Below are 60,948 nucleotides of genomic sequence, written 5' to 3'. Positions count from 1 at the left end.
AATCCTAAATCATTAAACAAGAAATAGTTAGGAAATAATCTCTTTATCAAGATTTAGCAGAATCAGATGGATGCAGTAAGTGAAAATATAACAAATCATTAACACTTAATTAATCCTTTATTCCATGTAATATTGATAGAAGTTTACATATGAATAACCCAATTGAACAATTTATTCCATGTAATATTGATAGAAGTTTACATATGAATAACCCAATTGAACAACCTCCTCCCTTGTATTAATTTAATGACCATTAACTACATGATCTACTGTTAACCAGAAGAAGGACGAGGAGGTAAAAGAGCAACAGGAGCAGGTGGTGTAGGAGGGGGAGGACGTGAGGGAGGAGGAAGAGGAGGAGGGGGAGGAGGGGAAGGTCCAGATGGGCGACTAAGAACTGAAAAACGCAGCATTTGCAACCTCTCATCCCAACAGAAACCCACTTCTTCACCAACCTGCAATGCTCTTCGCCTTACGAAATTTGAATTCCACCCACCAGTAAGAACATAAGATGATCCATTCTCCCACAGCTTCAGCTCATGCTCTGTTAATGTTTCCAAGTCTCTCACTGTGATGAGAAGTTGATGCCCACGGTTCAGACTGTATTGCTGCTCAGGACTTAACTTGAGAAAAACAAAGTCTTCAAGTTGATCTCTGGGTAACACAACTTGACTGTAGTTGATATCCCTCGATGTGAGAGTTTTTTTCACTGGCCATTGTTCCATTAGATCTCTGAATTCTAAACCTCCTGGGTCAACCCTCAAATGAACTATTTGTGGTGGTTGATCCGGTTCAAGAAAGTTGTGGAAATGGGTTGGCCTTGACCTGCTCATTTTCTCTTTTCTATTTGATGATAATTGCGACTTGGGGTGGCAGAGAATGGTGGCAAGTAGTGAGGAAATTTCCAACTATTTATTACTTATGAAAAGGTTTTCCGCATGAAAGTTTTAGGGTCGCGACTTTGTTTGGGAAGAGACACTGAAGTTGGTCTACATTAAGAGTCGTGTCTCCCTCTTACGGTTATGTCCGTTAGACACACCTGAGTTCTGTCTTACTGTCGCAATAACTAGCAATCACAACGGTGAACCTTAGGATTTATGGGTATGTGTAGATTGAGAAGAGGCCTAAGGATTTATGGGTATGTGTAGATTGAGAAGAGGCCTCTCTCTCTCTCTCTCTCTCTCTCTCTCTCTCTCTCTCTCTAAACAGTGCATTTTCCCCCAAAACAAGTTTACCCAAAAAAAATTTGTATTTCAGACACGTGTAACCTGCACCTATTTTTCTCATAAAAAAATGTCATCCTCATGTTTAACCTTTACATCGTAAGGATTCATAAATGAATGTAACTCTGAACAATACAATGCTCCACTACAAAAACCCAACTCCCCACCCCCAAAAAAAGAAAAAAAAAAAAAAGAAAATAGGGGTTTGGCTTTTGATTGTTATCTGAAGAAAATGAAAACCCAAGCCAAGATGAATGCAATCACGAACATTTTTCTACTTGCACCAGGTATTGATGGTGCCCCAGAAAAGTTTACTCTATCTGCTTGATCTCTGCAAATAATGAAGTCGATGAATGATAAGATATTTATCCCTGAAATGGTATATAGACATTAAAGGAGACAATAAGAAAAATGCAGCCAAACATTAGAGCTTACTTTTGTAAGTACTGAAGTAAACCACAATAGATAGCGTTGTCAGGCAAAGAAAGCTCAGTCTTGTCAGTCAACTCTCGGTTTACCACACTCATATAAGTTTCCTGTCCTAAATACCAAGAGTTCAGGTTCTGTACACGCAGGTTCCATATGCCCACATTGTCAAGAGACACTAGAATGGCAGTCCATGCTCCAGGAAACACCTACAGCCACTGACAAGTAAGAAATCCAACATCTTGCTTGAAAAAAAACTGTGTATGTGATTCAAGAGAGCACTGGAAGCAGCTAACCATGCAACAAAACTAGAACAGAAATAGAAATATATGAAATTTTGAGTTTTCAATGAATTTTGGAAAACTAGGCCTTGCTTCCAAAGATTAGAATTTTAAGTCATACATAGGATTAAACAGTTCATTTCTATATTTCTTATTCCATCATTAAGAATTTTTGGATTCTATATTTTGGAGTGTATATTTTTTCAGTAAGCTTTATTAAGTGGCAATTTTGATGAATGTTTCCATTAGCCAATAAGAGTGACTGTAAGATGGCAACACTATAATGATAGTGGAGGCAATCCTAGTCTCCAACTATTTTGACAGCGACTGAATGAGAGTTTCATGCATGTCCGAAGATTGTGAGAGACAAGTCCTAGGTGAGAAGCCTTTGAGAAGACAGGTTGGAGGCTTTCTTCAAGTAGGTTGGAGACCAAATCCAGTACTTAGAATTGTTTTAATATTGTATTCTTCCATTACCTTCTTTTATTCTTTTTCGATCCCCTCACCTTGCTTCTTTCAGAAAATATCTGACCCTTTACTCAGCCATCCGAATCACACACGAACAGTCCATTGACCAAAAGACAGTGCTACACACTTAAGAGGAGTTTAGTCATTCTTTTCCAGTCATTGTTCACTTATAAACCTCCCATTTTGCTTTGCAGGATTTTTGTCAGTTGCTCAAGTTTTGTCAAAGTCAGTCAATGTTAACACTATGTTTATATTTGTTACTTGACCTTCTAATTTGATTTTGGAAACTCGATGCTTCTAAAAAAGTCCCATAACATCAAACCTACCCATCAGATTTTTATCAGAATCTGAGGGTAGCATTATCCACTCAATTAGCTACACTTAACCAGAGTTCAAAACTTAATCAGACTGAACAATCATTGATGTGAGGCTAGGACACAACCATCCAAACCCCAAAAAGGATCACAGACAACCCAAACACGGATAGAAATTTTGAAAAGTGTACTGCAAAGCAACTATTTTAGATATCCAGGATAAATCATAAACAAAGAAGGTAACATAGACGACAATGTTTGCACAAAACTAAAGAGGGAAGCTCTAAGTGGAGAAGTGAATATGGAGTGTTGTGTGACCGACATTGGTATAAAGCTTACAGGAAATTTCGATAGGACTGTCATTCAACCAGCTTTGATGTAGGGGCAGAATGCTGGACAATTAAGAAGTGCCATATTGAAAAGATTTTGTGTAGCAGAGATAAGGATGTTAGGATAGATGCACAGAGCAACTAAGATTTAGTAAGGGAAGAGCACACTTGAGTTGAAGTGCCCATAGTTCCAATCAATGACAAATTCCATCATATTCGTGAGATGGTATGGTCACGTTCAATGAAAAACTGGGGACGCTCAAGTAAGGAAGAGTGATATGATCCTGACTGAAGGAGCTAAATGAACTAGGGGCAGATCTAGAATGACCATAGGAGAAGTCATGAGAAGGACATACAAAGTATAGGCCATTTGACAAGTGTGACCAAGGATAGAAACTTTCGGGGAGCTAGTAACATGCAGCAGATACAATCCACACTTGCTAAGCTGTGCCTTTTCCCTCTTATTTCCATCATTCTTTTGTATCTGTTGGTCTTTTCTAATCTCCTTTTCCCTATTCTTCATTTCCCTCCCCCCTCCCCCCCCTATTTTCCATTTTTGTTTTATTTTGCTCCATATAGCGAACACCATTAAGCTGGGATAAAGCTGCATTTGTTGTTGGAGTAAATATATTTTAGAGAGATGTACCTGTATAGTGCAGCGAGCAACTCCATCCCATTTGTTGTAAACGTTTCTGCTGTTCTCTGTCCACAATCCGTAATCCATACTATAACCCACGCAAAAGCCACAATCAGTCAGTTGCTACATCCCTAGTGGGAAGAAAGGAGGAACAAAGTGACAACAATGTCAAACTGTTGTACTTACCCCACAACAAAAAATGCATATCCATCCAAGTGGTAGCTTTGAACAGTAGTATCATTGTTTTGGAGTATTATTTCCATAAAACCTCTGTAAGTACCATTCATTACCGATGTATCAACCTTTGCAGGTCTGTTCATCATTCTGTTTGGGAAGTCAAGCTTGTAAACTCCAGGAATATTGTACTGTTGGGCAAGCCTTAGTGGTGTTTCAGGAGCAAAATATGAAATACCATTCAGGGTAGTACGCGACTTCCCGTCTATGAGTTCAGCTGGTCTGTTAAGCAGCACATATACATCAGTAACAGTAATGTCACCATATTTAAAAGATCCCTGGGGATTAGGACGAGCAGCACCGGTAGAGACATTCGTCCTGAAAATCAGAGCACCGACATCAGAGTGGAGACATAATACGTCAGATTTATGAGAAAAACAGCAAGAAACTTCAAGTAAAGAAGATGACAGAAATAAAGTTTTGAAAGAATATACACCTGATGGACCTCGCTTGGTTCATAGAAAAGTATGTGTCATACTCATTTGGTGGGTCTGGAAGAGGACCAGAAGCAGGACCCAGGGAATTGGAGTAATGCAAGATGGCAACACCAGTGGCTCTATCCCAGGAGGCAGATGAACTAACAAACCGAGGACTTGCAACAATGTAATAATCACTGCTAGCATTTTGATCCATTGTTACTAAAAATGAATATGACTGACCCACATGAATATCCATGTTTGAGAAATTCTGTTGGACTGTATAGGTTCCTTCTGTCTCCACAAGAAGTAGGTTATGATTTTGGATTCTGAAATTCAAGCTGGTAGAGATGCCAACATTGTGTATGCGGAATCGATATGTTTTTCCTGTTTCAGAAACAAGGAGAAAAAACACTAAATGCAATCTGAAAAGACAAGTTGTGGACAGCACAAAAATGGGAACCCTTTCAAATACTAAAACAGCATCACTTGTAAAACATTACAAAAGTTTTTCCTTGATTAGATTCAGAAAATTTCAAAGAGGAAAGGAGTAGACGGAATAAACATACACATGCCCACGTATTGACACTTGTGAATAGTATCATGAATCTTTTCAGGGGGGAAAAAGCCTAAAGTAATTTGAGTGTATGAACTAATTTTGGAGCAGAGAATACCTTCCTCATCTGGGATTATAATGATGAGCAAGTTTCACCCTTACCAGAGAATTCCTTATTGAAGGACCAGATGTGTTTGCATATGACATTAATCCCATATAGAAACTTGAGAGCCCCAGAAAATGCTGGCAGCAATCCAACATGCAAGAGTTTGGGTAGTCATGTCACAGGTAAAGTATTGTAACTGGACTACTAACTTTAAGCTCATAAGTGAAGATGAAATTAGTAGATGGGGATTATTTGTTAAATTAAATAGAGGCATGCCTTGGTGCAATGGTTGGTGGCCACAGTTGTAGCTTGACGTCACTGTATTGCGACAGCCTCTGGGCAAAATTTGTTGGGGCAAGGCTGTGTAGGAAAAATGCCCCAGACACTGCTAGTCTGGTAAGCCCTTGGCACCGGGTTCGCCTAGTTGTTGAATTAAATGTTTTGAGTTAGATTGAGATACTTGATAATTATCAGTTTTGTTTTGTTTCGAGCTTTTTTACCTTGTGGAATATGAGTGAGTGACTGCATAACAATGTTTCTGTTTAGAAAAACTGATTCTGGGTCCAGCATAGTTTTTTAGGTCTTTGCTTTTTTAGCGTTTTTGGGTCCTGAACTTCTCTACGGCATCACTGAAGAGTAAAACACATCTGTGGTAAACTCCTGTACGTGTCGCACATAACAGACTTGTTTCTGTTGTTTACCAGAAGTAATATAAAATTTCATCTATACCAACTCGTAGTACTTGTGTTTTTCTGAGCCAACAAAAAAAAAGGGGTGAAACATAACCCTTAAAAACTAGCAGCTGCCTAGCGGAATTGTCCAAATAGTGTGTGAGTTTGAAATAAAATGTCTATTAAAAGCACTCCCTATGCATAGTGTGAAATCCAGCCCAAACCCTAGCCTGGACACCCTATCTGTTTTGGATGAAGAGGTGACTTGTTGATGTTTGACCTTGAATTGGGACCCAGAGTTCAGTGTGGATATGTTTAGAAGGTTCTAGGAAGTCAGGTCAGACCCCTCCCTTAGTGTAGATCCGAAGACCTGAAGTGAAGGAACTAAGGAAGAACTTGTGGGACATCTCAATAGAAGACATGATGTTTGATTCAAAACCCATGGAGATTGATGATGGAGTTCCCTTTTTGGAAACTTGTCTGAATTGGAGAAAAACTGCATCTTGATGAAGAAGAGCTTAGTTGATGGACCTAAAGCCTATTTGGACATGGTTGGAAGGTACTCCTCTGTGCTAGGAAGGTCATAGGTTGAGTTGGGAGAAGCCCATGTGAATTTGGAGAGGGTTGGGCCTTGAAGTCCCTGACTAAGGCTTGCTAACAGCCTTGGTCAACTGGGTGGTCGACTGGGCTAGTTGACCAAGCAGTCGACCAACAGGGACAACAAAATTTGGTAAGATCCACTTATTAGGGTTTTTGATGCTCTATTTAATAAGCTTCGTGTTTCTTAGCCTCTTTTGTTTCTAAAACCCCTAGAGAACGTGGAGAACCCCTCTCAAAGCCTCTTTTGGTGTTGTGGAAGATCTACTTGCAAATTCTCAAGTTCTTCATCTCTTGTTCATCATCAAGGTTAGTAATCCCTTAACTTGCTATTGAATTTACTCTTGCTATGATCTAATCTTCTTACTATGATTATGAAGAAGGTATTGCATCCTTACAAACACCTCTTGTACAATCTCCTCAATTGAGAATGAATCTCCATTCATTCCAATGATACTATGATCCTCATATTTGATTTTCTAAAAGAGATCATTGACATCTTCATGAATTCATGTTTAATCTTAATTCTCTAGCATGATAGATCCATTCTCATGATAGTTCTTATCTCTGATCTATTGCTAATGTTCCTTTAGAGTGAAACCTTGTTCACTCTAAATTCTCCTTTGAATCCATAGTTTGTTTTCATTGAAAACCATGTTTTGATCAAATTAGAAAGTCATGGTTTTAATCATGGATGGTGTCTAATCCATGCTTGATAGTCTTAGTATGTTTTTGTGGAGTTCCCCTTCGAATTTTAGAGCAATCAGACTTCAAACGAAGAAGTTATAACCGATTTAAAGTTTGTTGTCGCCTACTGTTCACTTGGTCAACTGGGCCAGTAGACCAACCAATCGACCAAGGCTGACAGCAACTCCATTTTTGCTCTGTTTCGACTTCTATCTCTTGGATTTACTTCTTATGACCTATACATGTTTTCTCAAGCTTGTCTAGGTGATTTTGGAATTGTTCTCTAATCTCTTACTTGAAGGTTATAAGTTCGGATTTTGATATGAGTATTCCAACTCACAATATGGCTATTTACATGCCTTATTGTAATATGACATGAATGCATGATCTAGCTACTGTTGTTTCATTTTCTTTACGTCATGATACTTTTGTAATTACAGTAGCATGTTTATAATGTTATTTACATATTGGGATTGATGATTCAATAATGTGAATTTGATATGGACTATGATGTGAATATGAATGTGAATGTGATATGTATAAAATCATGATATGATGTGAATGCCTAGGTTGTCGTTGTGGAATGGGGAATGCCCTTTTAGCGTTTCTGTCTTTGGACACCAGTGGAGGTGGTATGGGACGCTTTCCTATGGTGCCCCTTGACTTCTTTCCCTGGCTACTGCTTGACATACCTAGGATTGATCTAGCAGTGTTTGGCAAGGAATACCCTGTTATATCACCCGATTCGGAAGAGAATTGAGACTGAGTGACCCGTGGCAGCAATGGGAGTTTGTGGGCGCTCAAGACCGGTAACCAACTCGTGAGAGGACATGAATCACATTGTGGGGGCCATTCATTGGTAGGGTCGCAAGTAGTAGACTTGGGCTCATGGTCTCTCAAGACCGGTATCCAACCCGTGAGAGGACATGAGAGCTTCCCGTTTTCTATTTGTGAATGACCAATAGGGTTAATAAGTCCGTAGTCCGAGTTGGTTGTAGCCATAGGATACGCCGACTCTAGTAAAAAGGATACCGGAAAGGATCCCGAGAGGGGAGGAATGGAAGTATCTGACTCTAACTTGATATAACTAAGTAGATGACTTGCATTGGGCTAAGATTAACCCTGCACATGCACCAATACTCAGACCAATGATGAAGTGAGAGCAGTGACCTAAACCCCAGCCATGGAATGTCCGAGAGGGATGCAGGACCCAATTACCACCGAAGAACCCAAGATACCGAGATGGTTGAGGGAAGAGTGATTTGAGACCCACCCAAAGGAGTATGGTGCTATGACTTAAAGTGTGTCTGCCAATAAAGACTAGCATACATATATAGAATTAGAAGCATACTTGCATATATTGTTTCATATCATTGCATTTATGTTTGCTTTAATTGTGTGTGAAGATGCTTATTGTGATTAGATATACTTGCTAAGTTCTTTTGAGCTTACCCTTCGGGGGACTTGTTTTTAGATGACTTTGCAGGTCTGGAAGAGAACCCGTGCCACAGTACGGAGGACCCTTCCTTATATGATGCAGCTCCGGAAGTCTTTAGAGAAGGTTATGACCAGTGGGGCAGCCAGGTCACAGGTTTGGACTGCTCTGACGGCTCCTATTGACAGCAATTGGCATCGTCTTGTTCACCAATGGGATCGTGAGATAGATGCTGACTTGAAGTTACAAGAGCATGACCCAAAGGTGAAGAAGATGAAGATCGAAGAAGAAGAAGAGCCGATGGAGGATGTTGATTAGATTTCTTTTTTCTTCTAAACTTTTGCTTTTACTTGTATTAGCTTAGAGCTTTGCTTTAGATTTCGAACTACCTTCTGCATATGTTTGTGGGGTATATTTACGCTATACTCTACGTTGTCTTTTGATTTGGTATCTTGTTATCCGCACTCTGATATTCTTCTATGATCCTTTCTTGATTTTGTTTATTAAATTACTTGAATACAATGATTTTTTGCTTTTGATTATATTATTGTGCTAAGTGGATATGATCGTTCCTAAATTTGATCTTCGGGGCTGTGGATCACACCTCCGGGTATTCCAGATAAGGTACCGGCTGGAGGGATGTGACATTTAGTTTGCTAAAATCCAGTCCAGGAGATGACAACAAACATAACAACTGCAAATAACTTACTAATAAAGGAGCTATGGTACCTTCTGCAGGATCACTCTTTTTTTCTTTTCTTTCTTTCCTTTTGGGGGGGGGGGGAGTGGTGTAAGAATTGGGTTAGCTTCTGTGAACACAAAAATTGATATTTATGCATTGGTTACTCTTTTATCTATGGCTCTACAATTACATGAAATATATATATATATATATATTTGATCCCACAACAACAATAAAAACTGATTTATATCATTAAGTGGATCAATTTGGATGTAAAGAAGGCTTCATCTTAGCTTCTCTTTGAGGAATCTGAGACACCTAAGAGAAAATTCCACTAGAAAATTTGGGCTGATCCCAAATAGAAGGGGAAAAATGCAGTAATAGACAGAAGCCTGCAATGTCAATCCAGAATAGTGAATTTGTGATGGTGCGATGGTACAATCATGATCAATATTGCTCGAGTCAACATGCATTTGTAATGCCAATCAATAGGTTTTAGTATGGTGTAGCAATCAAAGATAGACAATTCAAGGATGACAAATAAGCCTTTAAGCCTTTATCTAAATACTTTGTTTCTTTTTTGCAGCATGAATACTTTAAAAAGTGCCTTAAGTACATCAGGCAATCTATGCATGAATAGGACAACAACAGAATGAAAAATCCTAGGTTTCAGGAAAGGAGAAGAGCAGGAGAATTCTTTGAATCTTAAACCATGATATGGGAGGCATAAAGAGAAATTGACTCTAAAAAGAAAAAACCAAATCCCAAGGAGAGGTCATGAACCTCCATGATTGAGTTGCAGAGGCCCTTCTCACCTTTGTTCGTGGGCAAATGTAATGTCGTGAAGATAGTATAAATCCTTCAATAGAGTATTGTTATGTTTTTGTAGCCAAAAATCTTATTTAGGCCTGACCAACTTAGGTGAAGAATCATTTATCCGACTTCACACAGAATTGTTTCTCAAGTGTGAAAAGTCCTTCGGTGCAAATCTTGTTTATACAATATCTTCTCAGAGTTTGGGTTTTTTGAAGCCAATCTCTCTTGACACAGTTTCAAATCACAGTTGAAGATTCGAAGACTTTTCATGCTGCTACAACTCAACATCTTTTGTTGGACGAACTCTTCTCAGAAATTGGGTTTTTTGAAGTCAATTTCTCTTAACTCTCTAACAAAACTCACAGTGACCCAGGAAAAAAAAAAACACTAGGGTCATTTTTGTAGAGCATCACCATACATCTGACTCTCCTAGATCCTGCTAAACATGGGAGCTTGCAACTGTTACAACCTTTTCATCACCTACAGAATGAAAAAGTCCTATTATGAATCGATTGATGAATTTCAGAAGGTCGTCATATATAGCATAACCAACCCCCCCCCCCTCTTTCTCCAACACACATGCATATAAAGCAAGAATAATTTGAAGGGGGAATATTTAGTAGTTTTGAGTTTTGTTGAGCAGTGCATACAGGATTTGTATCTCAAACCCAATTTCCTACCACCTTTATCCTTCTGATCTTCTTTTATCAGGTTTAATCTTACAGTCTTCCTCTTCTACTATTATTTTTCTTCTTCTTACTCCTTGATTCCATGATAGGTGTAATCTCTAGTGCTGGCACAATATTAGATTGCCTGATCTGATAATCTTCCTTGGCCTACTTTTGTTTCATCCAACATTTCTCCTTCCTCTTTCCCGTTGTTTAGACATACTTTTTGCTATATTTTTCAGAAAACAATTATCTAAAACCTTAAACTGTATTACTTGGTGCCAGAGCCTCACCCGGCCATAGATACAGTTTTATTTCAAGACTAAAGTTTGCCTGCCCAATAGAAGAAATGAAGGGCAAAGTGACAATTCTGAAATGTAGTGTAGTTGTTATCAAATACAAATGTGATAATCATTAAATGTGAAGGTTGTCTTCCTTAAATTTTCAATACTCAATACTTTGATGGAGATTGTTGACTTGTTGTGAGGTGTTTGGTGTTTCATCCTTCCAAATGTATTGGCAAAGTTAGTTGGGTAATCGTAAAACAATAAACTAAATCCGCAATACAAAATTGTGCATCAAAGCCTTCTGATGCACTATGAACATTGTTTCTTCAAGGACTGTTTGACGAAGAACCCTTAAAGCCAAAAGAAACTGTCCCTACAAGTTTTTGATGTACACACTGGAATTCCCACGCTACCTGAGGGAAAAAAGCAAGCAAAGGTAACAGAAGAAGAAAATTTTGTTGTTCATCACAAGGATACAGCCCAATTGAACAGGTGCAACAATATGGGATAATGGAAGCCAAGTAGGAGTCACTAAAACAGAACAAGATTCCATGAGATCTCACAAGATATCTTGTTTCTTCGTGATAGCGAGACCAAAAATATATCAAAATTTTAAAAAAAAAATCCCAACTCAATCAAGATATTGAGATCAGATATTGATAAGTGTTCACTGAGATATCGAGATGCTGCTGATATACATATATATACCTTATCCCTCATCAAAAACCCCTCAAGATGGCCATTCAGTCGGCAAAAAAGATGCCCTAACTCATCACTGAGATCTCAACCCAACTCAGTTTTCTGGCATAGGAAGTCGGGCCTCAAATTTGAGTTCTTGATCTATGGTCACTAATGTTGTGAACATATACTCTTATTGGTTTAGTTATTTCAGACTTTCATAAGCAAAATACAATATCAAATATTCATATTCTGAAGTCTGTTTGACTTGGAAATAAGGAGCTACAAAATGCTCTCCTCAGTGTTGATATTCCTATTTTTTTCACAAAAACTAAGAGACCATTTGTTTGCAAGAGAAAAAGGGGTGGGATAGTTTAAAAGTGTGGGACCCATATAAGTGGGGTGAGGGAATAAAAAAATAAAGGAAGGAAAAGTGAAGGAAAAATAAAATATGTGGGCTCCACAAGCTTACCTTATGTTTTTTGGCAAAATCCCACCAAAAAATCCGGCTTTTTTTGGACATGGGGTGGGAAAAAGTGGATGCCATGTCAACATACAAGCTCTTTAATTTAAGGAAGCTTGTGTGCTCATTCTCCCACCCAAGTGAACCAAACAAACTCAACTTTTGGGATTTCATTGGAAATCGCATGCTTTTCTCACCCTTTTTGTCCATCCCATTGTATCCATCAAACAACTAGTCTCTAAAGGACAAGTTTTTTCTAACAATAGGGGAATTGATGCAGTTGTATTAGATATTTATCCATAGGTGTCCCAAAAGGTTATTTTGGCAATCCAATGGGAAGATATTGGCTTGGGATCAGGTCTTTTTCTGGGTACACTGTCATGGGACTAACTTATAATCCCATAACGAGGGGTTGAAGTTGGAATATGGGATCTGTAGTTTAGTGTTTGAGTTGGATTAAAATCCTTACTAGCTTTTAAGAGTTCTGTTTTTCATATATTTACTTTTATTGAGTATTTGCAACTGATTAGAAATCCTTCCATGAATCAATTTATGTTGGATTCTACTAGGAATTCAATTAGACTTTGTATTCATGTAAAATTCTATTCCTTGTAATAGTGTACTTTCCACTTAATCATAAATAGAGGGCTTGAGATCATTGATCGATGAGCCATTCTACCAATATCATGTTTCTCAACATGGCATCAGAGCCTAAGTTCGATTAGGGAAGAGAAGAGAAAAAAATTATCGCTGAGGAAAACCTACCTCCATTACCAAACGTCTCTCCAGAAGCCATCGCCTCTGCTTCCGCTATCAACCCAATCTCTCCAGAAGCTATCGCCGCTGCAATTGTACCACCACCACTGCAACCGAACATCTTCTTCTTTATCTGCAACATCCCATCGCACCTAACAGAGCTTTTCACCTCAACCTTGCTTCCGCCATCGACCAAAGAAACAAAAAGGGAAGAAAAAAACTCCATCGACTGCGATTTACTTCTTCCAACGAGACTGCATAGTTCCATCGCTTCTTTCACTATAGAGACAGCATCGCTCCATCGCCATCGAGACTGCATCGCTCCATCGCCATCACCATCGAGATTGCATCGCTCCATATAAATTCAGGTAAAACCTCCATCGACATCTCCATCGTCAGTGACGGTGCTTCTAATACCCTATTTACACTTCTCTTTGGTACCCTATTAAGCCCATCGCATGGATTGAACCAGGCCGAACCATATTTTGTTCCCCAAATATATATATATACTAGTAACTGGATCTATGGAACACGCAGGCTCCGACCGTTCATCAACCACGTAGGGTCGGTATTACATAAAAGCAAGAGAGAGAGAGAGAGAGAAAATAGGCTAAGAGTCCTCAAAATTCGTGCCTTCAATATAGGGGGGAGAGGTCCTTTTATGGAAGAATTTGTTCAGCGCAGAGAATTAATGCATCATTAGTAGTCCGTTGGATTCTGTCGGCAAAACTTCGGCCGTAGGATTCCATTGGATTCTGTCGGCAAGACTCCAACCGTAGGATTGCATTGTTCTTTGTCTGCAAGATGTTGGTTGCTTGATTTCTTCAAAATTGATTTGATTGATAGTGACTTGTTTTGACAGTGATTTGGTGTGGTCTCGCGACGTCCCTTGGATTTGTCGGTAGGATTTCAACCACAGGATTGGTTTATTGTTTAAGGACCGAATCAGGGCATTCCACGTGTCTAAGACACTGTTTTCCCTTATGAATCGGTATCAAACGTAACCCTATTTAGATCGGCCGGGTTTTGGCTTAACTATTCATTGACTCGGAATAGTAACGATTTCAGGGACCCAATTTGGACCAGCCGGGTTATGGCCGTACTATTCAGACCGGAATAGTCAACGGGTGAAACAGTTTTAGCACCCTGTTTCAATAAGGTGGCCTGTGTTGACGCCAAGGCTAGCGTACCATTTTTTGTTGACGTCATGGTTGACGTATATCCAGCTTCAAGTCCTGGATACTGGACTAATTGTTCAATTTAATTTTTGGGTACGGGGTCAACCTCGTCCTCGTCCTCCACCACGTCTTGATGAGGACCGGACAACAGAAGTAGAGGCAACAGATTCTTGAGAATTAGGGAGTAAGTCGATCTCAGCAAAGGGATCCTGAGCATATCCCGCAAGTTGACATTGGTTTAGTGATTCATACATGGAGCGTGAGTCACTGTTATTGCTATCTTGTTCGTCATCATCATTAGCGGAATCCAATTCTGCTAGTTGGGCTTCGAGTTGGGCCTGTTAGGCTAAGAGCAGGGCCCGCTTCTGAGAGCTTGAGGAAGATGCATTTGTTGGGACTGGTTCTAATCCAGTCAAGGATTTGATAAGAGCTTGCTTTTTACATTTGCTAGTGTTGCAAGCATCCCACCACTTGATGTGGAAATTCCTAGCGAGGGAAGGGAAAGACCAGCTGGTTGATGAAGAACCAGGACTCCTTGAGTATTGTTCAATGATACCGTAATCCCAGTACATAATCCATGCAAGTTTACAATGGTTATAAACCTGATGAGATCAGGTTGAGTGGGGACCGCGGCTGTGTGTTGACAGAACAAGGTGAAAGCTTCAGTTACTCTGATTGGTAGAATCTCTGTTGTAGGACCATAAACTTCCCACCATTGGTTAAACCATAAGGGAAACGTTCCTGCGAACTTATGGTCAAAGGCAAAAAACCAAGAATGGCGCTCCTTCTTGTTCTGGAAAAGGAAAGCATGAGTCCAAGCCTCCATATAATCGTAGTAGTTGTACTTGGGGACAGATCCGTAAGGAGTTGGGAATGTCCTTAGATCAAGGGGATGTTTTCCCCATTGTTTAAGAGTGATGATTTGTGTGATGATGACAGTTGTGTGAGTCACCAAAGTTGTCATATTGGTCAAAATTTTGTTTTAAAATGACAGAATCAGTGTAAACGAGGATATATTCATAAAATTGTTGGTCTCTAGCAGGGCTTGCCGAGTGGTAATTCCAATCTTTGTAAAAAAGATGCCTGGCAATTTGTACTATTTCCATCCCATTTTCGATCCAACTAGGTTCCATAGGGAAGAGGGGGACAACATAGTCCTTTTTCACAAACTGGCTTTTACCGGTTGATCTGGCGGATTCAGATCAAGTAGACCGGGTTTGCATTGTTTGTTGGGTTTGAATTGTGGCAGGGACCTGAGACGAGGACCCAATTGGTTTAGCAATTGATGAGGTATTGGTTGAAGAAGGAAGGGGGAGGATTCATGTAGTGACATGAGAATAAGGCACCAAGTGGGTGTTCGGTTGATTTGATGGAGAAGCAGGGGAGACTTTGTTATAGGAAGCTCGGGTTTTGCGGATAGAAAGAGAGGACTCCTTAGGGGGAGCCATTATAAGATTGATAGACTTCTAGCCCTGGAGGAATTCACGAGTTTCGAAGTCAGGAATGTAATTGGTTTCTCCTTTAATATATTCAATATCAAAATCAAAACAAGAATATAATGCTTGCCAACGAGCAAAAATTTGTTTTGATGCAAGATTTTTAACATCATTTTTCAAAATTGATTTTGCTGATTTGCAATCAACTCTGACCAGAAATCTTTGATTTAGAAGATCTGGCTCAAAAGCTTGGACACATAAAACAATCGATAAAACTTCCTTTTGGACGGTGCTGTAATTGCACTGAGCATTGGTCCAGACACCTAAGGCAAATCGTATTAGTAATTCTTGGCCTTGATCAATTTGTTTTAAAATGCCCCCATACCCTAGGTTAGAGGCGTCAGTCTCAACTACCCTGGGGAGGTTGGGTTTGGGAATGGATAAAAAGGAAATATTTTTCACTAATTGTTTAAGTTGTTGGACTGCTCAAGTTTGGGTATTAGTCCAAGCAGGAGGAGTTTTCTTTAGCCGCTCATATAAAGGTTTACTAATTTGAGCAATGTTCGGGATGAAGTCACGAACGTAATTAAGGCTACCAAGAAATCTTTGCAATTGTTTTTTGTCAAGAATTTGGTCAGGGAAATGGTCAGCAAAGGCCATAGATCGGTCAATAGGGATAATGGTTCCATGATAAATGTCATGACCAAGAAATCGAATTTTGGTCTTGAATAATTCTATCTTCTTGGCACTTAGTACTAAACCATTGTTTTTCATTATTTGGTAGAATTTATAGAGATGTTTTACATGTTGGTCTAGGCTATTAGAAAAGACAAGAACATCGTCAATGTAGACCAAAGTAAAGGATTGGTAAGGATTGAAAATATTGTTCATTATGTTTTGGAATTCACTGGGAGCATTTTTCAATCCAAATGGCATTACATTCCATTCATAATGACCAAATGGGACCGTAAAAGCGGTCTTATACCTGTCCTTTTCATGGATTTGTATTTGCCAAAATCCGGATTTCATATCAAATTTGGAGAAGATCTTGGCTTGGTCAATTCTCCCAATAAGATTTCTGCGATTTGGGATAGGGTATCGGATCCACTGTAGGACCTCATTTAAAGGCTTGTAATTAATTATCAGCCTAGGTGAACCACGCTCAATTTCAGATTTTTTATTGACATAAAAGGCCGCACAACTCCAAGGAGATTTACTTGGCCTAATTAACTTCTTTTTCAAAAGATCTTCTATTTCAAGCCTACAAGTTTCTTGTAGTTCATGTGACATTTGTATGGCATGGGCCTTAGTTGGGATATTGTTTTCATTGAAATCCTTGTTATAAGGTAGGCTAACAATGTGTTGTTTGCGATGCCAGAATGCATCAGGGAATTCAGAGCATAGATTTTGTTCTAATAAAGATTTGAATTTATTTATTTGTTTGTGGATGAGAGGGGAATTAATTTTCTCATCAACATGTTTATAAGAAATTTCTTGTTGAAGGAATTGGAGATGTTGTTCTTTTGTCTGAATTTGGTTAATTGTTGAGATAGCCAAGGCTTTTAATTGATTTATTTCTCTAGTTTGAGATTTTTCAAGAAAAGTAAAGAAGACTTCTTTACCTTTGAGATTAGCTTTAATACCACTGTCAGTAACAGTGAAGGGTTTGATCATTCCGATGAAAGGCTGGCCAAGAATGACCGAGGTATTCATATTTTTCACCAAAATAAATATCTGTTTAAGGCAATGTCCATCGTTACAGTTATGGACGTCAGATAATTTATAATTTATGTGCAAAGGCGAACCATTTGCTCCGGAGAGTCGTTGGGTAGTTTTTTCAAAAAACTTTGTAGGGATGAGACCTTCTTGGATGCAATTTAGAGCCGCACCAGAGTCAATTAGGGCTATAACAGATTTGGTAAATGATCCGGAAACAACCAAAGTTACTCGGACATGCCACTGCTGGCATTGGACTTTAGCAATTAATTGGATAAATTGTTCGGTTGTATTTTCAAAGGGATTGACAAAATCGATGAATTGTTCGGGGGAGTGGGCAGTAGGATTAATCTCAGTATCTGCAACTTGTGCTTTAAGAATTTTCAATTCTTGTTTAATTTGTTTAATTTCGGATTTCAAATCATTGGTTGTAGTTTCTAACCGTATGATTCTAGAATCCTCATTCTTAAGTTGAGATCTAGAGCTAGAAGCTTGGAATCGAGTGAGAACATTGTTTATGTCGTAGTTTGGATTTTGTTGTCGAATTGGTAATTCGGGGCTCAAGGAATCTTTAGCCTTTTGTAAATATTCCTGTTTAAGAACCGGGTCTTGGATTTGGTCGACAAAATCAAGAAAGAAACTTGGAACAGTATCATTCTTGATCATGAAGACTTGTTCAGAATCGGGACAGTTACATTGTCCTAAAGTGTCACAATTGCAGGCCAATAATATATTGTCCGAATCAGACATATCATCCGTCTGGGAAGTAATTTGATTTATTTGTTCAGATTCGGAGGAAGAATCCTCAACGAATATTTGGTTGATTTGTTCTCTTAAAGTAGGATCGTCAATAATTAAATTAATTGACGAACTCTACAGTATCTAGCAATGTGACCGGGTTTACCACATTTAAAGCAATTTCCCGTTGTTTTTTGTTGGGGTGATTTTTGTTTGAATTGTGGAGTTCTTTGTGGTTTATGGAATTTATTAAAAGGTTTCTTGTGTGTTTAAGGTTTCCTATAGTATTGGTTTGTGGGTTGTTCAAAATTTCTTTTATATTTTTCTTTATATTTAAATTTATCCGATTGTCTAGTTTTTTATTCATTTTTTAAAGGAGCCAGGCCAAATTGGTCACAAAACCCCCCTAATTCTTTTTTATAGTGCTTAGATTCCATTTGTATTTGTTTCTTAAGACGTAAATCAATACAGAGGGCAATGGCCTCATCATTGATTAGACTAATGAGATCACCATATGTCAAATTGTCATATGGTATTTCTCCATTGTTATTTTTTCTTAAGACTTGTTTAATTTTTTCAGAAAATATAGTTGGCAAACCAGTTATGAATTTTTCTTTCCAAAAAGGAGAATTTGCATCTTTTCTAGTTTTAACTTTGGTTAAGAAGGTATCTTTATAATATCTGAAGTTTGTTAATTGTCTGCATTTCAAATTCGTTAATTGTTCAGAAGTTCTGTCTTGGAGTCTAAAAGGATCTCCAATAAAGTGTCTAACAATAGTATAAATTAAAGTATTAACAGTATCAGAAATTGGTTGATCATTGTTATCAAGGATTGGTTGGTTATTTTCATTTTTCTGGACAGAATTTAGGATTTGTTGTTGTTGAGGAACATATATATATATATATGTGTGTGTGTGTGTGTGTGTGTGTGTGTGTGTGTGTGTGTGTGTGTGTGTGTGTGTGTGTGTGTGTGTGTGTGCCCCAAATCTACGGTTCGATTAGCCCAAAACCATATATATATATATATATATATATATATATATATATATATATATGGGGCTTAATTTGTGAATTTACAAATTCTTAGGGTCTTATTTGAAAATTCATATTTTAAGGGTTTATTTGTAATTTTTCATAGTTTTTGGCCTTAGAAAAAAGAAGAAAAAAGGAGGAGATTTGTATTTTTTTCTTTTCCTTATAATTGTTTGGGTTGTTCGGCTATTGCATTCTACAACATTTTTGTTACTTCGAAAGGGTGAAGACTGAAGAACTGCAAATAATTTTGTCAACATGACAACTATTGATGGTATTCCTGCTCTCACTGGCTCCGAACATTACTCCACTCTTCATCCTCTTTCCGTAAGATTTGATGGAACAAATTATTTGATTTGGTCCCGATATGTTTACCTGTCTATTGCCAGAAGAGGACTTGTTGGACAATTATGGGCACCACTATCAAACCTACTACCACAAGTGTTTCATAGGATAAATGGATCTCGAATGACTCTCTTATTATGTCATTCCTTTTGAATTCCATGCATCCAAATATTGTCCGGGGTTACCTATTACTAAATACTGTAGCCCAAATCTAGAAGGCTACTACTGAAACCTATGGAATGTTGGGGAATGATGCACAAGTTTATGAGCTACAAAAGAAGCTTCATGAGACTACCCAAAAAGAACTGACTATGGCCCAATATTATGTTGTGTTGTGCTCTCTTTGGCAAGAGTTGGATTATTATGGGGATTATCACCCCCCACTAATCCAGATGATTTGACTACTTATAAGAAGCACATTGATAAGATTCGGGTATATGACTTCTTGGCAAGTTTGAATGTGGAGTATGATCATATCAGCGTGCAAGTATTAAGTCGTTCTCCCTTTCCTACACTAGAACAGTCTTATGCACTTGTTCAATGTGAGGAAAGCCGTCGATTAACCATGTTTTATGCTCCTATTGTGGAGAAATCAGCCTTACAGTTTGTTAACACTAAATCTGATTCAACTAAGGAGATTGTCAAGTGTGAACACTGTCACAAACCATATCATACCAAGGCCAATTGTTGGAAGCTCCATGGGAATCCTGCTGATTTTGAGCAAAAAAGAGGAAAACCGAAAGCTCATATTTCTGAGACAGATTCCACAACACCCTCTACAGACGTTGGTCTTTCACAGGAGGAATTAGCTACTCTGCGACGTATTCTGCAGTCTTCTACTGCCGGTACAGCCTCCACCAGTGGTGGACCACCACTGCTTCCTCTACTAACCAAACCAACTCCTACCTTGTTACTTCAGGCAAAACTTTTACAGGCTTCCAAGTTTCTTCACTTTCTACTCCTTGGATTATTGATACAGGAGCCACAGATCATATGACAGGTTTATCCTGTTTTTTCTTACAATATTCTCCAACTTCCGGAAAGGATAAAGTTTGAATTGATAATGGCTCATATTCTTTCATCGCTAGAAAAGGGACCATTCAACATTCTCCATCTCTTTCTTGTCTAAAGTTTTACATGTTTCCTCTTTCTCTACTAACTTGCTCTCTATTAGTAGTCTTACACATGACTTGAATTATAAAGTGACATTTTTCCCATCTTACTATGTCTTCCAGGATCTGGTCACGGGGAAGGAGATTGGACGTGATAAACTAGACAATGGACTTTATTTGCTCAAGCCGATTGAAGGATCTACTTCTGCTCTGACTACATTTTCTAATCAGGTTCATTCGGTAATATCAAACCTTCATCAGTGGCACCGTAGGCTAGGTCACCTTCCTCTAGGAACTCTTAAGAAAATATTTTCTGATTTAGTTTCTTCTTGTAATGAGGATAATTTTTTTTGTGAAGCCTGCATTTTTGCGAAGCACACTCATTCTACTTATTTACCTTCTCTTCATAATAGAAAAACTATTCTTTTTATGCTAATTCATACTGATGTGTGGGGTCCCTGCCGACATGTGCCTATTACTGGCCATAGGTACTTTGTTATTTTTATTGATTGTCACTCTGATTTTACAAGGATTTATCTTTTAAAACAAAAAAAATGAGGTTTTTCGATGTTTTCGTGATTTTTATAATATGATTAAAACTCAGTTCAATGCCACTGTGAAGATCCTTCGCAGTGACAATGACACAGAGTATATTGATGGTGAATTTCAAAGATATCTCTCTGGGCTCGGCATAATACGCCAGACCAGTTGCGTTGATACAGCTGTCCAAAATGGGGTTGCTGAAAGGAAGAATCGGCATCTCTTAGAGATAGCCCGTTCCATTATGATTGCTATGAATGTACCTAACCAATACTAGACTGATGCTATACTCACTACTTCTTACCTTATGAATAGGATGCCCAGTAGGATACTTGGTTTTAAATGTCCTAATAAGATTCTCCAGGGAGCCTCTTTTTTTATTATTCCCCAAAGATTTTTGGATGTGTGTCATGCCCATGGTACAAAATTCAGTCAAAATGTGCGAAATTTCGGTTCGCAATTTGGAAAATGCGAAACAAAACTCATGAGGACCGAAAAAAAGTCCTCAGTTTCGTCAAAACTTATCGAAATTTCGTCGAAACTTCTCGAAACCTGTCGAAACTTGGTTCAACTGGGTTGAACCAGCTGGTTCATGAGAAAAAAATTCCAAATTTCGTGGGAAACTTGGGAAATTTCGTGGAAACTTGGGAAATTTCGTGGAAACTTGGGACTTTTTCCTGTAAATTTTGTAACTTTCCCAAATTTTCAATTTTTTGTTTATTTCATGTTTCCCCAAATACAATGACAAATACCCCCTCCATCAGGACTTCCCTATCCAAAGTGTGTATTCCCTCAAGCTGGTTATCTTAAGCATGTTGATGACCAGACTCATAAAGTTACAATTGTCGATTACCTTGACAACAATAGGCATAAAATGTCATGGGATGTCTATGTTTGTTGGTTGGAGGAGAGGATGTTACAGGTATAGTACTACTCAGCTCACAGGATGAATCCACTATTGGCATTCCTCTTAGCACTAAGTTGTATTTTCCTTTTATTGTCAACTATTTTGAAGTTATAAATTACATATTGGATGTTATGTGCTTAAGTATTATAATGTACTTTTCAAACAACTCTACAATCTACATTGATGTTATGTACATTGAATGACATATCTACATATATTTTTTTTAGCAAAATACAACCAATGTATTCTTTATACTCTAATTAGCTTAAATACAGAATCCCACCCCAAAATACTCTCTAAAACCTGTCGAAACTTGTACGGAAAAGTCCTCGGTTTCCTCGAAATTTCCCAAAGTAAGCTGACTCCCCGCAGCCTACGCTACATATTTTTGGGGTATTCTGCTACTCAGAAATGGTACAAATGTTATCATCCTCCTTTCAGGAAAATCATTGTATCCATAGATGTAATTTTTAATAAGTCTTGCCCTTACTATACACCTCTCCAGGGGGAGAGTCCTAGAGGAGAGGTGTTCTTTCCGACTCTAGACTTTCCTATCACACACCCAACACAACTTAAGAGTCCCAGAAGAGTTTCCTGACCAAGGGTACTTCTGCCAATATACCTGAGGACTCTAATCCTCCCCCTTCGTTTTTTTGAACCATGTGAAGAACCTAGCCAAGGGGAGACCACTCCTGTGAGACAAACTGTTGAGGTCTTTCAAAACCAGATTGACTAGAATAAAGAGGTGCAGACTTATCAGAGGAAGAATTACAACCGGCTAAAGCAGGTGGAGAAAGGTGATACATTACCACTTTAATCTCCTGCTCTAGAATCAGATTCTATTGTTCCCCTTAAGGTATCTTTTTCTGATCTTCCTATTGTTGTTAGAAAAGGAGTCAGATCTTGTACTCAACATCCCATAGCTAAATATATTACTTATAACTCTTTATCTAATTCCTACCGTGCTTTTATATCCTCTCTGTCATCTGTATTTGTTCCTAAAAGTTGGCAGGAAGCCTATGCTGATAAGAGATGGAAGGCGGTAATGGTAGAGAAAATGCACGCAATGAAGAAAAATGACACTTGGGAGCTGGTTACATTTCCTCCAGAAAAAACCAGTGGGCTGCAAATGGGTATTTGTGCTTAAACAAAATATGGATGCATCAATCAACAAGTTAAAAGCTAGACTAGTTGCAAAGGGGTTTACCCAGACTTATGGAATTGATTATCAGGAGACTTTTGCCCCTGTTGCGAAACTAAACACTGTCAAAATTCTGTTGTCTGTAGCTGTGAACAAAGACTAGAACTTGCACCAATTAGACGAAAAAAATGCCTTCTTACATGGGGAGTTAGCGGAAGAAGTCTATATGGAAATCCCACATGGTTTCTCCGATGACAATACTTCAAGGAAAGTTTGTCGGTTGAAGAGGTCAATTTATGGGTTAAAACAATCTCCTAGATGCTGGTTTGGACGCCTCCTAAAGGCAATGACTTCAATTGGGTACAAGCAAAGCAATGTTAATCATACACTATTTGTCAAGAAGTCAGATACTAACATCACACTTCTCATTGTCTATGTAGACGATATTGTCATCATAGGGAATGATGGTGAAGAAATTCAAAAGTTGAAGGACTTTCTTGGCAGAGAGTTTAAAATTAAAGATCTAGGGAAGTTACAGTATTTCTTAGAGATTGAGGTGGCTCGATCAAAGAAAGGTATATTTCTATCCCAAAGAAAGTATGTCCTAGATTTATTATCAAAAGTGAGAATGTTGGGGTGTAAAACAATTGATACCCCTATTGAAGCTAGAGCTAAACTTAAAGAATAAGAGGGAGAACTAGTGGACAAAGAAAGATACCAAAGGCTGGTAGGGAAGCTGATTACTTGTCCCACACCATGCTAGACATCGCTTATGCCGTAGGGATAGTGAACCAATTCATGCATGATCCATATTTAGCTCATATGAAGACTGTTACCAGAATACTACACTATTTGAAGGGAACTCCTGGAAAATGAATACTTTTGTCACCCACTAATAATCTAAAAGTAGAAGCATACATTGATGCAGACTAGGCTAGATCTCCAGTCAGGAAGTCAATTTTAGGTTATTGTACCTTTGTTGGAGGTAATCTAGTTACTTGGAGAAGTAAGAAACAGAATGTGGTAGCTTTATCTAGTACCAAAGCTGAATATAGAACTAAGGTTCGTGGAGTTTGTGAGCTACTATGGTTGAAAGGTTTGCTGCAAGATATTGGAGTCCAAGTTCCAAACCCTTTGATGTTATATTGTGACAACAAGGCTGCTATTAGTATTGCTAATAATCCGGTGCAACATGATCAAACTAAACACATTGAAATTGACAGGTTTTTTGTCAAAGGAAAGTTAGAACAAGAGCTTATCTACATGCCTTTTGTAAGATCTGGAGACCAAGTAGTAGATGTTTTCACTAAAAGTTTGAAAGAAAGAGATTTCCTTCTTATTGTAGGCAAGTTGGGCATGACAAATATCTATGCCTCAACTTGAGGGGGAGTGTTGGATTCTACTAGGAGTTCAATTAGAGTTTGTATTCATTAAAATTATATTCCTTATAATAGTGTACTTTCCACTTAATTATAAATAGAGGGCTTGAGATCATTGATCGATGAACCATTCTACCAATATCGTGTTTCTCAACAATTTATGAATTTTAGAAGGCTGAAATATTTTATAAAGCCCATAAAATTAAAGTTGTTTCAAGTAAAATGAAAGAATGCAAAGAAAAACTCTAATTTTGATAAGTAGGTTTCTTACCTTGATGGGTAAGTCTTATGTATTTAGAAATAAACATGGCTGTTGTACAAGATTCGTTTACAATATTTAAATTTGAATTCAAAATTAAAAACTTGAATTCAAATTTAAAAACTTGCAAAAATTGAATTCAAAAACTTGAATTCAAAATTTGAATTCAAACCATAACAGATCCGTTATGGTCTTTCATCCCCCCTCAAACTCTGCATTGGCAGGTGCAATAGTTGGTCTCTATGCTTGAAGAAAGCTTGTGATGTTAAGCCCTTAGTAAACACATCTGCAATTTGATCATCTGACCGAACAAAGTGCACTTTTATGGTGTTGTTCTGAACCAAGTCTCAGACAAAATGACAGTCCACTTCTATATGTTTTGTGCGAGCATGTAGCACTGGATTTGCAGCCATTTGTGTTGCAGACACATTATCACAATAAATGTCCATTCCTCCTGGAAGTTGTACTTGCAAATCACGTAGAACATAAGAAAGCCATAGTATTCAGATGCTGTGACAGCAAGGGATTTGTACTCAGCTTCCGTACTTAATCTAGATACTGTAGGTTGTTTCTTGGAGACCGTGATAACAAATTATCCCCAAGAAAAGTGCAAAACCACTAGTTGATCGGCGTGTGTCTGGACATCCTGCCCAATCTGCATCAATGTAAACAGCTATGAAAGAAAGTTGGGTTGGTTTCAAGAGAACACCAGCACCAATAGTGTGCTTGACATAACGTAAAATACGTTTTGCTTTGCTTGTAGATGATCTTCTGTGAGAGATTGCATGAACTGACACACTTGATTGACTGCATAGGAGATATCTGGTCTAGTGATCGTCAAATATTGTAAGGCTCCTACTAATTGTCTGTATAGTGTTGGATCAGGTAGGGGATAACCTGTTGTTGATGAATACTTTGTTCCAACAGCAATTGGGGTCGTGCATGGCTTTGAAGTCTCCATTCCTGTAGACGTTAATAAATCAATGGAGTATTTACTTTGAGTGAGTAAAAGACCATCTGAACTTCGATTAGCCTCAATTCCCAAGAAGTAATGCAAGTGTCCCAAATCTATCATTGCAAATTCTTTGCTCAGGCTTTGAATAACCTCTTGAATTGCAGCTTCATTGGCTCTCGTCAATATTATATCATCTACATATAACAAGAATACTATCATTGTACCTTGGGTTTTGCGTGTAAACATGGAAGAATCTGCCACGCTTTGCTTGAAACCTTCTCCTTGTATGTATGTTTTGAATCTGTGAAACCAAGCTCGTGGAGCTTGCTTGAGAACATAAATTGCTTTTCGTAGATGACAAACATGGGTTGGTTTAGATGTGGAAACATACCCCTGTGGTTGTTCCATGTAAACATCTTCTACTAAGTTGCCATTCAAGAAGGCATTTTTCACATCAAGTTGATGTACTGGCCATGACTTTAAGAGTGCAACGGTTAATCTTGTCCGAATGGTGGTCGGCTTTACAACCGGACTAAATGTTTCATGAAAGTCCACTCCCCGCCTCTTTGGTTGAACCCCTTGGCAACTAAGCGTGCCTTATATCTCTCAATGGAACCATCACTTTTTGTCTTGATCATGTACACCCACTTGCAGCCTATAATATTCATACCCTTGGAATAAGGCACCAAGTTCCAAGTCTGATTGTCTATCAAGGCTTTGTATTCTTTTTGCATTGCATCAATCCACTTTGGGTCTTTTGAGGCTGATTTGTAGGTTTTAGGTTCAGTTGGGATGTTGGAGATGGTGGTAAGATAGGTTTGAGGTATTGGGTGTCTAATAGTGAGTAAAGAGAGAGGGGGTTTTGGTTTGGCGGAATTGGTTTTACTCCTAGTAATCATAGGATGAGATGGTTGGGGCTGTGGTTGGTCTATTGTTGGTGAGGATTGATTAACATCGTGGGTTGGATTTTCCATTGATATGGCTGGTGATGATGTTGTAGGGGTTGTTTGTGATGGTTGGTTGCTTGAAATAGGTGAAGAAGAATGTGAAGTGAGTGGAGGCACATTTGGTGGGGTGTGTGGGATGAAAACAGGTAGAGAAATAAGTTCGACTGGTGGTTTGTTTGATGATTGATGTGATAGGGGATTTGAAAAGGGAAATTCCTTTTCTTCAAAAATGACATGTCTGGATAAATATACATTGCCAGTGTCCTTATCTAAGCATTTATAACCCTTGTGATAGAGACTGTAACCAAGAAAGACACAAGCCTTAGACTTTGGCGATAATTCGTCTTCTCTGTAGGGTGTCAAGTTGGGGTAACAAAGGCAGCCAAAAACTCTCAATAAACAATAATCTGGTTTGAAGCCAAACGAAGTGCTTCATGAGGAGATTTTCTCTGCAATACTGGGTGTTGGTAACCGGTTTATTAAATAGACAAAGAACGATAAAGGCTTCTAACCAATATGCTTTGGGCATGTGAGCTTGGAATAGAAGGGATAAACCCATCTCTGTAATATGTCTGTGTTTTCTTTCTGAGACTCCATTTTGTTCTGGAGTATGAGGACATGAAATCCTGGATACAATGCCACATTCATCAAGATAGTTTTTGAAAGCTCCCCTTGTTAACTCTAAGGCTCCATCACTTTGAAAAAATTTAATAGAAGTAGAAAGCAAGTTTTCAGCCATATTTTTAAAATGCTTGAAACAATGAATTGCATCGATTTAAATCGCAGAAGATAAAACCAAGTAAATCGATCGAAATCATCAACAAAAATAATATATGAATTGAATCCACTAATTGACAAAGTTTTAGTGGGACCCCACAAATTACAATGAATAAGTCAGTAATGGTTGAGTAGTTCTACTAATCGAAATAGAAAAGGGTAATTTGTAATGTTTGCCAAGTTGGCAAGCGTCACAAATTTTATTGGATCTAAGTGTTTCAAAGGAATTAAATAAGACACTATTTCTCAAATGAGTAAGTCTTACTGAGAAGAAGGATGACCAAGCCGGCGATGCTAAATATCGAAGGAGCTTTATGTCCATAAAGAGCCAAAGGAGGGACAACATTGGCCGAGAAAGAATACAATTTATCTTTGATTGGACCCTTCAATAGAGTGATGTCCGACTCCAAATCCTTAACACGAAAACCCCATGGAAAAAATTCAACAGAACAATTATTGTCAGATGTAAGTTGAGAAATGGAAATTAAATTCTTTGACAATTGGGGAACTATTAGTATGTCATTAAGAGATAAATGATTTAAATTTGTTTTCAAAGTTGAGGAGCCTATATGAGTTATAGGGAGTTTCTTACCATCACCAATCGAAACCCGATCTTCTCCTTTGTAAGTGGCGGATCGATCGTAGCATGGCTGGATCAAATGACATATGGTTGGTAGCACTGAATCCGGTATCCACCGTGCATCATTCTGTGGTGTAATGTGTTGGGTATTTTGGGTACCATGGAAGCCAGCATAAGGAATGTGAGGTGGTGGATTAGGATTCAGCGCTGGGCATAACGGAAATAGCATCTATTGGCCGAATGGCCTTGCTTAGCACATATTTGACATTTGAAGGAATTAGTATTAAAGGTGTTTTGGTTTGGTCAGTTATAGGAATTTTGAGATCTTGGAGGGCCATTTGATGAATTTCAGAAATCAGATCTAGGTGGGTTTCGGTTGTTGGGTGGATAGGAATTAATAATATTATTAGGCCGATTAAATTTAGGCTGATCTGTAACAAATAATGCAGTAGGGGAATGGGAATCAGTTAAGATTGATTGGGTGTTCCCATATCCACGGCGTAACCGTTGCTCATGAGTAAGTAGTTTGGCCCTTAGGTCGGTAAAGGTAACGGGTGGGGTAATATTTTCCACAGTAATGATGAAAGTGAGATAATCTGAACCAAGACTATTTAATGTATATGCTACCAAGTCAGAGTCATTTACCTTGTCATTGATTGCCGCTAAGGAATCAGCGATGGACTTAATTTTGTGAAGATAGTCCGTAATTGTGCTTGTTTCTTTATTGATCATCTGCAATTCACTGCGAAGATAAGTCCTTTGAGCAGTGGACTATTGTTGGAAAAGTTGTGCAAGAGAATCCCATACATCTTTCGCTGTTGGAAGGCCAAGAATATGAGAAGAAAGAGACGGTGTGAGGGTGGCATTGATGCATGCTCGAACAAAATGATTATTCTTTCTCCAGGTTTGAAATGCTGGATTCGGCGTTTGAGTTTCTCCAGTAGTGATAGTTTGATTTGGCATTGATCCAGTACCATCAAGATGATGCATAAGATCACAGGTAATAAAAATGGATTCTAATTGTTCTCTCCACATAAGATAATTTGCTCCATCAAGCTTGACAGAAACAAGGTTGGAGAGATTGGTAATGGGGAATGGAGTGTTAGCAGTGGCCATTGAAAATGTAGTGTTTTGGAGAAAAAAAATTCTCAAAACCTTAGCTCTAATACCATGAAAGAATGCAAAGAAAAACTCTAATTTTGATAAGTAGGTTTCTTACCTTGATGGGTAAGTCTTATGTATTTATAAATAAACATGGCTGTTGTACAAGATTCGTTTACAATATTTAAATTTGAATTCAAAATTAAAAACTTGAATTCAAATTCAAAAATTGAATTCAAACCATAACAGATCCGTTATGGTCTTTCATAAAGAAATATGTACTTCTAAAGATTTTTTTTTTGGAGTTGCTGAAAGCTGAGTAGTGCATACAGCTTTTGTATCCAGACCCAATTCCTTCCTTACTCTGATCTCCTTTTATTAGGTGCATCCTACCTGCTTCTCTTCTACAATTCTTCTTCCTATCTCTTATTTCTCTTGATTCTATACCAGGTGGAAACTCTCTTTTTTATTTGATTTTCAGATTGTTAGAATTGGTCATTTTCCTTATCGGCACATCACTATCCTACAATGGTTCTACGTAGATCTTAGGGTAATCACAGATCTAGTTTCAAGAATTTTTTTACAACTGTTGAACTACACGAGTCTCCTCACAATATTTCCATTTATAAGACAGAATAAAATGACACCAAAGTCTAAATCAGAAGAAATTTCAACACCAAGCAATATCGGATAGTTGAGATAGAGATATGATAACATGATACAAACTTCTAGTTATATCGGAGTGTTACATACCTGGTTCAACATTTATGATCTCAAAAGAGATACCATCAGGAACAAGTGACTCATTGTAGCGATAGGGACCAAATCCATTGAAGAGGACACCATCAGGCACTCCAAGGTCAACACCATCTCCAACATTCTTCCTCAATTGCTGACGTTACATTGAACTTGTTAATTTTAGAAGCCAGCATTCACCCCACATAATATAAGAAATCAAAAAATGACAAACCTTATGACTCTTGGTATACCAATCACTGATAAAGAGTGTAATATCGCCATCTGGTGTCCCAAAGGGCACTGGGATAACTTCCCTGTTGTTAATGATGATTCCTCCATAGCCACCAGAAGCTCTCTGGAAATTTAGGGAAGGGAAATAAAAGAAACTCCCTATCTGATCTTTAACCTGAAATTGATATGTCCAATTCCAGCCAGCAGGAATAGGACAATTGGTCCCTGTCACACCATCCTGCCAAGAGTTTTTCCTTAGTTGTATGCCATTCCTACATTAAAGCATCACAAACCATAAATAACATTACCATCTTTAACATATTTCACAACTATGATTATAAAGGAAACAACACACATACCATGTGAGAAGTAATGGCTCATCCAACTGATTCTTGACATTCACCACAACATTCCAGTTAGTTGTTGCATTGAGAATTGGTCCAGGAAAATTTCCATTAATTCCAATCACCTGAAATGCAACACAAACTAAATCAGCAGTCCAAAATAGTTCACTCATTAAAAAAGGAAACAAATGGGTCAAGAAAAACAATGACGCAACTATTCAAGCTATTAAGTGGTTCAATAGTTCAGCTGGTGAAGAAGAAATTAAATTTACATATTTACAGCCTATTAGTTAATATATCTAAGGTTCCTAACCATAATAAATAGAGCAAATTGCCCCGGCACCCCAAAATGGAGGCCTTAAAGCATTGACACCCCACTTTATGTTTAAAAAGAACAGAAACTCCAAAATTGAATTTTCATTGGATATATTTGTCCAATTTGTCACTGAAAACCTTTCAAACATTGTTAATTATAGGGATAGTTTTTAAAATAAGCAATGATTTAACTGTTTTCGGTGATAAATTTGACAAATATATCCAATAAAAATTCAATTTTGGGGTCTCTATGCTTTTTAAACATAAAGTAGGGTGTCAGTGCTTTAAGGCCTCCATTTTGGGGTGCCAGTGCAATTTGCTCTAATAAATAATAGGCACCTTCACTTCCAGGTATTAAAATTTCTTTCTCCTTTTTTCTTGGAATTGGGGAGGGCAAGAGGAACCAAATGTAGATAGACAGAGAGCAGAAGCCTCAAAAACAAGGACTTATCCACAAGTCTACAGTCTGTAATGTAAAATACTAAACCTTTCCATGAATCAACAGTAAAGATTACAATACCCATAGAAAGCATTTTTTAGTTTTTGGCATGATAGCCTATCAGAAGATTTGAGTGGACTAAACTTGACTTGACCTTGGAAGCACACAAAGGCCTGAACCACAAGTGCAGTTCGTTATCCTGGAGGCCCTTAGCTCCTATCCCTATACAATTGCACAAGGCTTGGACTTCGCATTACCAAATGTAATAATTTTCTTCTCTTTGGTTTTCCCTTTTTTTCCGGTTTGATAGGGAGAGGGGTTCGACTGAGCTGCAAAGCCTACCCAAAATATAATATCAATGCTATTTTCCCTAAATTAATAACCGTGAACCAACTTCCTTCAGTGCTAACCCCTGTAACCAAATCATTCTTACAAAACTTGATTCTGACAATGTTGCTTAAGATTGAACAGACAGAAATGATTACCCTTAGCTACTTCAAAATAGCCGCACCCACAACTGAATCAGAGAAAAAAGCAAAACAGAACTCCAGTGTGCACTCTTACTAGTCTCTCTTCAAACCCATCCACCCTGATTGGTGGCTCTTTTCGCCTTCATTATAAGTAGGTAAGCTAGGTAATGTGTAGTCATGAGCTAGCAAGGTCAAGATGAGTTTCACGCCAAGCACTATAAATGGAATACAGTTAACTATGGAAGCTAAACTCTACTGGGTTTCCACTTTTAAACCCATCCTTCCTGCCCTGCATTCTCTCGGTTTCTTGCTGAAGAAACACTAAAGCAGATATCTTGAGCACCGAACTGAAAAGATCTCAACTGAAATAAAGAAAATGAGTAGAAGAAAGAGAAAGGAAAGGAAACAAACCTGTTGCTTTACTCCAAGGGGAGAAGAAGTGATGTATGAGACAGTCCAATCGTAGAAAACAAAAGGGTCGCCGGCAAAAACAGGAGAAAACAACCAGAGAATGAACAAAAAGCAGAAACGGAAGAAACCCAAATGGAAATGCATCGGATCTCTACGAGCAGAGTAGGAGAAAGAAAGTAGATACCAGAACCGACTGAAACACTCGCTCACTCACTAGCTTGAACCGCTAAAAGGGATTTTGTCTTTCCACCATGTAAGACTGTGTGTCGCTGTCAGATATTCGCCATTACCCATCACATGGTGGCTTTGCTGTGGGCCATAATGTGGCATTCTCTTCTCCACTTGTATGGAACAGAGTACCTGGAAATACTGAAGCGTCCACATAAACCATTAAAGAGTGTTCAAATTGGAAAAAGCGTTTTAAATTTCAAACATCAAAAGGAGCATATGGCCTACCCAGAAAGGGATTTTGATCTAATAAGCTGCATCCAGATCATGAGAAGCCCTACCAGCCAATCAATCATGTTGAAGTAAAGTAAAAGTCTTTGAGAATAGAATCATTCTGTAAATAATTAATTGAAGCTGTCCCCCATTGCCCAGCGAACTTAAATGTGAAACTTGCCATGGATTAGGATTAGCCTTGAGGTTGGTGAAAGTTTATCTTGTCTAAAACAGTTTACCTTGGGAAGGCGGTAGCAGCAGTGGTGTAGCCCAATTCACCAGCGTCTCATATGAAATTAGATTACAATAATCCATTCTTGTTGAATTCAAACAAGACTGAGATTTTCTTGTGAAAATTTACCCCCCAGAAGAAAAAAATTAGTGAAAATTTATTGAAGAACTGACCTTATACAGGCTAGATACTGATTAAACTGAAGCACCACCTTCAAAGCCAACTGGGACTAAGGAGTGTGCCATAACAGACCTTTCAATATTAGGCAAATTTACGAAGTTCAAATGATTTCTGAAGATTGAAGATATGATTACATAATATCATAATATCAACTTCCTTTTAAAATGCATATCAAATTTACATGAAACATCTCTTCCCCGAGTTTTCACAACTTGAGAAAGAAAACATTTTCTGGAGTTTCTGCATCTTAAATCCTCAAAATGTGGATTGTTTAACTTATTATGAACGAAAAAATTGAGATTTAAGAAAGCTTATCTGTTAAGTGGCATATTAACTTTCTCATCTCATGCCTTTTCAAAATCTCATAAAATATGTAAGATTCTATGAAAAAATATGAAAATTAATTAAATGGGACTCATATTTAACATTTTTCTACAAATTTCTTTCATTTCCTTCTCTTTTCCCTCATCCTATTATATATGGGACTCACATATTTATTTGTTCTACCCATTTTTTCCCATGCAACCCTAATGAATTATCAAATAGGTTCTTTGTTTTTTGTTTGAGCAGATGTCAAATATTCTTTTATTATGTAGTTACATACTTTTATAGGAGGCAACATAGACATAGTGGTTGTCCAACGAGGTACTATGCATAATACGATCATGCGTTAGACGATTCACACGCACTTACCATCTATTTGTTTTAGATTTTAAAAATCTTATTTCTACCTTATTGTTTATCGACTCACCTCGTTTCTCATATCATGGTTCATGCCTTAAAAATGGTGGTTTTTACTGCTCCTTTCCAATGGATGTAATGAAGAAATAAAATTGGAGTGCTATGTACACATAAATTACATATATATATATATATATATATATATATATATATATATATATATATAAGTTGAATATTTGAGCACAACCCAAGCACAACAACACAATTACTAATAGCCTGTCATGTGGGCCTCCCACTGAAGGCAACCCTATAAGCTTTCGCTTTCGCATCTCTCTAAAATTGCAGTCATTGTAAAATCTTTGGTTTATTTAATCATCAGTGACTCTCAAGCACACGAATTATAGAAGCAAGCCCAACAGCCACTCCAGCAGCAATAATGGAAGCGGCAAAAATCAGTGGGTTCATTAACTCCTCACACTAAAATAAAGAAATGGTTAATGATACAATCAACCAATGAATTGTGACTTAACCATGGGCCTTCTTCCTCCACGTGGCATTGCTCCATCAGGCTTTCGCTCATTGCAAAAAATTCCCCATGCTGCCTCGCGTAGGAGTCTGGGTCGTCTCTCAATCCCAGTATAGAGACGCCTTGGTGGTAAAATGGTAGACACATCGAAATCTCGTGCTAAAGAGCGTAGAGGTTCGAGTCCTCTTCAAGGTATAATATTGAGAACGCTTATTGAATGACTAATTCAATGTTAGGCATAATGAGTATAGATCCCTCAAAAAAAAATCTCTTTTCATCCTATGAACTTTAAGGTGTATGAAGTTTCATATTTGCAAACTCCCATCTTTTTTGTATCGACTACAAAATCCTAAATTGTAGAAAACAAAAATGACTATAACTTGTAATTCTAAGGTATCGCCCACCAAATCCAAGCCTAAACACGCTAAGTCAGACTTCCAGTAGAGGCCTTCCTGTTTGTAGGGGAGCTTTGTGCATAAGATGTGTCATTGCTTACTCGTTTCCATTGAATCGAGATAATCATTTCACAAGGGTAGTGTATTTTCATGCTTTTTTACCACACATTCAGGTAAGAGACCTTCTTTGGCAATCCCTTTTTTTTTCCACACATACGTACAACTGCATGAATAGTTGGATTGCTGTTCAATTGATTTCTCCATGCTCATCAATGGCTTTGGTATCAACAAGAAAAACACTCCTCACCCCCAACAGTTGCTTATTTTAATTTCTATTCCATCCAGTGATCTATTTTTAATACTTCATAATTTCAAGCCAACATCGAGTGCCAAAGAAAAAGTTCAACTTTTGACCAAGTGCCCAAAGTGCCATGTATGCCCTGTATCTTTTATGTGCAGATCTTCTCCACCTAACTGTTCGATTTTTCATTATGTAATCTTCACACATGAACCTGCCTGTGTACTACGAACTGGCTTATGTCAAATCAACTGTAAGTGATAGTGGACAGCCCGACTGAGTGAAGAGAATCTAGACTCGTATTTTCTTTGGAAACATATATGCCATGCATTAAGTCAAGAAAAACATGTAGCGGCAACATCATTAGGCATACTAGGTAGGAACGTATATGTCTACATAAAGTCAAGAGAAAATGCAAGGGATACGAAGGTTACTTGCTATACGAAGGTGGATTTAGCCATACAAAGGTTACTTTTCCATTTACGTCACCTTCCTTAAAACACATCAAAAAACCAAAGTTTGATGCGAGGGGCAAAGAGCCACGAGGGGGCATGTGTATAGTAACAAATACCTTTATGGCAAAACTAATTACATGTTTGCTTCTATAACCCCAAGGGGTAGCTCAATTGGCAAACGATCGACACTTTCACATAGGAGGTCATTCCCTTGGGGCCAGAGGCGAGGCTCTGCCTTATACCTAATAACTACCCTACTTATGGAGTCGTCAAAATACGCATAAACTAACCCGAACAAACCTCAATTACAAATGAGGAAAAAAAAAATTGCTAGCTTCAATCTTGTGTAAAGCTATTGGAAAATCTTTTGTGCCTTATTATTTTTGCATACGAGTTCCACAATTATAATTTTGTTATCTTCTAATGAAGATGAATATCTTTTCTTTATCTACGACCACATGTTTAGTGCCTTAACGCACCCTGTCGACACTTCTTTCTCAACACCACATTTCTTAGCAACTTTGATTTGTTAATAAACTTGTACTACTCATTCTATCTAGTAATTCCTTATGACAAACATTTTTTTCACGTTCAATTTCTTGGAAGACTGGTCATGGAGATTTTAGTATACAGGAAAGGATAGCCCAATAGAAGCAAATGGACCAAAGCTTGCATGCTTTCGTCGTATCTCTCTTAATTGCAACCATCGGATTTGAACACATGCTTTGAAACCAAACTTAAGTTTTAAACCATATCCAATGGTCCCAAATATCCAATGCATATTAGTTTAAATTTTCAAATCAGTTAATATATTTTTTTAAGTAAATCAAAATTTCAAATCAGATTTATAGTTATAAAAATCAATATTAAAAAAGATCATCTTGTCTTTGATAACTTATAACTTGTTTGGTGTGCTTTTATCTAAAACTAAAATTTATAGAATTACTTTGAAATCAAAACTCATCAATGAAAAGATTTCCATCAAATGATCAGTGTATCAGTGATAGAACAGTGTGGAATACAACCTCTACAAAACCAATTCAGCAGCATTTTGTCTCTATTATGTCTACTTGAATTTAAAGTCAAAATCTAATCAAATTGAAACTTGAAACTTTGGCTCAAATATAACCAAACACGGCCCAAAATTTGCAATAAATTCATATTATTAACTAAGACCATATGAATTTAAACATAAAAACATGAATCCATAGAGTTGGAGTTGTTGTTGCTGCTTCATTTGGAACAGGTAGCAGAAGCAACTTTGAGTTCATATGGAAAACTATTGGCATACGTGAAGCTCAGGAATTTTAAAGGTGGAAGAGGATTGCCTGCATTGACAAGGCAGTCATTGATGGCAATACGCTTGAACAGTTTTGGATCAATGAGTCGAACTGAAGCAAAACTTCCACAGTAAAGATGAAGATTGGAGACGGAGCAGTCCATGCATGAATTTATTATCTGAACGATGTATGTTGGGATACCATTAGGAAGTGGGTTTCCAGGTCCTTGATTCACATGTATCTGCTCTTCACAGTGAATGTCACCTTCATCATAGCCAAAGAGAGACAGATTGATATTATCAGAAGTGACAAAAAAAAAAAAAAAAAAAAAACAATGCATGATTCAACAAGATTGAACAGCTTACAAGGTGGTAAGGGTGCTCAGGTTGAACACTCAAGCTTGACATGAACATGACTTACTCTCAGGGCTAGAATTTAGAGCTCAGACCGACTTGGGCTCAAGATTGACGGCGATGTTCGAGCTCGTTAGACAAACTTGAACCCCCTAATTATAATGCAGAGAAGGGTGGCATAGTAATGGTGCATAACGGAATAAGGAAATTTTTTTTTGAACTAGGTTCCGAGGGGTTTGCACTTTTGACGGCGATGTTCGAGCTCGTTAGACAAACTTGAACCCCCTAATTTCTTTTGTTGAGCAACCCTTCTGGATTTGAAGAAGTATTTATTGCAATAGATGACCAAACATCTCCCTCATATACTCAAAGAAAAGAACTAGTGATTTGATGATTATCAAAAACTAATTACCTTCTATGGTATAGATTCTAAATCTGCAATTGCTAAGATTAGTATCATTGATCTTGAATAGACCAAGCAGTATCAGAAAGTGAAATTTTCTATGGATGTCATTGATCCAGATCATTATAAATTTGGTTACTAAATTTCATTACCTGCACGAGCAATCGTGATATTTTCAGTTTGAGTGATTGTTCTTCCAATGTCCATGCTCTTAACCATCACTAATGAGTGAGAAACCTCTGCAAAAAAAGAAAAAATTAGAAGCACAAAACTAAGACTGGAACCATTGGAGCCATCAAAGATGGCTAAACTTATAAAAACTAAATTAATACTTAACCAGAGAAAAAGAGGAGCAGAAGACTGAGAGTGAAAGCCACTGAAGCCATCAAAGATATCTGCTGGCTGCTCTTCATCACCATTGATCTTCTTTTAAATCCTTTTAGGATCACCTCTATAAGATCAAATGAAATGTTAAAAGTCAAAAATGGATCATGCAGATTTGGGGAAGGAGGAGAAATGTAGAGATGGAGAAACAGTGGCAACCATGCTCACTTTGTAACCAAGCAGGTTTTTTCTACAATCTGTGCTAGAGGTTCAGAGTGACTTACATGCATGGAGTTGGGTCAGATATAGCTGGCCCCAGCTAATATTTTCTTGGCCAAGAAATTATTTGGTGAATTTTAGGTAAGAAATTATGTTTTCTGGCACAAATAACTAATTACTTTTTTCCATTAAGACTAGATCAGTAGCATAGTGTTTGTACCTGGTCTCAATAGCAGACAAAGACAAAGGAAGAGGGTTGGTGTCTCAAGTTAGTAATCAACACTGAAAAACCTTATCTCTTTTACATGAATTCTAGAATTTTTTTTTCTCTTTTTTGGTAGAAAATCCTACAATCTTAATAACAAGTGTTTTGATAGTTATTTCCCAACTTCCAAAAACTCTCTCCTTTCCTAATCATTGGATCTGAAGTATTTAAGAGTTTCTGTTATATTCTTATCCGAATTCTTATACCCGATTTGGAAGATGGCCCAACATCGACATATTTTGGTGGGCGATCCCAATGACTAGCTTTCGGAGATCTGTGGTGAAAGTAGAGGGTTTGGGCATCATTGATCTCGGTCTGTGGGTGTGCGGGAGTGGAGCCTCAATGGTATGGTACAATCCAACCCAATGGATCAACTTGTTTACTTGATTGGAGTCTATATATATACTAGTTAGAACATTCATGTGCAAATGCACGTAGATTTCAACATTTATTTCGAATAGATAAAAAAACGCAAAGTCAATTTTCTAGTGGTAATCAATATTTAATTTTGATTTCGTTTTTTAGAAACAATTGTAGTACTTGTGAATTGAAAATATTAAGAAGAAACAATTGTAATACCCATGAATTTGAGATATTAAGATTGACGTTGATATAAATGCAACAGATAAATAAAAGGTCCAACAATTTATAAGGAAAAATAAAAAAATACAAGAAAATTAATGGATAAAATATGACATTTGAATAAAAATAAAGGATACAATAGTCAAAGAAAAGATTTACAGCAAAAGAGGATTATATGATTTTATATAATAATATGATGTATACATCAATAAAGATTTTGAGTGAGAATTCGTATAACACCGTTCTTGATGATTGAGTGTAAGATCTCCTTCTGTTATTCTTTTATATAGTAAAAAATTCTTCTTCTTCGTCTGTAAACATAACATACCGCATTAGAGTGTGAACCATGTTAAATATCTCTGTGTTATCATTTTGTTTCTATTTCGATTCGTTATTTCGTAGTGTTTGGTGGTCTTTGCATGATCCACCTCTGTACTTCCCGGCCTAACGTTCCCAAGTTAGACTTCAAGGCTTCTACCTGCGCTGCCTCCCGGTCCTTCTGAGTTCCAAGGTCAAACCCTTTGACTCACTCCGGTTTAGCTCATTCAAAATGGATGTTCTGGTTGGCCCATGATTCTTGACCGAGCTAAGTTAACTTAGCGTAAAATGGTGAAACGTACGTATCGTTTTCCTTTCCCATTACAAACCTCTTGGTTTTTTATGTTCTCTTATATTTTAAGTGACATGACTCTGGTGTACCTTTTAGTTTGATTAGAAGATACATCACCATAATGTGAGCCACGAGAATGACTATTCTCTTACCACTTTGTCATCTCGGAATGAGAATCATAAGAGGTCTTGGGTTCAACTTCAATACTTCGCATTTAATGCGCAGTCTTGGAGCGAAGCACGAGCTGCGTACAGGGTGGTTGAGGTCAAAATTTCGACTACTCATTTTGCATTTTTCTTGTTATAGTTGAAAAAGTTAAAAAAAACAAAAAACAAAAAACAAAAAACAAAACAAAAAACAAACAAAACAAGTGGTCGAGATTTCGACTTAAACCACTTGTTCTATTCTCACTGACCACAGCTCACTGTTATACATTAATTACACAACACTGAAGTTCTATCCCAGGACCTGATAGCTAAGTCGAATAAATTTATGAAAGCAAATTTCCCTTGTAAATCAACCAAGAGAAACATATCGTGACAGCCAAAATATCTTCAATGTGAGAGCTTCATTTTCCTCCACAATACTATGGGTGTGATGTCCAAATCATCATCTATTATTTTATTAATTTTAACTAAAAAATTCAACCAAAAATTAACCCAATTCATTGCCTAAATAGATACATCTTGAATGATTGGCTGAGACCTCAACTAAAAATTAAATAAAAACAATGTTAACACATGGTTCATGTGATTCCTTTGACCTATTAATAAATTATATACCATTTGTCCTTTATTCCTCATGTGGACAAACAAGATCTCACAATCTATCCAGGCTTTGATTGTGTGGTGATGCAACACTTACATTATTCAAAAGATATAAATGCATGATTTAATGTTTTTTTATTTTTTTTTGCCAACCCCGGTTTCCAAGGCTTTGTCCTGACTAATCCGGTATTCGACCCGAGTCGCCAAATAAACAGCTTGAGTGACTTTTAACAAGATTGTCTCTTAAAATATCAATTTATTTTCGAAGAGTGTATTACTATTTCTAACAGTTACCAATTAAAACATGAGTTAACATCTTACCCTTTGAGGGTAAAATTAATTTTGTGCTCTCCTTATACATTTTCATCATATATTAAAAAAGAGGTTAACCTCTTAATTCTAATAACAAAAACTCGAAGTGTACCTTTCTCTTAACTTGTGACGTAAAAGTGCGAAAGAAACACAAAACATACACGTATTAGGACCGAAGACTGGTTAAATATTCGAGTTTCATTTAACAATGACTAGAACATGATAGCCATACAAATCCTTTGAAAGTGTAACCTGAAGCATGCCATTGAAGAAAATTATAAGTATGGCTAAATGATGAGAGCTCAACTTGGTTCATGCAGTTGTTCATGACGCTTCAATATCACAAAATTATTATTAACATGAAGATAAGACATAACACTATTCCCAAAAGACCAGAACAAGAAGTAGATGAGAAACCCCCCCACCTAAGGAGAAACCAAAAGAACCTGTAACAGTAAATTCTTTTTACAAAACTTTCATATCTTCTACCCAGATATATAATAGAGAAAGGAGGTTTCTCCAGACACGCTAATAAAGCCCGGCCACCCCTCCCAACCAAAATAAACAAATGATGGCCCCCCTACAAACACTTCCTTTCTGTAGCAAGGGTGATCATAAATAAATTAAACAACAAAGAAAAAGAGAACAGCAAGATACATGTGATTTTGGTGATGCTTTGACAATTTTGATGATGATGTGATGAAGAAAACTGAAACCAAAATTAACACCTTCAATCATTTCCGAGTCTTTTTACCTCCGGTGTCCTTTTTATCCTCCGGTCCAGCAACAAACCTCGGAAGAGTTAACAGTGTGTTCACCCGTGAAACACCTTCAAGGGCAGACCACTCGTCCCCTATTCCAGTCAGCGGTGTAGCTTCATTCGGGGTTTCTTCCTCCTCTTCTTCCTCGGGCTCGATCTCAGGACCTGTTCGTACTGTTCCTGATCGATTCAGATTCAGGCCAACTGAGCTCTGAGGCTGTTTTTTTCCATGACTAGTCTCATGTTGGTCAAATGACGCTGACTGTGAAGCTTTGGAGATGGAAGAGCTAGAATTATCCAAGTTGGAATCAAGGAAGAGGCATACTACTGCACAGTCATCAATCTTGGAGGTGGGGTATTTGTATTTCCATGCACGAACTGCTGTCTCGACCAAGGCTCGAGCAGCTGCAGAACGTGCTGGCGCTGCTGCCACTATGTCTACAACTTCTTTGTTTGATAGCACATCCCAGACCTGCCGAGAGTGCAAGCAAACAATGAATTTGGAGTAAATCAAGTGCATAAAAAATCTGGTCCATGGCATACAGCAGCGATCACCAAGACTAAATCAGCATTCCACAGTTCAAATCTGTGCAAGTACAAGAAAAACCATCATCTCTTAAATATTTAATCCCCCACCAAAAGTTTAAGAAAATAATAAGAAAAAAAGAGATCTACTGATGAAGAAGGTAAGATCACCAATCGCTCTAAATCACATGAAATCCGCTCATACTTCCTGTACTGATTAGACATTAATCAAAAATTTTGTACCACTACCAAATAATTACTATAAAGACCGAGCTGGAGGTTCAAGCATAAAGCCCAATATGCTAGCTGTTATTTCTCTTTTTTATCCTTTCTTTTCATGAAAAAAGCTAGCAAAACAAATGAACCATGCAGTCTATAAAAAGCTCTGCCACATGCCTCGTTTTTATATGGACGTAAAGGCAACTACTGAAGTCCATTGACAGCCTGCTGCAGAATCGGTGGATTTATTAGATCCCATAGAACTGGCAAGCTTCCAAATAGAAACAAATGCTGCAAAGTCTTCCAAATATCAGGCTCTGTCTTAAAGTTCATGTAGCAATTTCATCTGTGGAAAAGAATTTATTGCATGACTAAAAACTAATAGGCAGTTGTTGATCTCTCAGCCGACTACACGCACAAGTCAGTACCAGAAAAACAATACAACCACAGTACATATGTATGAAAAGAATATTGTGTAATACACAAGAAAATAAAGGAAGGAATTAAAAGTCACATCTCAAAACGTCATGTAATGAGAAGGATTATCAGCACATTACACATAAACGCACACACTACTGTGACCAAACAAAATAGAGAACAAGGAATAAAAGATCAAGATTTTGATCTGTCTCTTACCCCATCTGTAGCCAACACTACAAATTCATCCTTCTCAGTAATGCGTCGATAAGAGATCTCTGGCACCGAGATCAAACCAAAATCCTTGAGGCAGAAGTCCCCAAAAGCCCGTGCCATTGCAAGACCAGGGGAGTCACTGTGAGGCAGCCACACTCGAGAAACATCAGGCTCATCCTGAAGGGAAAAAACCCTCCCTTTACATTTTCTGATCCGTTCAGCTTCCGCTAGAAGCAAAAATAAAAGATGGGAAAAAGAGTTTGAGAAAACGAACTTGAACCATATTTGAATTAAAGCATAAAGACTTGCACTTTTATTTCCCCCCCACAATCCTAGTCTATAATGTAATTTGTTATTCTTTACACAATTTGCATGTTTAGTTAAAACATATTATTTTCAGTACATATTATAAGGGAAGAAATAGCTGTTTTACATGAGATAAGCAGGAAGGGAAGAACCGTTGAAAGAGGGAGATAATTGTGGTTACATCTCACTAATGCTCTCCCATTATCATCTTATTTTATCTGGCTTCCTTGTTTATTGGATTTGAAGTTACCAAATCCGATTCTTAGAAAACTAGAAAAGATAAAACAAGGAATGAGCAAGTTAGAGATAATTTTGGTTTAGCTTCCAATACACCCCCCCCCCCAAAAAAAAATGCTTGAGATGGCATGAATATGCACAGTAGATACATTTGAATAGTGATAAAGAACTATATGGTACAGACTCAAGGCTCTAAAAGAGCCATATGCAAGAAGTGTTGAGTAAAAAACACGTACAGCATGGGAGTGATAACATGTATGGCTTTGAATAGAGATGGTTGGTATAAGGAGGATCAATGTATCCATGATTTTAGAAATCAGTATTAGTCTAGGCCATACAGATTGGCCATGTCAGTCCATACCTCAAGGTTTTGACCTCAATTTTCTTAAAAAATCGATTCTGAGGGTGGTTTTCCCCTTACTGCAAACTGTTACGGATATACGGTCGGCGAAGTATCAGTGCCAGCCTCAGCTGATAACTATGAGGCTAATCTGATACCAATATTTAAAACCAGGAATGTAACTGAATCCAATTATTTGAGACAAGCTGAGTTGAGTTGAACAGAGTGATACAACAAACATTAAAGAGATCAAACAACATAAAGGTAGAGAAAAGTGACTCAGAACGCAGTAATAGAAAAATATGAATACCCTAGGCTTGACAACTATAATTACCTTAAGCATGGCTTAATGGTGGAATATATAATTCATGTAGCCAGCCCCATCAATTTTGGAGAAGGCTTAGTTGAGTTAAATTGAATTTAAATAAGATTTGTGGGTTCACATTTGCTGGGTTACTCTGTATGAACTAAGATGTCCCACTCAGTTCTACAAAACAGATCAAGTGTCTAGTTGATCTTCAAAATTGATGTAGCCAGCCCCATGGATGCTATGGCTACCATTCAAGTGTCTAGTCAATCTTCAAATCTTGAGCTAATTTTAAGCAAGAGCTTTAATTAGATAAGTTAAGTCACTTCTTGTTTCAGAAGGATAAGGAACACATAAGAAGATGAAAATTGGCAATTTTTCACGTTCATTTTTCTGTCATACCTTTTAAATTGATAATACATTATCTCTGGAAGAGAACCAAGTAAATATGCCATCCGGCTTTATGTGCATTATTCTATCATACATTATTAACAAGATAACTCAACTGGAAATTGCTCCCAATTCTTCAATGCAATCAGTCACATACAACCTTTGCCTCTTTTAGGCTTCTACACATTATATGTTTTGCCAATCCTATACATCTCACAACAAAGCAAAATTTTGTTGGATTTCTCATTTGATCACTCTATACAGTCAAGTCAACCAAGAAGCATTTCCTTTTGATGGAGCAACAAACGAGTACTTAACATTAGATGTATGTAGTTTAAATAAAGGCTAGCTTGTTCTAGGCAGTAATATTATTTCTGTACCAAAGCAACCACATATAGAACTCTGGATGCACTAAGACGACAAGAGATTAAAGGAGTTTGCTAACACATTCGTCATAGAGAGATATACCTGGAAGATTTGGTTTGAGGTCCACAGTCAGCTGAACAGCGACAAGTGTTTCGTCTTGATCCCTTGTACCAAGTATTGCTCTGGAGTCCCCAACATTTCCAATAATAAGATCCTGACCCTAAACACAAAAACTAAGACATCTGAGACCTGGAAAGACCATAGCTGACGTCTGTTAAATTAGAATTTCTCAAGCACATAATACCTGCTTGATCAGGGTTACTGCAGTTGTCCCACTACAGAAACAATCAATGTTGGGGTGCAGCTTCAGTTCCTTATCCATAACTTTGAAAGCCTTTAAAAATGACTCTCTCAGTGTTAGAAAACTATCTGGGTGCTTCCCCTTCTCTTCAAGATCTATAGATTCCCTGGATGCCTCATCAAGACATAAAAATGAAGAATCTTCAGAATTCAGGCTTCCCAAGACACTGCTGCTGAGTTCTCTGGATACTTCCTCGCTGCCTACGTTTACTTCCCAGTGGGCGCCTAGCTTCAATGGAAGAGAGTCTCTTACTCTCCTTGCAACCATATGACCATAGGGACCATGACCGTCAAAAACACCACAGAAGACTGTGTCTGTTCTCGAAGCAAAATTCTATAGATAGAAAACAACATATTTCTGAGAAAATGGATTTCTGTTGGCTATACAGGAATATGGTAATGATACTAAATCAGAACTAAAACTGGTAAATATTTGTTCATGCATAACGCTATGTGGGGAGAAAAAGGGAAACATGCGTTCAAAGAGGAAATGAGAATATTAACTTTTTCCTTTGGAAATGAACTCGCAGTATAAATTTCCCTAAGAATGACCAAAAGCTGAAAGCACGATTTTGAAAACTTCATATATAAAAGGAGAAAATTTCTCTTAACCGTGACTGAAAACTCGGCCCAATCTCAAATTTTATAAAAATAATCCAGGATTTAGATAAGAAGATAAGCAAAGCATGTTGTCAGGTGACACCCATGTAAAGGCAAATAATACAAAAGCAACGAAGTTCCAATTCGGGATAAACTGAGCACAAATTTCAACGTTTCTGTATTCATCTGACCTCTATTCCAACAAATTAAGATAACCCACACAAAATCGATATCTTAAAATGGAAAACAAGAAGTTCAACGACAAAGCTTGTCGAAATGGTAAATTAAAAAAATACCTCCCAAACGATCATAGCATCTTGATTGGTTCCTTTCCTGCCCTGTTGAGTAAATAGAGAAGCAACTTCGTTAGCCCCATTTAAATATAGTCTCCCTGGAGTCTTACGTAGCTGCTCATCCCTCCTGGAATCGAACGAAGAACTTCGCATCCCACGCCTCCTCCTTCCGGGCTTCCTCCTCGCTTCAGAAGTCGGCGAGCCAGGGAGACCACTCCTCCCATCCACCGACAAGCAGGACCCCATCTTCAGGGCCCTGATAATGTTCAGTAGGCACTCCAGAACAGCAGTAAACTACAACACTGCTTTTCAATGAGCGGTTCCGTAAGAAACAAATCTGAAACTCGGCTTTGCTCTTCCCAACACAAGGCAACTCAAAGCTCTCCAATTGAGTCAATTCGAATGGAAATCAAACATTCAACCAGAAAAAGAGAATTTCGGATCGAATCAGATCCAATCCCACCCTCCAAAAAGGAAATTTTGCAGCACACCCAATTTGAAAAGCAGATTTTTTTTGGGGGGTTCTCTAGAAGTCCTGAATTGCCGCCCACGAAATTGCACTGTTTCAATTACTTTCTTTATTTTATTTTTCTTTTTCTTTTTCCAAATCGCTGGATCAAAAAGTCCCAACTCCCAACTGACTTTTTGTACAAAGCAAAACTCGGTAAAGGCAAAGAATCATTTTATGCTAAAACAATTAGCCTTTAAAACTACTCCTTTTCTCCACCAGAAAGCTTTCAGACCCAAAAAAAAAAACAAAATTTGTAAGGAACACAAAATCCTAGGGATCTCGACGCCGGCTTATTCACGATAAAAGATAAGCCTATCCATCAAGATTAACGAAATCATAACGGAACAGGTTCTAATCGCTTTCTGGACCAAAGAGAAAAATCATTCACAGTTAAGAACCAGATACAAAAATCACATGAACGGCAAGAATTACAAACAAGATCAATAAAATATCCACAGAGATCAAAGAAAGGAAAATACAGAACCGAAACACGAACTTGAACTGACAGGGATGAAAGAAAACAGAGATACAACCACAGGAACCGAGGGATCCATCGCTGTATTCACAAGAATCAAATCACAACCCGAAATTGAAAAGAAAGAAACAAAGAAAGAGGTGAAATAGAAGGATTTGTAGAGACGATTTGAGATACGAAAAAGAGAAAAAGAACAAGAGAGCTTCGCTTTCAACCTTCTGGATGATTGACCCGCTCGAGATTCCAATACCAATTCTATGGTTTCTCTTTCTTTCCCAAATTAAATAAATTACTTCTACACGCCCATCTCAATCTCAATCGTTTTAAATTTTCGTTTTTTTGGAATTGGAAAAGAAAGACTCAAGTTGATCCCATTGTGTTCGTTCTCATTGGGTCCCACATTGGTGTAAAAGGTCTATGACCTCTTGTCTCTGATACCATTTCTTTAGAAAAATTTTGAGTGAAATCCGTGAGCTTGACCTATATTTATCCCCCCAAAAAAAAAGGATTTTACACTTTCACCTGAATTTATAATTGAAAAAAACTTTTATTTTACACTTTTGTGATTTTGACATCAATTGTAGATGTGCTTCTCGCATAGTGGTAGTAGCTTTCTCGCATAGTGGTAGTAGCTTTTCACGTAGAGACACTAAGACCAAAAGGAGATTTTGGGTTCAAACTTTCTGGCTTTCTACTCAAATTCCATCCACTGGTAGTGGTGGAGCCACATTGGACTGGGGCCATGGCCTTTCGGATTTTTTAAAATTTAAAATACCACTATCTGACCCCCCCCCCAAAAATTAAAAATAAAAATTTAAGATAAAACTGATGGGTAGAGATGTCATTCTTAATCAGATGGTTACCATTAAACCCTAGTTTTAAGGAATAAAAAAAATTAATTAAAAACTAATTTATGATCCATGAATTTCTCTCATATTTTCATTCATATTTTTTCTCTCCTGAATCTTCTCTTTTATTTCTTTTTATTTCTTTTTCTTTCTTTTTTTTTTTTCTCTCTTTTTATCTCACATATCTCACAAAACATTAGAATAATTAGTAGACATTGGAGTTTTCTTAGGGCCTGTTTGGTTACATGAGTCTAGAGATTTCAAATATCTAGAGATTTCAAATCTATAGATTTCAAATTTATGGAATTATAATTTATAAAATTAAATGTTTGGTTGTGAAAAGAAATCTATAGATTCATCCTAAAAAATTATTTGATTGATGTGATTTTTGTGAACGTGCAAATGTATAGCTTTTTTGAAATCTCTGGATTTCACCCCTTACCCATAAATCTACAGATCCACGTTTTTAGTGTAAAAAGGTGAATCTCTAGATTTCATGAATCTAGAGATTTTTACAACCAAACAGGTATAATTCTCAGATTCATGAATCCAGAGATTTGAAATCTCTGGATTCATGTAACCAAACAGGCCCTAAAGCAATTTAAATCTCATTAGAATTCAGTCATTGTTTTTATTAGATGTAGTCATAATCATTGATTTTTTTTAATCCCTAAACTTTCTCCCAAAATTTCAATCCTTATTAATAGAAATTTAAATCTCATTTAGAATTTCAACCATTAATTTTATCAAATCTAATTCTTAATCTTTAATTTTATTTTCAATCCCTATTAATAGAAATTTAAATCACATTTATAATTTCAACAATTAATTTTATCAAATCTAATCATAATCCTTTAATTTTAATTTTGAATATCTAAACTTTCAAGTCCTATTAATAGTGATTTAAATTTTAAATTTCATTAGTTCAATTTTTAGAATTTCAGCCATTAATATTATTATATCTAATCAAATTCATTGATTTTTTTCTTTTTTACTTCATTTATGAAAATTGATTGTTTTTTCCAGTTTAGTTAATTGACTTCAAATCTATCTTTTTTCCTACAATTTCTCCCACAATTTCTTTTCTACCTTTTTCTTTCATGATTTTTAAAATTTTTCCCCACATTTTAGCCCGTATGCTTTATTTCAATATATTTTTTATAATTTACTTCTAATTTTGTTATCTATATTTAGTCCTCCTATTAATTTACCTAATTTTTTTTTTAAAATTCACATCAAAATATAATAAAATAATTCAGAGGTGGGTGGGTCCCGCATTGGCCCAAATAATATGTATGGTAAAAAGACATTAGTGCTTGTCCGATGGAGAGGTGATCCAAACTCATTATTCGGCCTCTCCCAATATTCAATCCTGGCTCCGCCCCTGTCCATTGGGTCCTTATAATGGATAAAGGATCCTAACTTTATTGTACTCTAGTTTATCTTTTTCAATTATTGGAAGATTCATTAAAGGCAAATATGTCTTTTCCATTTAAATTGATGGTGCTAAGGACAGTGAACATATGCAATAGAAAATATTCAAGTGGATGCAAACTTATAAATTTGCAGACCCAATGGTGTACATGTGATTTGATCTTAAATTTATTTTGTTTATTCTCTTACTAAAATATTTTACAATGATAAAAAAAAATGGGATCTTATTGTTTCATACTTAATTTTAAAAAAATACATATTAAAGAATAGGCTTTTTTTATTTTTTTTATTTTATTTTTATAGGAAGTTATAATAGTATTAGGTACAAAGACATTTTTAATATAATAAATTTTAGAGTGTATAAACTTAATAGTTTACAAACTAGTTTGTAACTTTAGTCATGATATAGTTTCCTTAGAAGTGATTATTTTAGGTACCTAAGTTCAATCATAAATAAAAGATGTGATATAGAAGATGAGATTTTCCAAACAATTAAAATAGGGCGGATGAAGTAGAGAAGTATGTTCAGGGTCTTGTGTGATTGACATATTCCATTAAAGCTTAAAGAAAAATTATATATAACCATCATTCAACCAGCTATGATGTACGGTGCGGAGTGTTGGGCTATTAAAATGAATTATATAGATAAACTTAGTATAATAGAGATGATGAAACCAACGGGGGTTGGTCCAAGTGGTAAGCAGCTTGGTTCGCTTAAGCAAGGTTCCGGTATCGAATTCTTGTGGATGCAAAAAATCCCCGCTGGGAGATTCACCCACCACAACTAGGTGTGCGACGCGGGTCGAACCTCCGGTTTATAAAACCGGGGTTGGCAAACCAAAAAAAAAAAGAGATGATGATGCTAAGATGGGACGAGTGGCAAAACTAAGAAGGATGAGATAATAAATGATGTTAAAACCAGAAGACCAGAGGCACAGTATAGATAGACCAATAACATAATCAAGGAGAAACAAATATATAAAGTATTCTTTATGTCAGAATCACTTACCCGAATGTAGTAGAAGAACCGAAGGAAAATCAGCATGAACTCGAACAGGGTGAGCTGAGGTGTGCGAACAGTACTTTTCCTTAAGGTATTTGAACGCCCTCTTTATGCTGCTGGGTTTGACCTTGACGTTCTCACCTCCAAGATACAACAACTCCTAGACTGAAGGAGATCCAAAGGTAATACACAGCACAGAATGAAGAAAACAAAAAATGGAATTTTTTCTAACACTAGATTTTTGAATTTCTGTTTTTCACCAAAAATCGAGTGATGCTTTGTTCAAAGCTTAATATTCTATTAATAGGCTCGTATGGACACCTTCAGAGAGCTACATTTGTACGTAAGTTCACCTGCAAGAGTTGTGACTGTATGATCAATCACCTCTCTACTGCAAAACCCAAACTCGGGTTTTCTAGATCCACGACCCCAAGTCCCATCATAGACACTTAATATTGGTTATATAATATTATAATGCCCCATGGCTTGATTAGACTAGGGTCTACGAAGCACTACTGCAACCACACCCTACTTGGTCCAACTAGTTGCATGCGTGTGATCCACACATATCTCTCTACCAGCATACACCCCACTTAGGAGCTATATATGTATAGATAATCATATAATCAGTAGCTCCATCCGATGTGGGACTAAACACATATGGTAATCTAAATTACCTAATATGCATCCAGAAGAGTCCTATAGAGTAAGAATAAACAAGAGTCCTAAAACAAAACTAGGGAGATAGAGTTTTAATGATTTTGAAACTTATCTAAATAGTATATTATATTATATTATTATTTTCTTTTAAAACAAAATTCAACAAATGATTATATTAAAGTTGGTCTGAAAATTGCTCTCATAAGTGATAAGTTTCAAGAAAGTTTTTTAAGGTGGCACGACCATGTTCAATGAAGACCTATAAATGTCCCTGTACGGAGAAGTGATATAAAATACATTAAAGGAACCAAAAGAGCTAGAGGTAAACCTAAAATAACCCTTAAGAGAAGTGGTGAGAAAGGACATGCATAGCTTCTACCTTGTATATAGCAAGGTCTCAAACAAAACTGATTAGAAGATAATAATCCATCTAGCTGACCCCATTTAGCTGGGACAAGGCTTATTGTTATTGTTGTTGTTGTATAAACATAAGCAATGTTCGCAATGTTTAAAGTATAGGTCTATATCGTATCGTATCGTATCGTATCGGCCTATACATATCGGTATCGCAAGCCTACTATACTATACAGGCTTATACATATTTAAACTTTTATTTTTTCAAATCGTCTCTTGCGTCTCTCAATGTATTGGCGATACATGCTGATACATTGTGGTATACACTAATACATAACGATACGATGTGATACACAATGATATATACCCATAAGTATCGAATCAGCTAAAAAGAGGGAAAAAGCCTGGTTTCAAGACGAGTTGCAAACTCTTGCATTTCTTACTATTTGTGGCTAGCTCGCCCATTTATATTGAATTTTGTACATGGGGATCAATTTCCTGAATTTGCACATCCCCAAAACTTAGGACAACTTAATGTTTGGACTAAAGAATGTGTTATGTAGAAGAAAACAACTTCCAAACCCCTTAGGCCGTGGACATACACTAGAGAATGCGTTTGGTACCACTTCGAGCAAAGATGTGAGGTGAGACCTTGAATCTTGGAAGCCATGAATTACTTCAGGGCAATCTACAAGCCGTGTAACTAGCAACTGCCAAATAATGGATTGGACACACAAGCCTCTCAATTGAAAGATGATTTTTTATTCTTATGGCCCCATTTTCCTTATTTCTCTTGATAGATTCTAATGTTTTCTATTTAAATTAAAAAATTTTCATATGTATTCTGATAGTTTATATTATATTATTCACCTATCAATACGTATCTAAGTATCTTCGATATGATAAGATAGAAAAAAAATTAAAATATGATAGATGAAGTGGAGAAGTGCGTTCGGGGTCTTGTATGATCAATTTATTTCATTAAAGCTTAGAGGAAAATTTAATAGGACCGTTGTTCTACCAACTATGATGTACATGATAGAGTGTTAGATTGTTAAAAAGAGTCATATAAAGACAATGAGATGAGATTCATGATTGAAATTCTTAATTGTTAGAATAAAATAAAATAAAAAACTAAACCTCACCTTTAAATGTACACGCTGTGACTTGTATAATGCGCAGCATATGCAGCGGAGAGTCGAGATCGAAATCTCGACCGAAATTTCGATCTCGACCGTTGGCTACACCGTGCTGCGCATTTAATACGCAGCACTGAAGCACAACCCATATGTAGAACCTTGAAGCCTCTTTAATAAAATAAAACAAATGAATATACAAATAAATAATAAAGAATTGTTGGATACGTTGTGTAGAACTGACGCTGCCTTTGTAAATGTTTAATCCGTAAAGATTATGGAACTAATTAGAAACTTAATCACTTCATCCATGAATAATTATTGCGTCTAAAAAGCTTAATTAACTGCCACATATGGCCACATGAGGATCCGATCCACATGTGGCCATGAAGATTTGGAAAATTTTAAATTATTGGAAGTACAACTCATGAGGTGTTAAAATGATTAGAATCTGATTAATTGATAAATCCACCGACTTATTAGTTATGGAATTATTTGGTTAGGCAAAGTGTTGGTGCACTTTCTATTTTAGGGTAGAAGATCCTTTGCCAGGTTATGTGGTCCTCAAAATAATGAGAATGCATGGATGTAACAAGAAAGGTCAAAATTATTATTTCATGGACGGTGTGGATCAATAATTCTATACAATATTTTGGTAAGACACAAGATTCATGTGGTCAGACTCTCACAGTGTTTTTTGATTATTTTATTATTATGTAATACTTCCATTTCCAATGTCTAAAAAGTCGTCTATTTCAACGTCCACTTTGCGACAAAAAAGAAAGCAAAGGATAATCTCGCCAAATTCCAGTTGTTGCGTCTTGGTATAAAGACTGACCAACCACCGAATTTGGCTTAGGCAGTAGTCCTTGTTCGAGAGGTGGAAGAAAAGCCTCGACAATGCAAACCATGGAGGGATCGATTTATTAGGTGTGTTAAGGATGATTTTTCATCATTTCCTTAATTGTCTCTCATTTGAATTCTTTCTATTCATTTTTTCTTTAATTTGAATTATTTCCATACCATCTCAACCTTCTATTTCATCAGTATCCTAATTTGGCTTGATTGATTTCTCTATTAAATCATTTCCATTCATTGAATTTCCATACAAATATATTCATTTATTGTATTTTCATGTTATGTATATTTCTTTTATTGTTCATAGATACCTAACAGCATGGGATATATGATGCTTATGTATTTGAGATTCTCTCATATGAAATCATTCAACCATTTTTCCTATTGAGGTTGTATCTTAATATGGTATCAGAGCACGGGCCATATTAAGAAGGTGGCGGTGTTTGCGTTCAACAACCCCATTTTGTTTAAGAGTATCAACGTAACTATATTGATGAACAATATCATGGATTGTAAAAATTTCATTTGAATGAGAATTAAAAAACTCACAAGCATTATCAGTTCAGAGTTGTTTAATTTAGTATCCAAATTGGGTTTTAATCATAGCAAAAAATTCCCTTAATCGATACCAAGTATCAAATTTATGATTTAACAAAAACACCTAGGTGCATCGTAAAAAATCTTCCAATAGTTAAAAAATATTTTGCACCACAAATTTAGGGAATGAAATAAGGTCCCGATATGTTACAATGTATCAATTTTAAATAATAAGTGATAGAAATTGTATTAGATGGAAAAGAAAGTCGAGTTTGCTTAGCTAAAGGACAAATAGAATAAACACAATTTTATGAAAATAAATAGTCAGATCCAAACGTGCAATATAACTAGAAACTTTTAAAGATTGATGACCTAAACGAGAATGCGAAAGGTCCTTGGCGGGAAAACAACAGCAGCAACGGGATGATCCAATTCCAAATAATAAAGTCCATTGTATGCCTTACCCAGCTCAATCATCTCCATCGTGTGTAAGTCACGTTTCACACAATAATCAGGATAGAAAGTTAAGAAACAATGAAGTTGTTGGGTAAATTGGTAAAAGATAATAAATTAAAACTAAATGAAGGAACATGTAAAACGTCCATGAGAGGTAACGTGGGTATGGAGCTGCAATTCCCAATATGTTTAACAGGAACAAAACCACCATTTGAAAGACAAATGAATTGAGTGTGGGAAACAAGACTATTCAAATGAAATAAAGACAAATATAAAACTATATGAAGACTGGCACCAGAATCAATAACCCATAGAAAATATATTTTACTTATAGTATTTGTCAAAGGTGTAATGTTACCAGATTCCAATAGAGATAAGAGTTTATGGTACTGATCTGTGGTGAAAGATGGTGCAACAACAGAAGACACCACAATTGCAACAAGAGAGTAAACCCTTAAAGATGGCAATGTGGTGGACTTTGTAACACGTTTGGGAAGATACTCATGTTTCGTAAAATAACGGGATTTCGAATGATATCTAAGCCACAAAAGTCACAATGATAGTATTTCTCTCATATGAAATCATTCAACCATTTTTCCTATTAAGGTTGTGTCTTAATACAATTTGTGGTTGATCTTCCTAGGTTGCAACTGATGGCCCCATTGAGTTGTTGTCCCAATAGAGCAAGGTGCACCTTCCAGAGTTCACTTCTTAATTCTTCATCAAAAAACTTGAAAAGCAAGACCCCATTGCTGAGGAGGAATACATCCAGGTCTCATTGAGCCTCCCATTGTATTAGAAGAGAAGCCTTGACAATGTTGGAAGGGCCAACGAGGCAGGAGCTCCATTTTGAAATATTACAGAGGGTGAGATCCATGGAAATTGCTTCAGTGCTGCATATTGAAAGCACTGAGCTGCGAATGGTGTGAATGAATTTTGGTGGTCAACCACTCATTTTGGTTTTTTTTTTGTTTTTCACTTTTTGAAATACACGACTGAAACCCAAAAAAAAAAGACAAATCTCTACCACTACTTTAAATTTGGACCATTCGCAGCTCATTAAATACGCTACATTAAAGTCAAATCGGAGATCCATAGGACAGAACATATGGGGACAAGTCAGTGGAGGGGGGATGACAATAGTGCAGGGAGACATCAAAAGAGGGATGAGAGAGGACCAAGGGGATTCTACACAAGAAGAAAAAAAGAAGCAAGTTGACGTTTTAGTAGGGAGGGGACAAGGGGAGGGGGTGAATGTGGGGTTCCATCACCTAGACCCTAAATGTTTGAAAGTCTAGAGTCTTAGATACACGCATCACATGTTAGAAGTGTAACAATAAACATCATGGCCTACCAAGTTGGCTAATTGCGCTATAAATTAAGATAAGAAGATATTACATAATTCTTTGAAAATTAAGGGTAGTTTTTTTTTTTTTTTTTTTTTTATTTTTTAGACAAACAAAGCATTATATTAAATTTTCGAGGGTAATCCTAAGGTTAGAGAAATTAGAAACAACAAAAAAACAAAGCTGGTTGAGACCACCAAAATCTAGAAATGTTAAACATCGTGCTATCCTTTGCTGGATAATCAGCTTGGGCATTTTGAGATCCAGGAATCTATTCAAAACCAACTTGAATAAGAAAATTATAGATCTCTGTCACCAAGCTTTTACCAACCCAATTAAGAGATCGGGACTGACCTCGAAGGGCCAAAAATACGAATTCAGATCCTCACCTTGTCGGGGTAGTACAGAATGCTCCCCGACGGGTTCCCGACCACACAAATCAGTGGGGCCCACGGATGAAATTTTAAAATTTTTTTTGTTTTTTTCAAAAAGTGTTTTTCACCGTGGGCCCCACTGTTTTGTGTGGTCGGAAACCGTGGGCTCTCCCGATCCGGACTCCAAAAATACTAGTTGGCAATTAAAATGTAACTGAATATTTAAGAAAAGTTCAATGATGTTGCTCATAATAAAGACTCTCTAATGGCTTATTATCTCAAGACTTGTGTAGTTCCATTTATTTGAGTGCAAACTTGTTTTTAAGCATAAGTTCCTTGCAATCTACTCAACAATTTTTTACAATCATCACTACTATTGTCTTAACATATTCCAACTAGATTATTAAAGTTTGTAAAACAACATGGCGTGATGAATTTTTTTTCTTCGTCTCTCTTTCTTGGATAGAGACATGTATCAAAGCCTTTAGTTTACTAAATCAGTAATCATTGTTACATCTTTTATACATGTTTGAAAATCTATAATCAACATCTACTTATCCAAAAAAAAAAACTATGATCAACATCTAAACCGCTCTAAATCTTTGTATGCATCATTGTCTCTTTCTCTGCATTTACTTGCACCCTAGGGTTAGATCGATCATATGGCATGCCACCTTTTCAAGTCTCTTGCGGGATTCTTTTATATCAATTTTTTCTTTCTAGAAAGGCTTTTCATTTAATAATAGAAGGGAGAAATGCACTAGGGAGAGTGGGGGGGGGATAACACCTCATGAAACCATGGGGAGGATTGTGACCGCTCAATTCTAGAGGAAATGGTGTGGCTTCCGGGTTAACCATTTCCTTCTTTTCCTTCTTCAATAAACGCTCACGTTGACATAAAGAGCCTAACCATGATATCACTGAAAGAGATTGCTCAGCAGGAACCGAGTAGGAGAGGGAATCTCTAACCAAACAACTTTAGCAAAATAGTAGCGTAAAATGATATGATATGACGTCTCTACATCAGCTCCACAAAGTCGACAAGAAGGATCAATTTTGACTCGTTGTTTGATGAGATTCTCTCCAATGGCCATACCCTCTGCGCATAGTCTCCATAGAAAGGATTTAACTTTAGGGACCGAAGCTGCACTCCAGATGAGTTTTCAAATCCTTTTGGGGACCTCATCCCACTTATGATTATGTGATGAGGATGTTTGGTAGTTTGATGTCTCTCCCACTTGTTCACTACAAGAGGTGGTAAACTGATTTGGTTGAATAAATCCCATTACGAGTTGGGCCCCAAATGCATTTATCCTCTCTACTATGGAAACTCAGCTTTGTGTTTTTATGGTTTGTTGATCCCTGCAATTCAAGAAACAATTAATAATATTGAAATTCCATTCCCTATTGTGCCCATGAATCAAGCCTGCAACTTTGTGGATTGGGCAGTGAGCAGGTTTCTCAGAGAAAATCATGAAGTCTTCATGTGTTGGAATCCAACTACCATCCCATACAACATTGAATGTTCTTGAACAGCAACCAAACAAGTGAGAAGTGACAAACCAACAATAAATAAACGTTTCAAGTAATGGGTTTTTCTCTTTCTTCCATACAGATCTGTTCCTTCTTCCATTGATATATAGCATATTCGAACTCAATAAAATGTAGGGCACACTAGATTGTAATTGGGTGGGTCTTCACTTGGGTTTCGTTTGGTAGCCAAAAAAAAGAAGAAAAAGAAGCACAATGAACCAAAACTAATGATCACTGCAATGACTGTCTTTATTGTCTATCTCTACTATTCTTTTCTCATCATGGCTAAGATAGAGATTTTGTTAAAATGCTGCTTTCTAGTTGATGCTGCTTGTGTTGCCTACTTATAAAATTAAGTAAAGTGATAAAGTTAGTTTTCAATTGTTAAAACCAACAAATATATGAATAATTCTTCTACTAAAGTAAAAAAACAACCAAAATTGAATCAGAAATAGAGAGATAAGACTTAGCAATAAAGAGAAGAGAAAGCATCGATAGCTCTGGATCATCTCCAACGACTGTTACTACTTGGGTTTCTTTTTCTTTTTCGTTCGTATCTTCTTTTTCTTGTCAACCTTCTCCAATCGTGAATTTTAGGGGATTGGTTTTCGAAGAAACCCTAGTTTTGTTGGTTAGAATGTTATTTAAGATTGATGAAAATCCTTAAAACATAACTTTTTCATTCAAAATTTGGGTCATCTCCCCTGGCAGGAAGAATTTATGTTTTCCTTACGTTTTTCAATAACAAAATCATAGAATATTGGGCCCCCCAGTAATCATGGTCTGCACAAAGGGCAAAATTGCTTGAGTCATGATATGATCAAATGAAATTCGATCCAATTGAATTTCAATCGAGATCGAAATCTTAACCAAAATTCTGATCCAATCAACCAAAATGATTCGCTTGATGGGACTCAGAAAAAGCCCCACAAACGATCGCCAATCAGGACTTTTACATTCACCCGAATAAGCCAAGTGTAAAATTACACGTGTTAAATTTAGATTAGTCGATCAGGTGCTGACACGTGGAATGTCTTGCGTACGACGGATGGGTCGATGTGTACCGCAAAAGTGTAAGTGGGGGGAATGAATGCAGTACAAGTTACAACTACCACGGGGTGGGACCCACCATGCAAGTGAAGATTAGAACCACCGACTCGAATACGTGTGGGCCCCGATGGGCCAAAGCCGGCAACTTGCAAGATTGATTCACTGGAGTTGGGGCTCACCGTGCTGCTTGAGTTATCTACCACCTCACACATTATCATCAAATATTTCCTTCTCTAGATTTTGAATCCTCTTTTCACAATTCACCACACAATATAGACATAAGGTATATACATATGTTTTTTTTTTTTTTTTTGGTTTGCCAACCCCGGTTTATAAACCGGTGGTTCGACCCGCGTCACACACCTGGCTGTGGTGGGTGAGTCTCCCAGCGGGGATTTTTTGCATTCACAAGGATTCGATACCGGAACCTTGCTTAAGCGAACCAAGCTGCTTACCACTTGGACCAACCCCTGTTGGTTATACATATGTTTTTTAATGCTGATAAATGAACTAAAAATAGACTTCGAAAGAGCCTCTCACGTGAGCCTCAGTTTTATCGAATGATAGAAAAATGTGAAGAAAGCACAGATCTTTATCTTGAAAAATAAATGATTCATATTTCATTTAGCTAATCCTCAAGGAGTCTGGATCACTTCCCCCCTAACGATTTTTTTACTATATAAATATGAGTATGACCCACTGAATAATAAGTATTAAAAATGAATGTAAAATGAGAATTCCATGAGCCCATCTTTATTTATGTGGTCAAAAATTATCAGGGGAGGTGATGCACATTCGTCTTCGTGAAACTGTTAAAATAAAGGATTTAGATTCTATTTTAGCTAATTTTTAAGGAATTCGAATCACCACCCCTGACGAGGAGCATAGTGTGCTTCCCTAACGATTTTTCACAGTATAAATAAGAATGGGGTCTATTGAACAAATATTAAAAAAAAATGAAAAACGAAAATCCAATGAGCCTCACTCTTATTTATGTGGTCAAAAATCGTCAAGAGAGGCGATTCGGACTCGTCACTCATCTTCAAGAAGCGTGACAGAGGACTGTCATGGTTGAGCTGTGTGGCACATTCTTTGATACCTATCCAATCAGTCATAGGAATGTGTATAATAGCTCAATCATGGTTTCCACTGCCTGAAGATTGGACACAATTTCACTCCACAATAGAACCTTGAACCATTACAATACACTCTCTTGACCTATAGAGCTCTAGGGGTGTCAAAATCTAATGGAAAGCGAAATTGGTTGGCGTTTACTGAATGACCAATGGGGTTCAACTTCAGTTTTGCGCATTTAATGCACATATACTCTTTACCCAAAAAAAAAACAACACTATAACTCTATACTACCGACAGTTGAGATCGAAACAGTAAGTACTACGCATTTAATGCACATCAATGCTCTGCCCCCTCCCCCCAGGTCCGGATCAGCGACCCCGACGCTTCCTCACCACAAAGATCAGTAGGGCACACGATGAAACACTTTTTGGAAGAAAAAAAAAAAAAAACTTTTTTTCACCAGTGGGACCCACTGGTTTTTGTGGTCAGAAAGCCATCGGGGAGCACAGAGTGCTACCCTGACGGGAAGATGATCCTGATTCCTTTCAAAATACAGCTCTGTGATACAAATCAAACTGAAACACATTAAAGGTGGAAGTATATTTAGTACTTGCCACTAGATCTATGATCAACTAAAAATAGCACACTAGATTTATGATCAACTAAAAATAGGATGGTTCTTCAGATGTATCTACCTGGGAACTGCAGATTTCTGCCCTTAACTAATACATTAGCTAAGTAAAAAAACAATTTATTCTCATTCAAGCAGGAAGAAAGATCCGTTTTTGAATTCTATTCCTACACATTGGATGTGATATGATGTTATCTTGTTCCATCAAGAACACCTAAGTTGCTTGATTGCATCAATGCTACTTTTGGGAAGCGTCAATTATTGGCCAGAATGACAATATATCTGCCTAGGTTAGAAGCTATCATAATCATAATAATGATCTTTTAATTTCTTCAGTTATCATGGTGGGTCTTAACCTAATGGCATTATCGATCGGCCATTAATTTTTAAGTTAAAAGATGTTCTTAGGTTTTGATCTAGTAGTAATTAATAAGTAATCTAAAAGTTAAAATGTTTCTTGGGTTTTGAATTTTGATCTAGAACCCTAAAGTTATTGTGCTCTTCTTTTGTTTGTTTTCTTTTTTCGGGTAGAAAAAGTCATTGTTCTCAAATAGATTATTTGTTGGATGCTTAGAGTATATCCACTGAAGGATCCTTTGATTCCATTACTATACATTATCTGAATTGTGGATTTTTCAAAAATAAGTAGTAAATAAAAGTACAAATCATACTAGAGAAATTCTAAGATAAGATGTCAGGTGGTGATCTCTACGTGGCTGAATCCGGATCATCACCCCTGATGAGGAGCAGTGCTCTCCGACGGTTTTTCCACCACAAAAACAGTGGGACCCACCTCTGAAAAATATATATAAAAAAAACCCTTCCATCACCACCCCTGGGCCCCCTGTTTTTTGTGGTGGTAAGACGGGGTCGCAGATCCGGATTCTACGTGGCTACTACACTTTCTATTTCACTTGTTGCATCAAAATCATTTTTTTTTTGGTAAGAAGTTAAAGATCTCATTCATAAACTTGAAAAAAAATATTGAAACACACAACAAACAAAAGAAAGAAATACAAAAGATAGATGTATGAAATCACAAGGTTCGATTCGAACCAAAGAGTGGAAATTAACCAAATTGTCATACATGCAATAGACAGGGTCGTCCAAGCTAAGGATGGGTCGAGCCCAAAAAACCTTTAGAATAATGGCTGTAACGGCTACAGTACCAATTAAACACAATGG

General features: G+C 37.0%; 3 protein-coding genes and 1 pseudogene across 3 annotated transcripts; all 4 read right to left on the bottom strand.

The window, feature by feature from the left end:
- Positions 1-272: 272 nt before the first annotated feature.
- LOC149010198 (B3 domain-containing protein At5g26805-like) lies at positions 273-833 on the bottom strand. The gene has a single exon (XM_089162413.1). It carries the CDS (start codon positions 831-833, stop codon positions 273-275), a length of 561 nt encoding a protein of 186 aa, XP_089018539.1.
- Positions 834-1,145: 312 nt separating this feature from the next.
- Positions 1,146-32,190, bottom strand: LOC149010197 (monocopper oxidase-like protein SKU5). The gene is made up of 9 exons (XM_089163855.1): positions 31,822-32,190; positions 30,202-30,311; positions 29,844-30,114; positions 29,627-29,765; positions 4,349-4,715; positions 3,865-4,230; positions 3,688-3,766; positions 1,659-1,858; positions 1,146-1,554 (listed from the first exon to the last, which is right to left on the bottom strand). The coding sequence occupies exons 1-9, from the start codon at positions 31,963-31,965 to the stop codon at positions 1,443-1,445; spliced, it is 1,788 nt and encodes a 595-aa protein (XP_089019981.1). The 5' UTR covers positions 31,966-32,190; the 3' UTR covers positions 1,146-1,442.
- Positions 32,191-36,262: 4,072 nt separating this feature from the next.
- On the bottom strand, positions 36,263-37,484 carry LOC149010196 (protein TAPETUM DETERMINANT 1 pseudogene; annotated as a pseudogene).
- Positions 37,485-40,305: 2,821 nt separating this feature from the next.
- On the bottom strand, positions 40,306-46,762 carry LOC149010195 (putative protein phosphatase 2C 33). Its single transcript, XM_089161631.1, has 5 exons — positions 45,484-46,762; positions 44,532-44,921; positions 44,330-44,447; positions 42,285-42,508; positions 40,306-41,376 (listed from the first exon to the last, which is right to left on the bottom strand). Exons 1-5 carry the CDS (start codon positions 45,724-45,726, stop codon positions 40,879-40,881), a joined length of 1,473 nt encoding a protein of 490 aa, XP_089017757.1. The 5' UTR covers positions 45,727-46,762; the 3' UTR covers positions 40,306-40,878.
- Between the last annotated feature and the right edge of the window lie 14,186 nt (positions 46,763-60,948).

Source organism: Hakea prostrata, chromosome 7 (assembly GCF_041222555.1).
Source record: "Hakea prostrata isolate BN-2017 chromosome 7, UWA_Hpros_2, whole genome shotgun sequence".
NCBI lineage: Eukaryota > Viridiplantae > Streptophyta > Magnoliopsida > Proteales > Proteaceae > Hakea > Hakea prostrata.
The sequence above is the reverse complement of the archived record's forward strand: the minus strand, read 5'-3'. Positions and strand labels throughout refer to the sequence as shown.

Coding starts and splice junctions, on each gene's coding strand:
- LOC149010198 (XM_089162413.1), bottom strand. CDS start 833: ATGAGCAGGTCAAGGCCAACCCATTTCCACAACTTTCTTGAACCGGAT.
- LOC149010197 (XM_089163855.1), bottom strand. CDS start 31,965: ATGCATTTCCATTTGGGTTTCTTCCGTTTCTGCTTTTTGTTCATTCTC. Junction 30,115..30,201: donor GAGCCATTACTTCTCACATG/GTATGTGTGTTG, acceptor GCTTTAATGTAG/GAATGGCATACAACTAAGGA. Junction 1,859..3,687: donor TTGCTCGCTGCACTATACAG/GTACATCTCTCT, acceptor CAGTGGCTGTAG/GTGTTTCCTGGAGCATGGAC.
- LOC149010195 (XM_089161631.1), bottom strand. CDS start 45,726: ATGGGGTCCTGCTTGTCGGTGGATGGGAGGAGTGGTCTCCCTGGCTCG. Junction 44,922..45,483: donor ATGCTATGATCGTTTGGGAG/GTATTTTTTTAA, acceptor TTCTATCTATAG/AATTTTGCTTCGAGAACAGA. Junction 44,448..44,531: donor CAGTAACCCTGATCAAGCAG/GTATTATGTGCT, acceptor TTTTGTGTTTAG/GGTCAGGATCTTATTATTGG.